The 72089-nt window shown below is 37.8% G+C and overlaps 1 long non-coding RNA gene across 1 annotated transcript; it reads left to right on the top strand.

Moving 5' to 3' along the window:
- Positions 1–41364: 41364 nt before the first annotated feature.
- On the top strand, positions 41365–56976 carry LOC132101938 (uncharacterized). Its single transcript, XR_009423245.1, has 3 exons — positions 41365–41685; positions 54464–54662; positions 56782–56976. It is a non-coding gene; the product is annotated as an uncharacterized LOC132101938 (long non-coding RNA).
- Positions 56977–72089: the final 15113 nt, after the last annotated feature.

The following is a 72089-nucleotide window of genomic DNA, read 5'->3' as shown; positions in this document are numbered from 1 at the left end:
TTCAAGGGAAATAATGCATACATTATCCCGGGCTTTTCAATGCAGTTGAGCTGGCTGTCATTTTGCCACCGGTGGCTTGTCCCGATACGATAGCTTGATTGTGATGCCCTTTATTATTTTGTCGAGTGTTGCAGCAGTTCTGTGATTCCTCTGACCTTTTCATGAGTTTCTCCCCCTTTTTTTCCAGAGGAACAGAAACCTAAGTCCATGCCACATGGTAATGCCCAGAGTTAATATTAATGAGCAACACAGGGAATGTCAGCCTGTAATGGATATTAAATTAGAGAAAACGGCCATTGATTGTTTACTGTGCATGTTCAGAGACCCCTGCCTCAGGCGGGATGCCATCCATTTTTGTGACTGGTATTTTGATAAATCATAAAAGACTGAGTACAGGTCATCCCCCACAACCCTCTGCTCCCAACCCCTGCCAAGCAGATCAAATTCAAGCAAAAGCATCACTAAAGAAAGATGGCTTTCACACACAGTGTGCTTGCATGGGAAATGAATAAATACACATAAAGGCCTAAAGCGGTATCATGTTCACTAAGTACTTTCAAATGTACTTTCGTTCTCTATTTCAATCCCATGGTAGCATGTAGCCTCCAAGGGAAGGGACAGGGTAAAGGTTAGAACTACAGAGCATCAGAACTTGACACAGGGCATCGCTCTCTCTCTGTCTTTCTCTTTTTCATTGTCTCATCTCCTTTTCCATCTTCGTTTTCTCACTTTAAAGGTAAAGTTCACCCAGTAATTAAAATTCTGTCAGTTTTTACTCACCCTCATGTCTTTCAAACCAGAACACAGAAGATATTATTTTGGACACCACTGTCTTTCATTGTATTGAAAACCACTGAAGCACTTTAGAAGATGCCTTTTTTGGGGGGCCTATAACTGTAACACATTTTGGTAACACCAAACTGCTGTAATCTTTGTCTTTGTGTTGTAATTTATACACTTGTCAAGTCATCCCAATGCTTGAAATGTATTGCTTTTATCCACTAGTGCTATATTTTGGTATTTATATGCTTTTTAGAATATTGCTTCCTTTGTATACAATAATACCAGAAAGGACAAAGAAAAATAATAATAAAAAAAAAGGCATCAGATAATGGCTATCCCCATCAGATTATCTTATATAGACATCAAGCACACATATATTTCTTGTAATAATAATCTTTATCAATAGTGACATGGGCTCCCTCAATGCGCATATACCTCAAAGCCATACATGAAACTCTGATGCTTTATGCATTCTATAATCCTGCACCTTAAAAGGTCCACTGATATTTTTTTTTCTGAAGGATTGAATATGCTCTCCCCCTCTCCATAGAGGGGTCTTGGTATTTGTATGGCCGATGCGACCTTTCTCTCTGGCCTCTTAGATTAGGTGCACAACATGGAAAATTGTGCTTCTGCTGCAGTCCATAAATCATACTGGCCATCTTTTCCTTTCCCTTTAAAGAGGTATGTAAATACCAGTGTACTGGCTAGGTAAACAAGACTAACCCCTGCACAAATGGCTCGAAAATTGAAGAAAAGCACCTTATTTTTCAGCTGAAATTGCTTTTGAAGCCCAGCTCTGGCGCATGGGATAGAGCAGGCTGAGAATGATTTGTGCTTGCTGTTTGTGTGTGTGTGTGTGTCTGAGTGAGTGCATGTGTTTGTGGAGAAGGGGGGATAGAAAATGGGCCAATGATAACCACACTCAACACAGCTCCTGGGCTGCCGGAGTTCTTACAATGATCAAAGATATCATTGTTGTATATTATTTCCCCCACGAGGACCCCAAATGTGGGTTCCAGTATGACACAAAAACAGCACATGCTTAAATCCATACACAGTGCAAAGATTTTGCTCACAAAGGACCTAAAAGACAAACCAGCTTCGAATTTGGCTTTATCACAGGGCAACATATGAAAGGATTTACCTCTGAAAATAGTCTTTAAAACATTTCTAATCACTAAAGAGATTTTGGTAATTTATATGGCAACAAAACTGCAATTTAAAGGAATATATTTTGGATTCAATATGTGTAGTTAAATCTACCTTTATGGTTGATTTTGGATGTTACTTTGTTATGGTAAATAAGTTGTAAAACTGTTGTAAAACTTTAAAAAAGGTTTTTTTTTCTTTTACATCTACAGATCAGCTCATTGTAAGCCAGTTTTGTACAATTTTGTAACAAAATTATATTTAACTTTATGCCGCAATTGCTGTCAGTTGAACCTAACAAGCCCTACAACAAAATTTTAATGTATTCACCACATGTGTTTTTGAGCAGGGGTGAAAAGTTCTTCCTTTGAGTTCATGAACTTCTCAAATTTGTAAAGGTTTCTCTAATTAAAACCCTAAATCATTTTCTTGTAAAATCAACAATTAACTAATGCATTAAAATTTAACCATTAAAACATAAAAACAATGGCAAAACCTAGAACATGAAAATAAAGAAGAAAAGAAGAAGGGGAAATGTCTATATCTAAGTGAAGGGAAGCATGACTGTAGCTCCTAGTGATTAGACAAACAAATCAAGCCTTCTTACATTTTACCCTATTGTTTGTACAGCTGCATGGTTTGAATGTTGTGGCCGGAGCAACCTTGTTTCTAGCCAGAAGCATGGGTCACATACCAATTTTAATGCACACAGCCCGCTCTACAAAAATCATTGTACTCCACCAATATCGCCTTATTCAGTGCCTGATACTTATTTGATCGGTTTCACTAAATTTATCAAGACGATTCTCCTCTCCTTTCCAATAATGCCTCTCTATGGATTCGAATCAGTGTCAATATTCTTTATTGTCTTCTACTAGTGAATGGACTTCTTCTGGCAACAAAAGGACACAGAGGGGGTCTTGATCTGGTCAACATGTTAACCGAGTATAATGAGCAAGACAGGCGGCGTGCTTTGGGCCACTCAGCATTATCAAAGCCAATAATAGCTTTTACAGAGCCACAGTTTCAAACGTGAAACAGACAGAGGCAAAAGTCAGATGGGAAGAAAGAATCGGTCTGAATAAAGCATGCTGGCTTGCCCAGCAACACCGCACAATCTGTCCCAAGAAGAGAGAGGTGCTCACAAGCTCTGATTGTCACAGGGACCGACTAATTCCCAGCATCTGGTGCAAGCTGCTGCCTTTGCATGGAATAGGCAGAGCCACGCCAGCTTGGCAGCGCAGTGTGTCAGACGGGCAAGTGGCTCCCCCCATCATACTATAGGCTGACTGGACGGCGACTGCTGGGTGAACCATTTCATTTCTGCATAGTGGACCATTGATGCCGTCAGAAGTAGGTCCTGTTATCTAATCAAACAGCACTGGTCAGCAAGGATGCCAACTCCCTAAATCCACGACCGTCTGCAGAACTGTGAGGGGAGATTAACTGTCACAAGCTGCAGTGTCCTACATTCAAAGACTTGGTTGGTTTTAAGAACCACTTCTTTTTTCCCTATACCCATATACTTGCATCAAATGGGCATCAGAGATCCCTTCTTATGGAATCGCAAGGTATCAAAAGAGACCTCACCAGGCTGGCTTTGAAAGATAGCCGTTTTACTTTGATATGCACTTTGCTTGCTGGGAAGGGCAGCGTATCTGACACTGGCGGCAGAGTGCGAGATAGAGGCACGGAGGAAGCCACTTGCCCATGATCAAGGTGTGAGAGGCTAGAGATGGCCCTTTGTCTGGACTCTCTGAGAAGCACAAAGGAGGATCTGTGAGAGTCTAGCAAACAAAGCCAGTCCGAGACATCTCCCTCTCTGCCTGTCTCTCTCCCCCGCTCCCTCTCACTCTTGCTCTTTCCTCCCCTCCCTCTCCCATTGAACAGAACCTAATAAGAGCATGCCGTCTAGAATTACACCGCTGTGTATGTGCACCTCATTACGCCGTGAGAAGCAGAGGCCTTCCCGGAGCCCAAGAAAGAGCTCTGGGCACTTTTTTAATATTAATATCCCACTCTGCCGCCATAGTAATGATATTAGGGAGCTGGCGGAATTCTCCACCCAGCTGGACATGTTAATTGAGAAGGCAGGATTTAAAGGCAAAGTTCACATCGGTGCAGATGGTGGGACAATACAGGATAGCAGACCTAGGTCAGTGTCATTCCCAAGCCATACCTTAATGGCTCGGGCTGGGTTTTCTTTGTTCGACTGAAGTTTGACATAGGCCTTTCCCTGAGATACCGAGAGGTCTTTAGGGTCTGTGCTGCTAGCTTTGTGTCCTTGACAGAGGACTAGATCCTTAACTGGATGTACAATGACACCAATTATTAACTCCCCCTTCATATGCCATCTACATGTCACTAAAAATTGCAAAGTTCCCGACTTTTATAACAGGGTCAGGTTGTAAGGGGTAAACTGTAAATGAGGGATGCAGACTCTTAATATACTCCGCAGTCATCAACACATAGGCTGTGAAATGTGATAATAACACTATAACTTTAGAATGTCTGCCATGTTTTATTGCTTTCAGTACATCCTTCAATGTGATTCTGGGATATTTTAATCCAAATGTACAGAGAGAGGTCACAACAGCTTATTTATACAGTACATGAACACAACGTGTCCTCTAATATTAAGTCCCTGGACACAAAAGTGACAAATTGCTCCAACAAACAGAGGTAAATCCTGTCTGAATTGTTTTACCCACTGCAGTCAGAAGCCACTAGGAGATGCTTTAATACATAGTGGATCTTTGCCCTGCAGACACACACCTGGGCGTCCTCTCCTGCCACTGCATTTACTTCTCACTGCACATTAGATAGGGCAGGAAGTAATGCCCTTGGAGCCCACAGATAAGAGGACACAGTTTATCTCATATAACTACCTGTCCCCAACACCGAAGAGCTGTCCAAATAAATAAAATGTCACAGTACAGGTGTTCAACTGAACGTTTGTGTGTGTCTCCCTGTGTGTAATGGATATAGTCTGTTGATATTGGTAGTTCATATCCCACACACACACACACACACACACACACACACACACACACACGTTAATATCTGTGGTTTATGGGGACTCTCCATATAGGCATAACGGATTTTATACTGTCTTTTTGGTTTGGTTTTTATTTCTGCCCACTTACCATAACCTACCCATTAACGTACCCATCACAGAAAATGTTCAGAATGTTTATAATAATAATAATAATAATAATAAAACATTATTGGTAGGTTTTTTACACCATTTGTTCTGCGAGGTCCATAAACCAAGTTCATGTTGTAATACCTGTCATTATACACATTAAATATTTCTGTCCTCATAAACCATATAAATTTATAGAAGATATAACTGAATTCTTACTATATTATCATCTTAATTATTTAATAAAAGATAATTGATAATAAAAAAAAGATAATACCTATAATTAACTTCAGTTTCATTCAAAATGAGAAAGAAAATAAACATTTCCTCATCCTAATCACAAGTGCCACTTTTCACAAAACATTAAACTCTATCAAATCTTCATCTTACAAACACAACACTAAATTTCAACCTTTTGGCTCCCTATTGAGTCTCACGTAAACTTCCTGGAAACCTAGTTACAGATATGCTATGCATTTAGTTCTACCAAAAATGCATTAACTAATCTTTACAAATTTACAACTTTAAGTGGATTGCACACACATTAAGAATTGTGTTGCATTTGCTAATTTTAAGTAAACAGAGAAATCTGGCAAAATAATATTTTAGCGTAAATCCAAACTAAAGCTAATCAACACACACTGCATTTTAAGTATCATTTTTATTCCACATTATGTTTTCACCTCATCAAGCACTATTGTTGTCAAAGCAGTACTAGGCCCTCAGATCAGAGTTCATTGACTTCAGGGCATATGAGGAGAGAAGAGCAGTTCTCTGCTGTAAAGACAGTAAATAATCTATACTGTTGCACAGATGGAATCCCTCTAGTCGGAAGGATATTGTCACACCAAACATTTACATCAAATTAAAGCCATTCTCCTCTCTTTACAGCCACACCGGAAAGCAGGTGTCTGCTTAATAAGTTGGTCAAAGATCAGAAAGTTAAAGGTTGAGGCCGGGGCCGGTGAGGGAAGGAGGTCATCCTGCTGGTTGGGATCTGGTGAGATCTGATCTCCCTGAATCTGGAGCAGCCTAGCCACAAGGTCATCCATTAGTGCTCCTGCCCCAATGCTGCTGTAGCATCCACTATAAATTTATGGCCCACCCTTAACCTTTTCAATAATGTCGGTGACCCGCATAGTGAAGATGCACCCCCTTGAGGAAGGGAGAGCATATTGTATTATTAACATGCCATTGACGGCTTGTCAACTTTATCGAGTTCACTTGTTCTGCATGGCTGCTCTGCAGCCTGAGCTTTTAATTCAAAATATAGAAATCCCCCCTTTTCATTGGATTAAAAAAGTCATCAACTACAACTTCTTATTTCCTCTGATGCAATCTATTCCAAACATTTGTAGCAGTTTGACAGTCTCTCTAATCAAGAGTCAAGAAGCCACGGTTCACTTCTGAGAGCAGAGTTAAAATGTATTCTAGGCTTAAGTGTATTTGGCTGGAAAATTGAAAAATTTTATTGCACTAAATAGTAAAAATGAAAGAAAATATGATGTCTGAATGTTATTGATGCACAAGAACTGTATCAGTTGTTTTTTGATGTGTATGCTTCACAAGAATTGTCACTAAAAAGCATGACAACGTTGCATTGATAATTATAAAAATATATTAATTTTAATCACAATGCAAATTTCCTTAGAATGCAAAGTTGAAACTAGCATAAACATTACTGCACTACAGAAATGACCAGTTAGTCTGCCTCTACTTGGCATGTTCATTTAAACAAATTAACCCGACCTACTCACATCTGCTGCATTAAAATGACTTAGATTTTACACCTAACAAGCAGTCTAGATGATATATAAAAAGAAAGATAGTCCTTATAGTCTAAGCAAAAACCATGCATTGCTTTACTGTCAGTAAGGCAGTGTCTGAAAAATCATGCCTTAAACTGTGACACATTCCTCTCCTTAATAAGGAAAGGATGAAGAAGCTGAGACGAAAGAGGAGGAAATGTCATTTGTGTCAAGCACTGCCTTTAAATAGGACCTTCCCATGATCCTGGTCTACTCCTCTTGTCTCATAGCATTCCCAGGTGTCAAAGCCAAGCGTCAGAAAAGAAATTAAAGTGACAAGGTGCTGGCAGGAGTGAAAGAGATTCTGCTTCTCACCCCTCTCAGGACAAGTGAAGAGCCATCACCTCAGCTGAAAACAGGGCTCTAATGAAGCCAGTCACATCAGAACTTCTCCCGCGCTGCTGACTTCTGACCGCACCCAGGTCTGCCTGTGTCATTAATAATGGGATCTGCTATTGCACTAAGTCTTGATTCGATGGCTCTCTCAACGTTTCCACAGGCTTATCAAGTTGACACAGGTTAATTTAGCTATGTGCTTGTAAAAACATTCACTACTAGGTGTTGTGGCAATTGTAAGGCCACTGTCTTTTTTTTTTTTCTTTTTTTTTTCTTTTTTGGTCTTTTGTCTCTTATTTAAAAAAGAGCTCTAAGCCAAGATGAAAAAGTGTCATATCAGAGACAGCTCAATTTATTTTATTGTAAGGGTCAGGGTAAGTATAATTGGTGAACACAAGAATGTGTGTGTGTGTGTGTGTGTGTGTGTGTGTGTGTGTGTGTGTGTGTGTGTGTGTGTGTGTGTGTGTGTGTGTGTGTGTGTGTGTGTGTGTGTGTGTGTGTGTGTGTGCTACTGTAAACTAAGTGTCAGAGTATGATGTCTTTATATAATATCATTATTTAAATAGATAGATAGATAGATAGATAGATAGATAGATAGATAGATAGATAGATAGATAGATAGATAGATAGATAGATAGATAGATCAGTAATTGTGTGTATGATGCTGTGCACCTTCTATATATTAGTATTTACTTTAGCTTGTGAAAAAGCTATGTATAAGGAACTCTGATTCATACAGTTGCTTTATTTGGCTTTATCTGTACAACTTGTGTCTTTATGGATGTCATCATTAGAGGTACAAAACAGATTCCTAGTACTTTGGTATATTAGCATTATATGAGCAGATGAAGTATACTTCTTCATGATATACTTTTCAATATACTTTTTTGATTCATAAAACTAAACTTAAAACTTAAACTGTTATGGTAATTTCTGGCAACCACAGCTACTTATGTTTAGTTTTTTAAACAGATTCATTTATTTATTTTTAGATAGATAGATAGACAGACAGACAGACAGACAGACAGACAGACAGACAGACATACAGACAGACAGACAGACAGACAGACAGATAGATAGATAGATAGATAGATAGATAGATAGATAGATAGATAGATAGATAGATAGATAGATAGATAGATAGATAGATAGATAGATAATGTAGATATTGTAGATAGATAGATACACTATCATACATTATCCCATTTATACACACACACACACACACACACACACAGGCACACACACACACACACACACACACATGCACACACTATCACATTGCACTTTCTTTATGAAGTCTGTGGGGAGGATAAATTCCCACACACTTGTAGTCCCTTCTCCTCTGTAGAGCTAGACCTTTTGGGCAATCTTTCTTCAGGACCCACCCCCTGTGAGCATGGCTGGTGCTCCCTTTGTGCAAGCTGCTCTCTCCCCGCTTCAGCCCTATATCACACCGCCAGCCATTCACTGCAACAATCCCTCCTCATGCCTCAAAGAGGACTCCCTCTCTGCCTTTGCCAACCAATTAAGGGCCATCTGGGCCAGGACAAATTGGCATAAATATACCAGAATTATTGTACTCATGACAACAAAGTCAAGATAATTATTGTCAGTCAATGGCTAGGTAGAGGGTGAATCGTTTTCTTTGGGTCTGTAAAATTCTTCGGACTGTAAAGATTTAAACATCACCCCGTACAAGAGAATATGTACATGACAGCATGGCAGCGTTGGCTTGATGGGGCCCTGTTACTGATGCTCTAGAGGGTCAGGCAATCCCAGCACTGACGTTGAACAGGGAGTTGAGAACAGCAGGGTTCAGTCCTCGGGTCACTGCAGCTTCAGAAGTGGCCGGCCAACTTTGTCCTTCAGGGGAGGGGAGATGGTGACAGATTCTGCTGGTGTTTTCTCAAGGTCCACTGAACCCTGCAGCAAAGATTGCGAGCCGAAGCACACAAAAGGGAGATGGCAGCGAGAGAGGGAACGCTCGCTCAGCTCCACTTCACAGAACTCCAAAAGAGTGGAAAAAGAAGGGAGGAGAGAAGGGCTGGAAGGGCTCCAGGTTGCCTCAAGACAAATAAAATCCAGCCCCAACCTCATGGTGGCACTGCCAAACCTCATTTTCCTCCACTGGATGCAATATGTGCTAGGCGCTGTGGGGGAAGAGAGGGACAATACACTGTCTATTTTATTCTTTCAAAAATCCAATAGCGCAAAGCACAATCTTCTCATTTTATTCTCAATTAAAAACAGAAGATTAAACTCAGTATTAATCAAGATGGCTGCACCAAGGCACAACCCAGCTGTGTTCTTCGAGTGACTAGACAGTGGCCCTTCACGGATCACACATAATCAAACAAACGTACACAAATTCAGCTCTACTCATTAAAATGTAGACACATATATGACATAAGTTGCTACTAAGCTGATGACTCCATATGGGTGTTTTGTTTTGTTCCTTTACAACTGAACATCAAAAAGTGTCAAGCAACTGACCACCTGCACGCTGAGCTAGAAATACGCTTTGTTGACAATGACAATTACCGCTGGACATGGACAAGTCAGCAGAAAATTTATTTTCTTGTGTGATCTATAACTAAATCACAATTTTAGCTAAAGGTCTTGCTCTTTATTTTTAAACTGAACTATTCAAATAACAAAATAAATGTAACTTAATTTACCTAGAAAAGAAAAATATATTCTAAATATTTTAAAGTATTAATTATTATGATTATTATTATTAAATTATATTTTATTACAAAACCAAAAAAAATGGCATAAAGTGAGACTGAGCATGATGGTCTATTGTTGTTGTTGAATTTTTTCCTCCATTGTCTATTTTATTTCATATGCAGCTGTGGTCTTTTTAATAAATCAGCTTAAATATCTTTCGGGGTGTTGTATTTCACATTCTGGTAATACTTCCTTGGCCATGTCAACCACATGGAGCTTTCCTTTACGGTATTCTTTGGAATATACAACATTTCTGAAAAGACGTCATCTTTCTTCCCCCCTCAAAAAATCCCTAACACACACATTCAATACAAATACAGCCCCCCCCCAACTCCCACCTTTTAAAACTGGCTCTCTCCTCCGTTAGTAATTTTTGTCAAAAGTTGAAAATGTCTTGATTTAGTTGTCTGGCTGTTCCGGACGCTTTGCTTCCCTGCTGGGCTAATGTGAACAGGACGTCCTGCTGGGAACCAAAGAATACCACTTCACGGCAAGCCGCATAGCTGGCTGCTTTTATTTATGGGGCTCCCTAAAATGAATGGGTATTAGTGTCCAAACATTTCACCATGCTCCTGCAGCCGCACACAAAAGCCTCTGATTTCCAGCAAATCTGCACTTATTTCATTCAAGCAGACTAAGCCAAAAATGAAAAAAGGAGAAAAAATTCATAATGACTTAAAAGACCTTAGAGAAGGGGAAAAAAGAATAGACTTCTCTCATTCAAAATGATTGAGTTGAGAGAAATCGAACACAAAAACACCACAATTTCACTACTACGCGGTTAAAGTTAAGATGGGGAGCTCTGGCAGATTGTTGAGCTTATGGTCTGACGAAAAGCAAAGAATCTGTGCCCTATGGACCTCAGCCAAGTAAAAGTATTTAGTCAGACAGGCTGGGTATATTATGACAGCGGGCCATTAATTTCTGTGGTAACTTAACACTACTTGATCACCAAATCACAGTTTTTCAAAAGACACACATGAAAAATACTGCTGAAGATACTGTAAACAAGGGTGTTATGATTCTAAATTTACTTAACATCGTATGTAATGGCTTCACAAACATCACGTTTGGCTGAATCCCTCAAGCCTCCACCGTTCCCAATCTGGACATAAGCACCGGCACCTCATCTGGCTCAAATAGTCTGCTCGGTTTACACACCTCATCTGTCATCTCTGCCCTTCTGCAAACCTGCCGCTGACATTTGGAAAAACTATGGCATTCACCCATGTCATGGATTTTTGTTGATTATAGCTTTCTGTCCCCCCAGATTGCAAGAATTATTGACTGCGTGAGCCAGTGACTATTTACACAGCTTTGCTGCCCCTCTGCACAACATGATGGCTTGTAATGTCCACTGGGGTATCATTTTTGTTTTTCTTCCTTTTTACAGCATTTTCAGCCTGCTTATATCTTGCAGACACTGTTTATTCCCCTAGTCTCGTTCGCTGCCACCAGAGATCAGTGTTGGAGCGAGGAGGTGGTCAGCAATGTCACTTAGTTTGTGATGTGATACTCTCACAGCCCGTTGGGTAAATGCCCTCAGCCTGAACCTCCTCATTGTCCCTTAATTTCAAACGGCAGCTCGCTTTCACTCGCCCGCGTAATAGCCCATAGGTTAAGGTTCTGCTCCTTTTCCTTTCAATTTACATCTTTTGCGGGCCGTGCTCTCCCTGCTACATGGCGGCCTGGTTGGTGCGCAACTGTGGGCATGAGAGGGGCTGCTTCTGTGGGGGAGACTGGAGCTTGTCGGCCGCCCACTTCCCATCTTTTTGGAGGGTCAGTGGAGAGCACCTCGACTTAATGGGTCAACGCGAGCAGGCCCCTCCCTTCTCTGGAGGGGAAGCCATGGAGCCCTCCATTACAGACTGACCTCTTATCCACATTGCACAGCCGCAGCTGGGCTCCACTGAGCTGGAGACAGAGCTCTGCCTGATGCCTCATTAGATCACCAGAGCCTAATAGAGGATTAGTACTCCTTACTACTTCCTCCCACACTGCTGTCTTCTCTCTCATTTGTTTGATTCCCTTTCTGCCTTCTCCCAAGCCCCGACTTACTCACATCTTCACTCATCAGTCCCCTTCTCTTCTTCTGAATGTTTGCAGGTCTGTTTTCACCGATGGTGCACTATTCCTCAAACCCCAACAAAAACATAATGTATTTTCTTATAATTATAGAATTATAGAATAGAATGGAATAGAATAGAATCAGAACAGAATACATACAGAATACAGTAATAATAAAGTCCAATAAAATGCACAGATTGTCCTACATACTATTGTTAATGGTTTGAGATGATTTAATTTAAGTTCTGCTTTGAGAGAGTAATAGAATAGAATAGAATGGATTAAAACAGAATACAGTGCAGCACAATCAACAAAATGTATGCTAATTCTTTGAGTTGATCTAAACTAAAACTATATAAAAATATGAATTGAGTAAAGATGAAATAAAATAGAAATATTAGAAGAAAAAAACGAATACAAATTTGAAACATATGCCTTGACAACTAACTAAAATAAATGAGTGTTTACTCACTGTAAATTAAATTAAAACTGAAATGAAACCAAAATAGTAATATTAAAATTCAGTCGGGCCTGTGAACATTAAAATACTCACTCAGTAGCCAAACAAAATATAATTTGCATGACTTAAGTGTATAAAAAAGAAAATTTGCTTAGTTATATCTAATTGTATAACTTTGCCATGACAACATAATGGCAAAGAAATTAAAATAAGCCTAAAATTTATTTTTTCCAATAATATGCCACAAATACTGTTTATTGAGCTTAACATTGAACCCAGAATATTGATTTCACTGCCATTTATGTATACAGAGAGTAACATAATAGAATATCTCTACTGCATATACAGTAGGAACATCTTTAGAACATCCCTCAGTCCTTTGAGTGTCCCTGTGTTTCCTTACATTTACCCAAGCTTTGACTGTGGTTAATACACAGTGGTATGACCCATTTACTTGTGTCCCAATGTTTTGAAAGTGCAACCCCATTTACCAGCGTGACCCCAGCCACCTTCAGTCCAGTCATGGCTGAGCAGAGGTGTGTAAGTTGGTGAGCTCTAAAAAGAGAGAAAACTGCAACCACACACAGGTACACACACAAAACACACATGCTCCAGACTGATTCCCCCCGTCACGCTTCTATTTGTGCGTCACCGTGGGGATTTAATTCATATTTTATGGGCTATCATGGCTTGAAAGAGGAAGTTGTTTCCCAAGGCTGTTGATGGAATAGTGGTTTCTTAATAGAGTTGCCCTTGTGTCATTGGGGTTTGCTGCTTTTGAGCATGTTGTTGATTTATTTTCTCTCATTTTTCTTAAAAGCGAGAACACACTAAACAACACAGAATGCAAACCCTTACAGTCAACTAATTTTTTCTCAGCATTCATTTCTACTTTTGCTTAGCTATTCTCTGAGCAAAACGTGGAGATAATCATTCTTAGAAATGTAATTGAATGGGAACATTTCAACACCTTGACGTTTCTGTTGTTAGTAGCATAATGAATGTCAAGAAATCACATCTAATTATAAGTGTGAAAAACACCAATGGTTTTTGCATTACTAAGTTAGATCTACTAAGTCAGGTATTATTAGGCTTAAGAAGCAATAAGGTGTTAATACATCAATGAAATTGTGCTGTGATTTACAGATTACATTATCCCAGATCACACGACCCACCAACAGGTGTTGCTGCCTATGAGCTGATCATTAATCTGGTGTTTTGTCACTTGACAGAAATGTAGAAAGACAAAGTAAGCAACTATAATGACTAATCAGTCAGATACAACAACTAATTCTGACTGCAGAAACGACTGATGCTCAACCAATCCGAATGAACGAGAAAAAAAAAATGTGTCATCACTTAGGTTACTAACCTTTCAGATCCTGCTGACTTTCTTTCATCCTTGAAACACATGACAAGAAAATCGGAAGACTGTTCTTTAGCAGTTTCCCCTATACTTATGAATTATTATGCTTTCGGTTTGTTTTATTCAAGTTCTTAATGTTGGACTTTTATGTTGTATATTTTGAAAAGCTTAGTATTTCCTGTCATTGGCTTCCTGCCCTCTTCCTATTGTGTTTAAGTGAGTTTTCCTTGCTAATTTGTTTCAGAGTATACAGGAATGGATTATGAATGGCAAAAAAGATGTGCTCTAAGTGTTTGTTTAGATTGTACCATTTCAATCAAGTCTTCTGATCATGTCATATATTGATTATGTGTTCTCTTTGATGATACTGTACATTGTCATTTTGGAATTAAAAATGTACTGGGCTTCAACATTGTCTTTTTATGTTCAGTGGTAATAATTACCATGATTTACTGCATGTTACTCAGGTATTCAAACACCTTTAAAATAAATTACAAAATTTACATTTATTGTCTTTCATCAAAATAAATGGGTGATAAATTTCAAGCAGCAAGCAAGCAAGAAAGAAAAAAAGAATGAAAGCAAGCTAGAAAGAAAGATATAAAGAAAGAAATATATGTTGTGAAATGTGCTATGCCAAATCATCTTGAATTATTAATTAATATTTAAAAATTTTAAATAATATTTTTGATAATAGATTTTCTTTCTTTATTATTATTATTATTGTTATTTAAACCTATGTATGTATTAAAAAAGAGGTTTATATTAAAATGTGATATTTTACAATTTTATTATATACCTGTTGCTGTCATAATTTTAGTATATAGTTTATATAACTTGTAGCTGCATCTTAAATTTATGTGAATAATTTCTGTGATACAAGCCTCCGTTGTACCAAAAATGCTTGCAAATGTGTTAAAATTATGGATTGTTTTTCCTAGATTATTTCCTGCTTCCTATGCACATAAAACAGGAATTAAATTACCACACAAACCTTTTTTTCTTTTTTTTAGAAACAGTAGGTAACTTTTTTTTTCACCGGTGGTGATAGAAAAACACAGACACATCCAATTCGGATGCCAATAAAATCACTCACTAAACTATGAAAATAGTAGCTGCCTTACCTCACCAAATAAAATTTACCAGCTTAACAGAGCTTTACAATTTTTAATTGGAAAGATTAAAAGAAAAAGACTAAAATAATATTTAATAGGAATTTAAATAAAATTTTTAGATACAGTTTTTGATAATAATAATAATAATAATAATAATAATAATAAATATATATATATATATATATATATATATATATATATATATATATATATATATATATATATATATATATTTTTTTTTTTTGTTCCTGACAGTCTGGCCGGCACAATTTTGGGTGTATATCTAATAAATTCAGTTTTTTTTTATTTGTTTTTCTATATGTTGTACATGCCTTTCACAAGTTATATATATTAGTGGCTTTTAAAAAGTGGTGTGGACAAAATCTGCATATCCCACATGTAAATGACACATTATACATTTTATGTCTGAAGTACCAGAAACAAGTAAGAAGGAATTGCGACATTGATTAAAAGTCACTCAATCCTCCGATATAATCATGGTATGTTAGCGACTGTATTGTCTTAACTACGTAAAAAAAAACAAGGCTTAGAGAAATAATTAATTTGCTTTCAAAACAAGTATGGAATGCTTTTAGAGAGCTGTCAGATGCAGGGTGAGACAGAAACAGGGAGGAAGAAAGAAAGCAATTGGAAGAGGCAAGAGAGAAAGAAAAAGTGAAACTGTGTAACAATCCAATTAAACTCTGGTAATGAGGTCAGACATCATCTCCAGTGCAAGCGATATCATTACATGGGCTGAGCGAACTGCTCCAGCTGCCATGCCAGCACCGAGGGATTATGAAGCTTCCACCCCGGAACCTCCCTCCATGACTTTTACCCCCATCCGAAGAGGGGACGTTCCCCTGGCCTGACCCTGACAGGCTCCTAGAGGCCTTATCTCAACCCCCAGCCACCCCCACCCACCTCCAACCATGGTGCCAGTGGCACCCACAGGCCTGGCAGTGAGTAGCAAGAGGGGGGCAGGGAGCTAGGCAGGGGCCACCACGTGGGAAGAGCCTGGGCTACGCTCTCACAGAGACAGGCCGGCACCACAACTCAGTCGCCCAGCCAGGCCATCTCCGAGCAGCACTATACTGCTTCAGACAGCTCGCCTCTGGAGAACAATGACAAACTGTGAAGGCTTATGAAAGAAAAGAAAAAAATCAACAAAAACCAGCCTGTAAAAGAGGAGTACAGTATTGTTATTTGAGCAATAATATAATTGGTGCTTCGTTCTGATAAAGAGAACTGCTTGAGAGTAACCGCACTAATTTATCAGTTCTATGAATGGGAAATGGCCAGTCAGATGTTTGTTTAATGTTTTTTCCTTTTGTGTCAAACCAAGTTTGTAGGGTCACTAGCAGGAGTCAGCCTAATTTGTCCTTTTTAGGGTTCTGCATGTGGGTTTCGTGCCGTTCACCTTCTTGTCCTGCAATTACTTTGAGGATATCATTTTGACATTTGCCAGCAACAAGAATTCTTCTGTTCTAATTTATATCAATTAGTCAGGGGACAGTAATTCAAGCTGACAGTTCACTGTATCTTGAAAGGCTCGCAACCATGTATTGGTAGCAGTGCTGCAATGCAGCCAAAAGGCATCCGTTCCCCCTCCAATTCTGTTTGTCATTCCACTACGAGGGGTTCCAGGCTAAAGCAGACAATGGCAGCTACAGCCAGTACTTTGATAATTAGTTATTGATTGAGAACAATGCCACAGCGCACTCTAGCATATTAGCCAGACGCCAGCAGGTCGCGACATCAGGGGCACCCATCAAGAAATAAAGGCTAAACCATATCTGACTCTCCGATATTTTCTTTTCCCTTCCTTTTCCCCAAGCACGTCAGTGTTCGGCAAGTATAAGGTCAAGAGTATTAATGCTAAAGCATTAACAAGTATCCAGTGAAGGGTGACTGAGTGAAAAACAAGTCACTTTCTGGTTTTGCTATGGGCATTTGGGCCACAGTTGAGATGATTTTAGAAAAGCACAAAAACCCATGCCTTAAATGGTCTTAAGTACTATTTAGTTGTTAATTGTTTCTCAGTTTGACATCTATAAAAGTTTTGCATGGCTCCTTTGTGATAAAACTTTCAGATGACAATTAATTCACAGTGTATAAATAAGTTCTGTCAATCTATATAAACCCAGGAATACGTTCACATGTAACTGATATAATGGGATGATAGTGGAATGAACATACAGTTCTATGAATAATACAAATTATATTAAATGTCCCTAAAGTAAATGTCCCTTTTATCCTAAATTCGAAGTCAGAAGTCAGAAATAGCTTTATTATTATTTTAGCTTTAAAGTATGTTTCCACACACAATGAATTTGTCTTAACGACAGGAGCTTCCAGTGCAGAAGAAAGTACATAGTGGAAGGACACAGTGCAAACATACATGAAAGTGCAGACATACAGTACATAGGAATAACACAGTAGTGATAGAATACAACACTAATATAAGAAAAACTGAAAATTAAATGTGACCCTGGACCACAAAACCAGTCATAAGGGTCAATTTTCTGAAATTGATATTTTAGCCATCATTCAAAAGCTGAATAAATAAGCTTTCCATTGATGTATGGTTTGTTAGAATATGACAATATTTGGCTATATATATATATATATATATATATATATATATATATATATATATATAGCTACTTATGACTGGTTTGTGGTCCAGGGTCACAATTAATGCACTACATACAGACGTAGAAGTATAGAGAGAAAAAAAAAACTATGTATAACAAAATATATTTATATTAAAATGTGATATATTTCAGTTTCATTTTATAACTGTTGCTTTCATAATTCAATAGCATATTGATAATAATGTCAATAGTTTATAAAATTTATTTATTTATTTGAATAATTTTTTTGATACAAGCATACGTCGCACCAAAAATGCTTTCAACTGAGCAACATTTGACAGCGGTCAAAAATTATGGATTGGGTTTTCTAGATTATTTCCTGCTTCCCATGCACATTACACAGAAATTAAATTACCACACGACTTTGTTTTTGTCAGAAACGGTATGTAACTTTTTTTGCGGGTCTTGACAGAAAAAGGTAGAATTAGTGTTTAGGTAGAATTACCTTACCTCACCAAGTAAAACTGAATAGAGCCTTAGAATATTTAACTGGAAAGATTAAAAGTAAAAGACTGAAATAATATTGGAATTTAAATGTTGTGTTAAATGTTATGAAATGTTTTCTCTATCCTTGCACAACAAAAAATGTAACAAAACAAATTTTAAAAAAGCAATGGTATTATGCATATATTTCAGTGCCAATAAACAAATAAACAAATGATGGTTTAAGCTTTATCAATCGGGTGTCTATTGGAGTCTAATAGGAGAGGGGCCCTCGTGTCCACCCCACCCACGCCCTGTACAGACACACCTGGCATTAAACTAGTGGGGTGGTGGTGCTGGCTGAACAATGCAAGACTGTCAGCTTCGACAGCAGGGCACGGCTTGAGTCTCACCGCACTGACAGCCCAGGCCTCAGAGGCTAAACTGCTTTGCTGGAACTAATTAAACAGATGAAATTACGACATGAATATGCAGATGTTGTTTACATTTTGCCATATGGCATTATTTCAGGTAATAGCGAATGGGATAGAGAGGTGTCTTCTTCGTCAAGGAGAGAGGGGACAGACTGAGAGAGCCCAGTCCATCAAGACATTCTGTGAAGGGATGAGACAGAAAAATGCTAATTAGTAAGCAGAGGTACAAAAGCGATTGCATCAAGATATACTTTGCAATTGGAGCAGTTGTGCAGAGGGTAACACGTTGCGCATGACATACACTGTATATTAGGCGTGTGCTGACCTGAGTTCGAGTCGAGTCCCAAAACAAATTTTCCCATTCTCCATATGCTTTAGAAAGCTTATAATATATTTCATATTTTATGCTGATCTATAATAGATCATATTTTATTGCTTTTTTTATTTTATAACTTATAATTTTTTTTTGAATACTGCATTGTTATAGACTATTGCTTTTGATAGTTTGAATTCCATTTTCATTTTAATTATAAAGTTATTTGTAATTATAGTTTTGTAATTATGTGGTGTGTTGTTGTCTTTTCTATTAGTTTTTTGTTTTTTATTTATTTTTATTTCAGTTTTAGTTGTAGTTATTTTAATACACCAAGGTAAAGTAAACGCAAATGTTTTCTTGGCAACTATTGAAATTTAAATAAGTTTAATTTGTTAATGTTTTATATTAATTAAGTTAACATTTATTTTATTCCAAGTAACAATTGTTTTAGTTAACTACTGTATAATACCAATGCTTCACTGAGGACTAATTTTAACTTGCTGCCATCACTAATAATTAGATGTTTAGGATTATATATGTGATTGTCTTATTGGTTTTTTATTTATATATTTTTTAAATAACTACATTTTCGAGTTAGAAGGTGCACCAAAAGACGCAGCACTTATGCACTCATCTCTATGGAGATGATCTTCGATTTTTAAATGCAGAGCTCATAAACATCTCACCCTTTTGACCTGCATACCTGGCAACACAAAACCCACAGCAAAAAGTATTCTGAATAATGCAAATCACAGCACTAGTATATGAAAATATTTGACCCTTTGTTCACAGAACTCGTATTTGGAACTAAACTCGTTCGCTCACTCTCTCAGTGTTTCCTAGTGTTTGTTGAGCCTAATGCTGGCTCCCTGGGAGAGACTGCCAGGAAGTTAAGAGGGAGAGGGCCAGACGAGGTGAGCAGGCTGAGGAGAGCGGGATCATGGGGGCCAGCTGGAGAGGTGATAGGGAGCGTAATTGTGCCCGCTGTGTGGCTGGGGTGGGGGCGAGGGACTGGGTTGAGGAGCTCGGTAGAAAACGAAAGGGAGGGGACTACTCAATTACCTGTGCTCACACTGACCTCCCTATCTCTCTGTCTCTCTTTTGTTCTCTCTCTTTCTCCCCCGATGGGCTGTGTGCAATTTATGAATTTTATTGGCAAATTATACTTTTAATTGCACATATCATTAGTGTTCTCATTGTAAATTGTATTACAATTTTCTTACTATTCATCGTAAGCATATATTATTATTTAATTAGTATATTATTGTTTAAAAAATATATATTTTATGTAAAACTTTTTTTCTTTTTATTAAATGTTAAACTATAAGAGCGAAATAGGAAAAGCACTGTAAACAACAATTTCTCAAAGTTTTAAATAAAACATTATTGCAGCATATTTCGCAAAAAAAAAGCTATTTCAGTCTTTCTACTTTAAGATTTTGTGTTTAATTCACTGTGTTACTTTTCATTTCTTTTTAATTATCAGTTCAATCTACTAGCAATTTTCTTTTTTATTAAATCCTAATCCAAATTTTTTATGTTTACCATTACAGTCAAATTGCATTTTTCTGAAAATAATTTTTTTTATAAACACAATCTTCTAACTATAATATGGTAACGTGATGTTTTGATAGCTTTAATGTGTTACTTTCTATTTATTTGTGAAATTTAATAGCAAATCTTAAAATTTTACATTCTTCACCAAGTATATTATATTTTCCTTTGGATCATGATTTGGATCATGATTTTTTATGTAAATAATATTTTTGAAAGAACAATCACATGGTTAATAAGTAAATCTATTTTTAGCCTTAATGTGTTACTTGCTGCAAAAGTGAAAATGGTTTTAAAGTAGATTCTACAAAAAATTTTTTTAATGTATTATTGAATTTTGATTGGCTGTTCTGCAGTCACTTTCGAATTGCTTATTTTTTTCTGAAAATAATATTTTTGTAGTCACAATCTTCTAACTATCAAGTAATGTCTTGGTTTTCTATCCTTAAATTAAATGTGTTACTATTTGTAATTTAATAATTGTAATTAGTAAATCCTACACCAAATGATATTATATTGGCAGCTCACGCTGAAACATCAAGCAGTCACTCTCAAATTGCTTCAAATTTTTCGGAAAATAATATTTTTTGTAAGCGCAATCCTTTCACTATCACATGGTAACATGACGTCTTGATTTTCTGACTTTTAAATCATTTTAAATAGGATTTAGAAAGGACTCCTGCCGTTGGGGTCGGACTCGGGTTTTAAGTCAATACTTCACGGCCGTGTGATGTCTTAATACACTGCCTGTGTTGTTCAGACAGGAAGGCCATGCGTGTTAGAGGAAGGCTACAGCACCAGCTATTGTGAAGCTGTCATGCCTGCCCCTCAAAAGCAGATGAAGCCGTCAGATTATTAATATATGTATAGTGACAGGGACCCCTCGTCCACTCTCTCCCAAACATCCCACCCTGAGTCGCTCAACCCAAACCCAATCAAAAAAAATATGCTCGCATTCAAAGCGAAGGGGTGAGCGGGTGGACTCGGAGGGTCATAGGCCAAATAAATTTTGAAAGCAAATTCTTTTCTCTTTGCAACCTGTTTTTGCTGCTGTCCACTCCCCTTCTCCTCCGTGTCCATTCAGCCACGACTTAAAGCTGAATTGGCAGCGGCTTTCAAAGTGGCTGGCAGTGGGGTGATCCCAGGGAGCTGTGGGGCTGACATCTCTCCGAGCGTGTGTATATGGCAGGGTCAGCCATCGCCGTGACTCCTAGGCCTTCGCTCACTCAGCCGCTACCACCAGTCAGTCCTGGAGAACTGAAATTACAATGTGAAAAGCTGGCGGACTGTAGGCATTCTTCACCCCCCATGGCATTTCTCCATTCTCATGACAGTTCCTCTGAGACTGCTTTTTTCTTTCATGTTTCATTTTCTTTCTCTTTCTCTCGCTCTGATTATTTAACAACACAGAAACAGGGCTGCCAGGGAACGAGATGCTTGATTGACAGCCGGAGGGAGTACCGCAGCCAGCACAGGGTTAAATTCGATTTTCTGCATGTTCACTACTGTTGTCTGGAGGCATTTAATGCTTGTTGTTAGACTTTTTTCTTTTTTCCTCGAGGTTTTTTTTTTTTTTGATGGATCAATTATCCATTTTAACATGAAGTGTAGCTAGAAACCAAACAGATGAAATGCGAGACACCTGTCAACATTTGCTATTAGCAGGAGGAAATTGAACTAATCCAATGACAGCTAATTAATTCTCTGTTCCAGTCTGTAATAGAAGCATTAGCGGGTTTGAACATAAAAAAAAAAAAAAATGCAATAGATTGGAATTAAAAAACAGAACTTGTATAATGACCCAAGATGAAAATCTTGTTCATCTGGAAATGGAATGAAACAAACAAAGGAGAAAAAAAAATCCTAATTGTTTTGTAAAGCAAGAAATGAACATTTACACTAAAACACTGTATTAATAATTAAAAATAATAAATAATTCATTTTTTCATGTCTTGCTTTGTTAAACATTATATATATATATAATATATATAATACAGTATATAATTACATATAAAACAAAATATTCTTATCTTTAAAGTTCCTTAAATTAAAGTTTCCTTTACAAACTGAAATACAAATCAGAATATTAATGTATTTAAAAAACAATAACAATATGTTTTAACATAATTAAAATGACACGAACCACAAAATCCACCTCTGTTCACCAGCATTAAAAGTTGTAAGTTCAAACTCTAGATTTAAGTGCATGCCATGTGTTTGTGTATAAGCCGTGTGGGAGAATCTTAGCAGGATAAGTGTCTATGAGCTTCCATATGACGAGAGAGAGCTTCATTGTGATTACGGATGGCATACATTTACTTCCTATCATAAGGAGAATAGGAGGGAGGAGATGTTTCTTAATTTTGTTTTAGGAATACACAGAGCTGTCCCTTAGAGCCTTTGAAACAGATCCGCCTGCATCAGGGCCCCTCGTTGTACGCAACAATCTCAGACTTAATTTAAAGATCAGTTCAGGGTCTAGAATGTGTGTGTATGGAACGTGCGTAATAGATAGAGCCGTCATCCCTCAGATGTTTGGAGGTAATCTTCAGCGAGGCTTGGTCTAGCAGGCCTCTACCCTAAAGGGATTGATGCAATGTCAGCACCTTTGGCTCAGGGGTCACCTTCTCCTCTAGCCTCCTCACTCTGACAAAAGCGCATTTCTCTCGTACCCTGTCTCCCCCCATTCGCTCCTCTCTCCGCTTTTTATTCCTCTCTATTGAATTCTTCGGCTGTGGAGGAAACAGGCACCTTCATTTGAGATGTGAATGAAACATTTTCATTAAAAGAGGCTGGAGAAATCCGAGCCCGGAGACAAGGCCAAAGCCCGAACCAAGACAATGACGATTCCGAAGATTATTCCTCTCTCGCTCTCTCCCATCTCTGGTGCTTCTCAATTTTGCCTGCCGTCACTCCGTCTTCCGAGTGGCAGGCTGATTGAAATCAGCACCGTGTCACGGCCGTCATATCTCGTGCAGACATAAAACATGCAGGACCATAAATAAGCAACAGGCTACTGTCAGATCTTCCACCTCGGTGTCTGAGCAGTGGGGAGAGAGACGGGAAGGTTAGGGCTCTGGGGGTTTTGCAGAAATGCCTAACCACTGAAGAGCATTGCACAGGCTTCCCAGAGACCGGGAGAAGACAAGATAACGTCTATCGGGTTATCGCCCGGTTCAAGTTGCTCCTCGGACAGCGAGGCCACTGGGACGGGTTGTCAGAGATTTTGCGTCCTTGTTCTCGCACTCGTTGTGTGGCATTTGAGCTTCGTGCAGACAATAAGAAAAATATTAAAAACACATAATGCAAGATGTTGATCTCTTTAGCAGATAGCCACTTTCAAATACAGCAAATTTTGAGCTAATTAGTGCGACAAAAAAAAAAACATATTGAATTTCATCTCCGAAGCGAAATGTCGCCACACACACATACTCAAAAAAAGCGTTCTTTTCAGCCAATGAATGCTCTTCACTTGTTAATGTAATAGAATACCACTGCTTTGAAGGGTGTGAAAGAATAAAATTACCCGCCCACACAACCTCTCGCAAATTCTACCTCGCACCCGTACTCGCAGGCACAAGAAAGCAGTAAGTGGGATTTTCTCACTTCAGCAATGTGATATAATTGCTGAGCAAAACATCCAGTTCACTCAGGTAGCTAATGGTCAAGAGACGGCAGCGATAACGCGATGAAGTGCAAAGTCATAATCATGTCCGCTGCCTGTCTCAGACGCTGGCTTTAAGACACTAATAGGACTCAAGAGGGACTGAACGTTCCTTCACAACCTGACTCAAACCTGTTAGCACAGTTAATGAGCAAAGTTAGCAAAGCTCGGACAGGGGGCCGAGTCGCACTTCCTCTAGCCTAATAAAGCGCTTCCTCTTTAGCGTGACTGACAGGAAAAGTAATCAGTTGGGGCAGAACATTTTTCTACAATGTCTAACAGTGACAGCACTGGGCTTAATGCAATTTAAGAACGATTACAGACAAATTACGATGGTACACAGAGATTTGGGCATTTAACATAGCTTAGCCACAGATGGCGGAAAGTTTCCTCTGCGGAAGCCCATTGTTTACTTGCGGCGGTGAGAGTAAACTTTTCTTTGTGGATGTGAGCCCATCTGCCTGTCACGGAGGACTCGCGTATGGAGCGCTTCTCGCTGCACTCCCTCTCCCTTCCTTTTTGCTCACAGGCCCGTTCTCCTCCATCTGCTTGCTGTCCATTGATCTGCCTACTCAGGCATCAGTCTGTTTAACATCTGCTACAAGTAGCTCGAGCTCAGGTAACTAGCTCTCCGCTCGGCACCGCTTATTGATCTGTGTGTCCACCTGCGTTAACATCTGTTCCTCCATGTCTTTTGTCAAGCAAACATCCACTTTTTACTTTCTCTCCCTCCACGCTGACAACTCTTCCGCCACCTCGCCGAAGTTTCGTTCCTTAGATTGCGCGAGACAATGGATTGAGAAGGTCAAGCACCTGCTTGAACGCGAAAAAGCGGTGGTTTTGATTTTAAAAAGCAGTGGATTTGGGTGAAGTGCTAGATGGCTTTGTTTGGGAAGGAAGAGTAACTGTTGCTCACTGCTTCAAAGGCCGCTAGCACGGTTGAATATCTATTCGCCAAGCTAAATTATTAAAGATCACCATGGTTTGTAAATTAATTAGTCAAATTAATGTATTCAGAAATAGCCTCTTGACTATAAATGTGTACATCTTGAAATTAACCCCCTCCCGGTAAAAATACATTTGAATACGTGTGTCAAAAAGTCGCCGGAGCCGTTTTTTGAATTTGTTTTTATTTCGAGATCAAAGACATCAGGCATATTTCACTCACTGAATTAATATCAGTGTCATGTAAATTGTGGGATTTCTGTTGCGGTGTAGCATTACAATATCAAGCAAAATCTGCCAGTGATCTGCAGTTTTCAATGAAAAGATCCTATCAGCGTAGCGCAGGTGTGTGTGTTCTGTGTGTTGTTTGCGTGTAAAGTGATTTTGTGTGTGTGTGTGTGTGTGTGTGTGAGGGAGTAAGCCGGGCGTGCAAGCAGAGCATCTTAAAATCTATTTAGAAATTTACCTTGGCAGGCGTACACTGCCAATAGGAAACACTGTTGCAATTTTAATTTGCTCTTTTGTAATGACGGGGCGTAGGTTAGTTAATTTCAATTTCTGATTTCAAAAGCTATCAAATAGCGCTCAGATGAGAAATCAATTTTCTCAGCTGCTCAGGCTTTGTGGCAAAAAAGCCTCCTGCCATTGGAGGACAGACTATCACATGACCCAGCCAGGGATTAGTTCAGTAGGCCCATGTTGCAGCCACCTCAATTACAGCCTGCCTCTTGTAATTTACCTTTATAACATCTAATTCCCAGACCGAACTCATATTTAATTCATGAAAGCCTCCGCAAGAGTAATTGTAAAATAAATTGCCATAGAAAATATCAATTTGTGACTACAATTTTTATTAGGTATGCTAGCAGCATTCAGCACTGTGTCGTACCCCTTCATGTTGCGGTAAACAAAGAGAGGAGAAAATGCAACCCTTGTGCCAGTACCAGGCAAAAATTGTTTTTTTGGTGAGCCGAAAATTATTTCAAACAATGTACTTGAGTCACAATCATGCTCTCGTTCTACTTGTTCGAGAGCGGATTGGTCATTTGTGCTGTGCGAGAATTGATTTATTGTCATATAAATTGCAGCGTTCTTGATGGATCGATGATAAGATGTTAATGCAATGACAATGATGACAATTTATTCACAGTGCAATCAGAATAACTACTCTTTCTCATTTTTTTTCTTTTTTTTTTTTTACCAGTGGCAGAATGAATACAAAGTAGCTACCATGGCCGAAGCCGTTAACCGTAAATGGTTTAATCCATGCTCACATAAAGTATTTCTGGACATATGTTATTTGTGCCTGAATGGTTTTATGACATGCTACTGTAAAAGAGAGTGCAAAAAAGTTCAGTCATTAACAGAAACGCACAAATTACAGCATGTTTTATTATTGTAAAAAAAAAAAAAAACAAACAAACAAAAAAAAAGATTGTATCTTTACATAAAGAGCTTGTTAAATTCATTCTATGTGGCAGATGTCTTTATGCATGTGCATTACCAAACCTCGACTATCCTTAGGTTTTATCAGCTTGCCTCCCCCATGTATAATTATTTGACTGTAAGGTTACTCCATATTGTTACCATGACAACTGTTTGGGTGAGGCCTCTTCCTCTTTCAACCTCAGCTGTCATCTCTTTACCTAAAAGCTTTGTAATTGCTCTCATTTGCATACTGCAATTAAGTGTGTTAGCTCACAGCAAGACAAATCAACCTCTCCTCTTAGATGTGTGGATAGTATAATTATATTATCATATGACATCAAAAAAACACATAATGTGAAGATTCCCGACCATTCATTCCTTCATTCCTTTATTCATTCATGCCTTCATTTGTCCGGTCATCATTTACCCAATCACTTTTACAGTTCTCTTTCTGGATGTCCATCATGCTAAATAATGTCAAGTCTAAACAAGCAATGCAGTAGCGGATAATTATACAACTTAATTGTCAAATGTAATTTTAATAATTTTATAATGGTATTATTTAACAATAATTGTAGTTTCATATTATTTATTAATAATACATTGATTTTTTTTCCACCAGTTATCATATTTATTATGATATAAGTTTATTTTTGATATATATTTAATATACATTACATACATCAGTAAGTATACATACACATCAATGACCCATCAAGCATGTGGTGGTGGTTGTTGTGATTGTGAGGCAGCAATAATTGAGTTGACCCACAAAAGACGCTCTGAACTCATAAAACAGCAAAGCTGCTCACTAGACCCCCTGACATGCCTGTCAGTTATAACATGCGGTCATTATGAAGGTTCTCTGTAACTAATATGAAGATTTTTTTTTTCTTTCGCTGATTTCATGTATATGACAGCCTATTATAGACAAAAGTTACACGTAGTAATTCATTCTCTACACAGATTACAGCCACCACTGAAGAAAAGAAAAAAAAAAGAAAAGAAAATGCCTCCATATAATTATGACCCTTCAAATAAAACACAAAGTGTTGAATTAATTCTTAAGCACATACAGTGCCTTTAAATAGCAATGTATTCTTTTTTTAATTACAATTGGAAAATGAAGGAATTTACATTCGAAATTTATCTCATTAAACCTACATTTGATATTTACATTTTTTGTTTCCGAAATATAATATATTTATTACGATCTGCTATTATTTTTCGTTCCTGTCAAAATTGATTGCATGACATAAAATGATAAATACAGTGTTTAAATTATTTGGAATGAATTGCATTAAAAAGAGAATGGGGAGGGAGAAAAAAAATCTATGCAGGAAACATGCCATAGCTTGATATCCATTTATAATTGTCCCGAGTGCTATTGAGGTAAATAACTCCAGGCAATTGCTGATATGTGTTATTATTTTTTAATAATAGTGCAAAAAACCCACAATGCCAGTCAGAGGTGAGGTGAGCTGGAATCCCCCGGTGCCTGCCTCATTTGCAGTATGCAGCACGGCTGCCGAGGGAAGAGGTCACCGGAGCAGCTCTGGAACTCAGACTGCAGGATTCATTTGCCTTTTGTTCAGGTCTCAGTGGTTGATTAAAACGGTTCTGTATTTTCTCTTTATATACTTGACAGAGACAGTGTGAATGATATGAGTCGTAATGTCTCAGGGAAAAAAGAGCTTTCCTTTTTAGGAGATGTCCTAGATGTTATCTCTGTGATCATGTGGGGGCTTCTCACTGTCATTCTATCTGTCTCCGTGTCTCCCTCTCTCTCTCTTTCTCAACAGCTCACTTTTTTTGTCTTATTTTTTTCAAAGCAGCCGAAGTGCATTGGCATGTTAATTTCTGATTAATGCAACATTTATTGGAACAGAATTTGGAAACAGATCTAAGTGAGGGTATCTTGTAAATCGAGGTGAATAGACTGTTGGTATTAAAGCTAAAATTCATCGAAAAAATTAAATAAATACAATAATAGCACAATTATGCATTCTGCAAAAAATAAAGAAACTGAATTAGTATCTGATTTATACACAGTGCTTTAATTAATGGTATGAAAAATGCACTACGTGATGTATTTGTGAAAACATGATGCATAAAACATAAACCTCTAGTTTAACATCAAACACAGGAAAACGCTGTACGAATCTACAAACACAAATTACAGATAATAATATATGAGCTTTTTGCCTCTTGTGTAAAGTTCCATTTGTTTGTTAAAAGCATCTGTTTGTGTAAATGCGCAGAACATTCATTTGACACCTGATATTTCCTTAAACAAGCAATGCTATATACGTTATGGCATGTGTTGCTAATAAAATGTGTGTTAATCGAGCTGTAAAAGAGTCCTAAAGCTCCTTGTGTACCAATGTGACACAGAGAGATATGTGTTAGCCCGGTCAGAGAGGAGGTTGTTTGCCTAGGAGGCCTGGAAACCAGCTCCCACGGTGGGGAGAGACAATGCAGTTTGAAGCGGTGATTAAATGGGAAGGTTACAGGTCCTGGGCCAACCACATTGTTTTTCTTTGCCGTAGACCCAGCGGGATTCTAATGAAGAGCTCTTGAACTGCCAGTCAGGCGAGCTGTGACAGTGTTTCAGGCGGGATGGTCCTCTTCGGGCCTTTTTAGAGAACACACACACCTATGAGTAAGGGCAACGCACACAGACTCGCATATCTTCATCTATGTATGCACACGCACACACACACTTGCAAAACACACAGGCTTCTATTCAGCGATGTTTCTCTTCAAAATGAAGATGTCACTCATGTGACCTCACACAAATCAGCAGCTGTTCATTTCTGGCCTTGTCTTACTGGAGCAAGATGAAGCCACATAACAGCAACATAAAAAAAGAAAAAGAAGCAGTTGGAAGAAAAATATCTAATATGTGTTTTGACTTTTCCAAAACTGGTGCATCACAAAGGTCATATTTTTCTTCCGTAATTTTTGTTTTGTTCTTAGAGCTAAAATATTGTACAATATATCTAACTTACACAACATAAAGCTCCATTAGAACAGAACAAAGGCACAAAAAAATAAAAAAATCAGCACATGAAACTTAAAAGGGATACTTCATTCAAAAACGAAAATTTTGTAATTATTCCAAACCTGTATGACTTTCATTCTCCTATGACTTTCTTCACCCAATTGCTTGTGGAAAAAAAAAAAAAACATTTCAAGAGACATTTCAAAATATTTTATTTTGGGTTCCAAAACAAAACAAAAAAGGAAGAAAACACAAAAGAAAACAAAATACAAAAAATGAAACAAAACAAAAAATCGTAAAGGTTTAGGAGAACATGAGCAAGAGTAAATGATGACAAAATGTACATTTTTGGTTGAAATATCCCTTTAAACTGCTGAGTAAATGCCATCAGATGCCAAAGATTCTTCTGCTACACTTTCACTGGCTCTTTTTCTTCAGATATCAGAGGATGTGTAAAAGGGCTATGTGACAGCCACACCAAGATGTCCTTCCTGCCTCTCTCTCAGGCTCCTGAGATAGGCTGGTCAAGCAGAAATGAGCCCCACATCACTTTCCATTTGTATTTATCCAGCACATGACCCTGGTCTTTTCACAATGCTGCAGGAGCCACAAATTACACCCATCATAACTCGCAGTCTGACTGCCCGGCGCTCCCGCTATCAGAAAATTAACATGCTTATGTATCAGCCAGGGGTTCAGAGTGTCACGGCACAATTATGCAGTCATGCTACCTGCCTGGCTGACTGACTAGGGCCTGGGGCTTGGCACATGACACACACACACACACACATTACTCACTAGAGGAGTCCTGGAGGGCTGTAGTGTCTATCACAGAGCTAGTTAAGATAACTTTGGTTCAGATGGCTGTGCAACACTATCAAACATCACAGGAAGCTGCAGAGTGCTTGCAGCAATGCTCATGTAACAGCAAACATTCTCGGTGCTTATCGCATTATTGCATTTGGAGGGGTTGTGGGCATCAAAGAGAGAGAGAGAGACAGGATGAAAAAAAGTGATACTAAACAATCAATCTGTGATAACTGACAGTATGTTATACTGGCTTCAAATATTCACCAATAAAGCTGGATTGAGATGCAAAAAGATTCAAATTCTGTGATCAGCTTACTCTCTGGCCCCCCATCATCCCCCACCCGAAAGAGGAGAAAAAAACACACACAGAGAAAGCTTCCATGCTTGGTACCCCAGTGTGCTCCGAATGTCATGCCATTAGAGGCTGTGAAATGAGGTGCCACTCATGAGTGATTATGCTGCTGGGAGAGGAGAACATATAGACCCTCACTGGAGCAACTACTGCCTAAGCCTCACATAAAGCCCCTCTGATAAAGGGACACACACTCGCTCGCACTCACACATCTTCATCTCATGCTGATAATGTAGGAAGAACGCTTTCTCTCTGAAAACTTCCCTCTAATCCCTTTCAGGGCAGCTCTAAGTTTAATGGAAAAGTTAAAGCGTGTGTGTATGTGCATATGTGAGGAAAACTGAGGTGAGAGTGATAAAATGTATAGGGAAAAAAAACAAAAAAATTGGAAATATGGAAGATGGATTTTATTGTTAAAGGAATTATGAGTGACCGCAGTGAAGAAATTTTGGGAAATTGTTTGAGGTCACGGTTTGTAACAAACAGATATGTGTGAGTTCTAAAGTGTTCGATAGAAAAAACGTGGTGCTAAAATAAAATGCAATTTCTAGAAGTCCCGTTTTCAAAGAAAATAATTCCCAGGTTTGTAGTCTACATTTATTATTCAAATAACAATTGAAATTGTAAAAAAAAATTAACAGTATGACTTTCTGAAAAGCTATTCATTTGAATAATTAAATAGAATATCATATCTCAAACTTAAAAGCAACATATCGTTTAATATATTAGATTATAATGTGATAATAAAATAGTAGCTTTCTAAGTTTTATTTCAGCTTAGAAATGTAAACCTGGAAAACTGAAAATATGTTTTATTAAAACGAAATAATAATATTAATAGTTATTATTGTTGTATAGTAATAATTATTGTAGTAATTATTGTTGATATTACTGTGTTATTATTAAAATAAGATTTTTTTTTTCAACTAGGCATCTATAATTTTATTATTATTACTATTTTTTTAGGTTTATTTACTTTTTTAAGCTTCTTACAGTAATCAGCATGAAGACGAATAATGTGTTTTCATGTGTGTGTGTGTAAACATTGCTTTTTGCTCTGTCAGACTGAATTCACTGTTATGTTGGCAGACACTGGAGTTTTCACAGATCTATGGACTGAGAGGAGTGAGTTTATTTATTTTAATGTCTTTTCAGAAAAGATAAATAAGCATTAGATGAAGAGAGACATGACTGTGTTCATTTATACTTCTGTAAAAACGTCTGTTTCATACCGAATATATGTATTTTTTTATTTTGTAATATGTGACATTTATTTTTAAACTTGTCACTTGGAAAGAAAATATGATAATGAGAATCTAGAATCTAAAATCACATTTAAAGGAAAATTACATTAACATGTATACGGTTCTGAACTGAATAACTGATTTGAACAGATCACTTGCTTTGCAAAATTTTGCCTGGCTAGTTAAACAAAAAAAGTTAAACAGCCTCACTGCAGTCAAAATGTCATCAAGCCACGCTGTTTAGCGGGTTGTGATGAAAAGAGCGTCTCCGGGCTCATCTCATTCTGGTCTTATCTTTCACTCACCACTCGCACTGGAAACACTGAGTCTGCTGCCCGGCACAAACGGAGCGTTTTGTCTCCTTTTATCCCCGCAGAGGGAATACACACAACCCTCACACTCTATTGGGTATTGCAGTGTTGTGCAAAACATTGTAATGTTTCAGCACAATAACATATTGCAAGCTGCCATTGTCCATACAATCTGCGAGATCCGCTTGCCCGCATTGTGCTTATTACTCGGATCGTGAGGTATGAACTTGGCATGACTTACAACGTAATTTGCAGTCTACGCCGTACCATGCACATCTCCTCACTCCCCTCTGCTCTGGCTCCCCTGACAGAGTCAATAGGGGGCATCCCTCATCTGTCCAAAAGACAAACAGTAGAATACTAATTAGATCTATATTTGTCACCACTGCTAGCACTTGCCCACACACTCACAGAGCTTTCTTTGTCCTCTGAGGTTGTAACTAGTTGTGGTCTAGTCTGCTCACCCAAACTGCAGACCCCCTTGAAGTCCACATACCCTTTACGTCGACTTGTGTGTGTGCGGGGACATTCTCCACCAGCTCCAGAGAGAAGGAGCAGACCCTCTGCTGACTGCCTAACCCAGAGGGGAGGCAGCGGCGCTTGCTGAGTGCAGCTCTGCTCAATCTGGGGGCCAGATGGCTGCAGGCTTTGGGCAGGTAGTGGAGGCAGTGAGTCTGTGAGTCGAGTAGTCAGGCAGAGCAGATTCCCCCAGCACATCTTAATACCCTCTTGTGCCACGGCCATGGGCAAAGGCCACAGACAGGCCAGCGGCCCCCTAACTGAGTCTCCAATCGCTATGTTTGTCTCTCAGTGTAAGTCCGGCCCACTGTTTCTGTTACTTTTTCTTCTTTTTCCCTCTCCTGAAAAAAAAGGAAGATAAAACTCAATAACTCACATTCGTCTATATTAAGCCAAATAGTTTATTTTTGCATTAAAATCTACTGTAAAATCTAAAAATGTTATGTTTAATTCAGTATGTTACTTGGGTTTCTTTGTAATTAATTGAAATTTACTAGCAATTTTTGAGTGAAAAAGGTTTATGCACTACAGTTTTTTTTTCTCAGTATGACCACATTATTCACATTATTCACAAAAATACAAAATCAATGAATGAATAAAATAAATAAAATATTCGAACCCTGGAAAACAGCTGATATTCAATACAGGGCAACAGTTTATCATAACTTTTATTAATTACATTAATAGTCATTAAACATGTTATGTTTAGTCATTAATTAGGTAGATGCATTCACATAGTCAGAAAGTAAAAATAATTTATTATGTTTGTTAATAACTTCAAAATGATTAATGACTGATATATTATATTATATTATATTATATTAATTATATTAATTATATTAATTATATTATATTATATTATATTATATTATATTATATTATATTATATTATATTATATTATATTATATTATATTATATTATATTATATTATATTATATTATAAATGAATGCAATACTAGGCATGTTATATCATATCAGAGTGCTTATCACATTTGACTTATTCTGAATAAAATATATTTTTTAATCAACTGTCTTAAACATAATTAGAGTAAATCAAATAAACCAATACAATAAATGAAAACCAATTTTATCCAAAAGATATGTAAAAATACAAAATTAAATACAAATAAGTGTAAGACTATAAGACCAAATTAAATACAAATAAGTGTTAGACTATAAGCAAAACAACTGAAAGCTAAACTTAGTTGAATGCTGTAAAAGCAAATGTTGTACAAGCATTATTGCTCCCAAAGGCACGATTTACATGAAAGCAAATGGATGTGTCATGGGTCCTAATAGAATATTTTGCCTTTGGCTGGTCTTGTGTATCCATGTGCATGTGCATGTTTATATGCGGGTGCTTCCCTGTACCACCTGGGCTTTAATCGGTATGACTGGCAGGGAGACTCCGGCAGGATGTGCTCAGCGAGGTGAGACTGGCGCCACCCTTCCGTGCGCTCCACGCTCTCTTGCCTCCTTCTCCCTGCACTCTCCCTCCTCGTATTATATAAAGAGTGGCAGCAGGCAGAGTGACAGACTGCCCCCAGAGATGACACCTGTCACAGAGGGGAGCGCTGCTAATCTACAAGCCTCATTTTGTTTGAACTCTCTATCACCTCACTGTCAAATCCTCATCTTCTCAGTCACTGCCAGCGTCCCTCCCCTCTGCCTCTCTATATTGCTCCAGCAATGATTCCTCCCCCACAGACGAAACCCCCAAGCTTCATCGCCCATGCTACCGGCACTCTGACCAACATCGCCCTGTGTAGACGTACCCGCCCGCCTGCCCGCCCGTCCACCAGACACACACACACACCAATCAATCCTCCCCGAATCATAAATGCACACACTTGTGTATTACATGCATCAGGATGGATTTCTATTTTAGTTGACGTTTTTCTGCACATGCCTGGTTCGTGTTGATGGGGTCAGGATTGTCTTGTCATTCACAATAAGCAAGCATCAATGCACAGAATACTAATTTAACAGCCATATCCATTTTAAATACCAACAGATTTACTACAAGTATTTTTCTATCCTGAAATCGTTTTCAGCATGACCTAAAATATTAATGATTAGAAACCAGAACTAGCAACAATCATCTCAATGCACTCACATTAAAAAAGCTGAAGTGCTGTGCATACTGCAAGATAAAGCCTATTCATGGTGGCAAAGCTAGTGTGCAATCGTGTTAAAGAGTGTGAATGACCGTGCTCTGAGGCCGAAGTCTCAGTGGAACAACCCTCTCCACCCCCTGCTCAAATATCTGTTTTGTCCCTTTTGCGTCCAGCCTGTATTATAATTATAATGTAATTCATTATGTCTCCGCAGCACATGGCACAAAGGGGGGAGTGCTCCCCCAAAGTCCCTCCTTGCTGTTCAGGCTGACCCAACACGTCCTACCTCACCCTACAGCTCCTACTTCCCAGGCATAAATGCAGCCTCACACCCCCAACTGAATCATGGGTCCCTCCTTGTGTTGATTAAGATATCAACACCCTGGATGACAGCTGTGTGCAGATCCATCTCGCAAGGCACACTTTGAGGTCCAGACGACTGGTAGGTGCACCGTGGATGTCCTCGGATCTGTTAATAAATAAATATCAGAGTCAAAGCAACTGCAAACCACTGGAGAACAAATAGGAATAATCAAATAAAGAAAGAATTGTAAAGAAACAAACAAAAACATTTTGGGAAGGTGCTAATTTTGGAATTAGTGCAAAGTAAAATTACAAAATGTGAATGGATTCTGTATTGGCAGGATTTAATCACCGCGAACATTGTCTGTAGCACACACACACACACACACATGAAAAAAGAAGAAGAAAAAAACACATATCATACTAAGGTCCAGTTTGGGCTCCAGTCAACGTATTCAAAAGCCCTCCATTAAGAGGAATTATCTTTTCGAGACACATGATTGTGTCCCAAAATTACTTTCTTTTGGAATGTGTTGGGCTTAATTAAATCCTTTAGCTGAACAGGATGCTGCATTTACGACAATGGTGAGGCCGTTCCCTATTGAACATAATGGTTCTGAGGTTAAATTGAAGGTTGTGTGAATTCTGAAGAGAACGGCTTTTGCTGTACCCGGGAGGGTGCATTCATATTCAGATGGTTGAAGATGGACATGGACCCTGACTAAAGTACATGTATGTTATGACATTAAAAATAATTTTACAAATGAAATAATATTCATCACTGAGTCAAGCATGCTGAATTTATTTTAGTTATTTGTTTACTTACAAACATATGATGAAAAAATTACTTGCACATATAATGTTCAGATGAGCAACAAATCAAGTATTTTCAAAACATAATCAGGCACGTGCATCTCTCACACAAGCAGAAATTGAAATAAGCCATTATATAGGAGCACAACCTGCAGTAGCACTATTAAAGCAAAAATCAGTATGGGGCGTATAACACGTAACAACATGCCTTAGCAGCATAATAAGTCTGTTTAAGATGGGAGCAGTGACTTATGGGAGACTCAGAGACCATGCACGCTCTCTCCTGCAATGGGACGCCCAACATCAATCCACCATTGCACCTTCCCAATTAACACCTCGCCTGGCAATCGCTGGTAGGGCATGAGGCTGACTCCCCTGGCACCCGCTACCTGTCTCAGCTCCTCTCAACACGTGCCCACCTTCAATATGGAATTAACAGTGCAACTCACCCCTCTCGGACCCAGCGTGCCTCAGATTAAGCCTGTGTGGGTCTGAGATATGCCAGCCCTTCTGAATGAAGGTTCCTGGGGGTTAAGATTCCGAGTGCAACGGGGGCCAGTGCCAGCTATTGTGCCGCCATTCTTTTAATAATAATTAAACTCCTGTATGAATAAGTTCTTAACTAGAACCCCCCATCCTAATTCCACTTCCAATGAACACCTGATAAGAGAATCATTTTTATGGCCACCTGGGTCCTTGAGCATATCACACTTGATAAGACCTTAATAAATCTAATAAATTGTTGGGGCTTAGCAAGGGGCCTTTGTGTGACAGAAGAAGTCCTTTTGCCTCTCGCTTCAATTGAAAAAGGTGCATTTCCATAAACACAAAGATGGGGCATTTTATCAACAAGGATCCATAATGGAATCCATATTTGTATTAAAAGCTGTTAAGATGTTATTAATTATTACAAACAGGCCATTGTGTTAATGTCATCCGCAGATAGACTTGTTTTTTTGTTTTTTTGTAGACATCTTCCCTTTATCAGGCGAATGAGATTGAGGTGAGAATTCATAGCACCTTAGAGAATATATCTGTAAACTGTAATTATTTATTATGTTCAATAATGTTTACAGAAAGAAATTAGAATTATTTATTTTATGAACATTGTGTAATTTGCTTAGCATTACCCAATTTTACCTAAATAAAATATATCTGTCCATCAAATATGTGACATGTCTAAGGTTAAAAGAAAGTGATCCTTTCAGTTATTTCCTGCTTTATGGTTTTGTCATATATTTTATATGGTTTTGACAATATACTTTAATTATTTTATTTTATTTTTTAAACAAAACTGATTCGTTGTTTATTTTTTTTAAAGATAATGACAAATTACTTAAAAATAATAATAATAATAAATTAAGAAAAAAACATACAACCAACATTTTCCATTTTCATTTTCTTTTCTTTCATTTTCTTTTTAATTTAAGGCCCACAAAAATTTCCAAATGTATTTTATTTTAGAAATGATAAAAGTGACATACAGGTCTTTTTTTGATGAATTGCATTTTAATGTAAATTTAAATAACTGAATAGGTCTAGACAAATAATAATAATAATGATAATAGCATAATATGACCCAAATATCAACTGCTTTTTGATAACACCCTAATTCTTGTAAATTGAATCAAATGCTCACTGCACCAGACAGTGCTCCCTGTAACCTTCATGAGTGCACTGTATGACGCCTATTAAGCATCTCAGTGATCATTTGACACCAAAAATCCTAGAGTATTTAATAAATCACAACTTCAAACATTTTATGATAGAAAAAATAAAACTCTCTTGAACCTGCAGGAAATTAATTCACTTACGTGTTGTATACTTGCATTAAAACATGTAATTATTTTTCTACTTTCCCCATGCTCATAACATGGAGACTCATTCCTGATATAGTGTTTAATAAAATCGCACTTATTAAAATGGTAATTTTTAATCTAATGTTTAACAGCAAAACCTGCACATATTGTGGATGGTATTATGATTGTATTATCTTTTACTTTGGGTTTGACATCATTAATCCATCTACTTTTCAGAGATATTATGAAGTGAGGATCTGACACATGCGGTTCCCTGCTGGAAGACACCATCACTAAATTCAATTTCTAACCACACTAAATAGGCAGGTGAACAGCGGTCAATTACAATCTGTGATCATCTGCATTCATAATTCATTTCAGCCACGTTATAACAGTTTTTCAATTCAGTGCTTTTATGAGTTGCAGCAGCAATTAAACAAAGCCATTGATATAAACTCAATCACTGCAGCTTGACAACTGACGGCTTCAATTAGATTAATATCTGCGCGTCAGTCATACAAGTTGCATCGGCTTACTATTTGTAAACTTCAATTATTTGATCAGCTAGTATCAATGGAAATAATTGAAATGTATGTTAAGAGAAATAAATAAATAAACAGCAGTTCACAGTGATATGAACTAGAAATAATCATGCATTTTAATCAAACAGTCAAATAAATAAAGAGAAAAAGAAATGACTTTCCAGCCATCCTGGAAATAAACTCATGACTATATTGATTATAAAATTATGTTAATGTATTAACTATACAGTCAAATGAATCAAGGAGAAATTTAATTATACCAACGTTTCCAGCCAAGCTGGTGAGAGAACATTAGAAAACTGTAACGAAATACGTGAATTTTATGAAAACAAAATAACAAAACTAAATAAATCCGAAGAGAACAGCATGCAAAATCCTTTGACACCGTTCATAAGGCTCTTGAAGCACAGGTCATATGGCATGAGAACTAAGTGTCCCTTTACCCTTGTGGAATAACAATAAAGTGTACAGTGGCCATGTTTCTGCTGGTTAAATCTGCTGCACCCACACTGCGCACTGTTCAGGCTTGACTGACAGGAACACATAGTGAGCTATTAGCTGATTATAAGTACACGCTAATCCCACATTTGTCAGTTTCCAGCTGATGTCTGTTTATGGAACAATGAGGCCCAACTCTCCCCTTCTTTTCTAAAAACAAGTGGACTGCAGTCCCACACACCTGTAACACGAGTGAACACAAGCCACACGCTGGCATACGCTCTCACACACCACACGACACACATATCGAATAAAGCCATCATGTACTTGTTAGAGGATGGGTTTGGCACAGCGTGACAGCCTTTATACATGACTGTCTATTAAATACTCCCACAAACGGTAACGGACAATCTTTGAGGGCTGCGCTGAAGACCTCCCATGCATCTCTGCTTATAAGATGTTTTTGTTGTTCTATTCATATAAGAAATGTTATATATATATATATATATATATATATATATATATATATATATATATATATATGAGGTAAAATGCCCTTGACCTATCAGTTGTTGGTTATGAGGAAATTTTTTAGATATGTGTCTAGGTTCCACTTAGTCACTTCTCATTTATGAATATGACAAACGTGATAGATGACCCTGTCATCTATGTTGACACTTTGTTTATTCTTGTATTGAGATGAGCACTGGCCTTGAATGCTTTCACCCCTGTATATTCTTTTTAAAGATGAATTGCAAGGAAGGAAATTATGGTGTTGCTTTCCTTTGTGAGGAGATGCTTTTTGCACGAAACCACAAAGCGTTCTGATTGAATCTAGCCTTAATTCTGTATCTTTGATTCTGGACCTCTAAGTTATGAATAATGCATTAAAGGATTTACAATGTGCATTAGGAGGCCCATCACTGAACTGCCAGAAACAGCGAGACCCCAAAAAAAAAAAAAAATTCTGATCTAGAAAGTTCTAATATATTCCAACATATAATAAGGTTTAAGTTTACTTACGATTATTTGCTGTAGTATTTTTTTTCCCCTTTCTTTCTTTTTCAGTCTATGATGGCTTATTATTTTTGCAGAGAGGTGTTTCAGGCCTACTGGGACCACTTAAAAGTTTATGCAGAGCACTAGCCAAGTAACACAGAAAAAGCCTTGAAGTATACACGCATAGCGCCTTTTCTCTGAGCCTCTCAGGCCTGGCCAGGGGGAGTGTTGTTGGTTTATGAGAGGGAAAATAGCCCAAGCTTCTGCAAAAGTGAAACAGGATTAAGGCCTTTGTGACACACACAATGGTTAGGGGAATTAGCAATAGTTGTAGGCACTTAGAGGGGCTCTCACACTGAAGCTTATCCCAGATTTTGCACAATAATCATTTGAATATCAACAGTGTTTTGCAACTACAGCGCTAATGTATAAACTTCTCTCTTTTGCGTTAGTCCAAATCCCCCAGCTGATGAAGCCGTTGCAAACTCTAGGCCGAGTACTTAAAACATCTGAAAAATCAATGTTTTTGTAACTTTATTTTATTTTATGCACATCTTAAAGCAAAAAGGAGCTGTTGCATGCATGTTTGTTCCATTTTACAGCTCACAGTTTAATTTTTTTTTTTTACGTGTACATTTAAAACTAATTATAAACTTTGTGCAGGTTCTTCGTACTGTTCCAAATATTTTTTTTTTGTTTTGTTTTGTTTTTTGGCTTACAGATAATAAATCATTAGGTTGGTGTGTGGAAAGTAGCAGTGGGACATAGTGTGGAGTCTGTTGGCATCTGCTTATCTGCCTCATTAGACTGTCTTTTACGGGGGCTGGGAGGGAGGCAGCCACTGCTGTTAGCAGGGAGCTCACAGAGGGGAGTAATCCTGCACTGCTACCTCACTACAATCACACTGTCATGCCTGGAGGAGTGTGATGGTTTCAGATTTTTTTTTCTGAGAAAGAGAGAGAGAAGTTGGAGAGACAGACAGAGAGTGAGAAAGGGAGCCCGAGAGAGAGAGAAAAAAGTATTGTCTATATCACAAAACATTGAGTGAGATCAGCGGACTTGTCAAGAGGCCTTGGCTTGAATATGAATGATGAGAGAAGAGCAGGGTGGTCTGGGTGGCTTGGGCGGAGGCGGGCGAGAGAATAAGCCCAACTGTCCCTGCCAGCCTCACAGCAGGCAAATCAAACACAGTTGAGACACCTCCGCTCAAACTCTCTGATGACAAAATAAGAGAGGAATGCAGCCGAATTTCACACAGACGGAGGGAAAGCCGACATTCACAGCTATCCGTAGCGTCTTCTGCAGTGATAATGGCAAGTGAGCGTTCGATATTTTATAAAAAGGAACAGTTTACAACATGGTATTTTGTCAGAAGCAGTCGAGTGTTACTCAAGCAGTCAGCAAAATGTAGTTGTTGTCTTTTTCCCCCCTCTATCTCTCTGTCACGCAAAACAGCTGGGTCAGCCACAAGTGAGACGTGACGTTTTTTGGCTCACTCTAAATTAAGACAACATGAAATACCCCTCACCCCCCACTCACACAACCCCCCCGGCCTTCCCCGATCCCCACAGACTTGTTCAATTCACTAGAGTGTCTGCATAGTTCCCTCATTCAACTGGATACAATGATCCGCGAGATGAATAAAGTTATCTCTGGGGTGAATGGGATGTTGCTGAAGGGAGGAGACGGGGAGGACCCAACGGGGGCCTGAAAGAAGCCCTGTTTGAGGGGCAGATCTGAGGGGTCGGGACCCAGCTGCCTGACCGGGTGAAAGGGACACCAGCGGGCTGGACAGGCCCAAGGAAACAACAAAACAAATCCCCTTCCAATAAAGACATCCCACGCCGGACTCGCTCGGGTCCTGCTGCAAAAGTTGCTGATCACTCACATTTCACACATTGAAACTTTGCTCTTTAGGCTGAGTGCTATACATTTTAGTCGCAGTTAAAAATCACAGTCAGCTACTTTTTCCCTCCACTTTTCGAAGGGGGAGGTACTGAAGCCAGACTAGTCTTAGTAAATTTGATGAAAACGACAGGGATACAAAGGTAGGAGCTGTTTTGAATTCTCAATTTTTGGGGGGGGGGGGGCGGGGGGGGCATTTGGATAACTTTGGCTGACTATCAGTTGTTGTCACCATTCTGGCGATGTTTTATGCCCTTCGTACTCTGCTTAATTTTTTTTTTTGGGGGGGGGGGGGGGGGGTTAGTTCGACCTACCATGTTTTCCCGTAGGTGGAAGCAAAATAAATCAAAAAGATAAAAAGATAATGTGATGGAAAATGCATTCTAGATAAACATCTTTCGCAATCCGCACTAGCTTTGATGCCAACAGTTGTGTTAAAGTTGTTTATTTGCATTCGAAAAAATCCTAGACCTACACTATATGTCTCCTATTGGTTAAAAAGCGCATCAATTGAAGGGGTCACGTCTTTTCTGGGGTTACACCGTTTCCATGATGGCACTGAATTGCTCTAAGTTGGAATTTGCAGGGGGTAAGTAGGATGATAATCAGGCCATATTATAAGGAATTGATGGTTCATTTTCCCTGTCAGCAGTAGCACTGCCTCGCCCAAAGATGTGCCGACCTGTGCAGATGGGGTTCAAAGCCAATTTCCATGTTAAAAACTCCACACGTTCCAAAAATCCCCTCTGAGTGAGGGCTTGCTGATAGGAGCATGTGACCGCGCTATCTGTTCTAGCGTGTATCTGTGTCAGCCACTAGTGAGAAACCCGCCACCCCGAAGTCTGTGAGTTTGCATGATAAGACATGGTAATAGTACAGATATTTTATGCATACGTCGAAACAGAGTAAATTAGCAGGTAATATTTTTTTTTTTGCGTTCGCGTTGGACTGTCAGATCACAAAGACTGGCTTTGTGTGCGTCGTTTGAGTAATAGACTAGGGCTGTCTCAGCTATTGCTTCAAGATTTTTTCTTATTACATCTCATTTATTTCTTTTCTGTTTTAACTGCCCACATCAAATGTGAGCCAGGAGTCCTCTCTCAGTGATCCGGCTGCCAGAAAATCAGCTTCTTCTCATTCATCATCTCCAACATTAAAACCCAATTGCCTTCAGGCTGCTGTGTTTCTGTGTGTGTGCAGTTTAGATGCAGAATAAAACCTGAGGAAAGAGAATAAAGGCTGCATGTAGACAGCACAAATTGTTTGATGAGTTATGAGATGAACTCATATGAAATGCAGAAAGAAATGATAGTGCCGAGTAGCATTGCTTGTATCCCGAGGACAAGACAATCTTGCTATTTATCCTCGTGTCTGCCAGATCATTTGTTTTCATCTGATTGAGGGAGAGTATTTTAAAAGCTATGCTCTGTATGTAATTATCCGAAACCCAGATTCCACTAATTTCCACATTGTGTTAGGACTCCTATCTTAATTGCAATCAAACATTCCTGTAGAAAAAAAAAAAAGAACCAGACTTTTTTTCTTTTTTTTATAGACTTTGTCAAGATTATTAATATCAGAGAGAGTGGCATAATAGTGTCAGAGCAAAGGAAAAGTGAGGCTCCTGTCTAGCTGCTCGAGCTTTGCAAGAGATATTCGGTGAAGATAACATTATACGAAAACAGACAAAAGTTTGTCAATGTAAACTGCAATGCTTCGCCATTCTCACCGGACACACTGCAGGTAATGAGATAGCGGAGTGATGACTTATTAAACAGAGCAAACCTGCTGCTTGGCTTTTTCTCATTACCTTTTCACTCATTTTTTTGTCCTCTTCTCATCATCAACCCTTGGAGCCAATGAGACTGGTGACAAAGCTCCCGCCACGCAATTCTCTTTCCTAGCCGGCTTTCATCAGGCGATTTGGTGGCGAAATATGAAGCCGATTTTATCTCCCTTTATAAATTCACAAAAGGCCCCTAGAGTGCCCCCATGGAAGTCATACTGCATCCCAACCATGTGCCATCACTATCACTGATCTCCTGCAATTGATAACGCCACCTCTCCTATTTAATGATTTGACAGGCATCAGACGCCAGTCCAGCAGCCACGCTGGTTTTTTTTTTAATATACTTTTCTTCATGTCATTGCCTGTTTACACAGAGTGGGTCAGAAGAAAGAAGGTATCAGCTCTATCTCCCCCTCTGAATGTGAGATTTATATTAAAACTGGGTTTCTGTGCACCCACTCTGATGCCAGTGTGATGCTATTCTTAAGTTCTAAAGAAGAGATTTTAACCAAAATTCTAGGAAAAGACCTCTGCTAAACACTTCTGAAAATTATTAAAGATTAAAAACATATTTAACTACTGCAGAAACATAAATATAAAAATGAAATAATAACAATAAATACGAAATAAATAAATGTTTGGATAAAAAAATAAAACAAACAAACAAAAAAGTTAGGAAAACTGTTAATAATAGTAAGTTTAAAATGTGTGCACATAATAGAAGAAATATGAAATCAGATTTTTTGTTTTGTTTTCTGCTTTCTGCTCCAAACCGAAAAATCCTTTTTTTATCTATCTGCATAACACTGCACTATATTTATCTGTATAACTCGGTACTATATCTACCTCCATTTATATAAAAATAACATCTACATGTTAAAAGCGGATAATAAAAAAAAAATATTACAGAGATTAACCAGGAAGATAATGAAGTGAAAGATGATGTTTAATTATACTAATAATACATATAATTATGTAGCATGTGTTAAAATGCAAATTCTTTTTTATACATTTAAGTTAAGGCATGATGTTGAAATCTCCCTGTGGGCGGTGTAATTTCTTTTCATTCTTTTCAATGACATATCAGGTGGATAGGTATTTCCAGTCTTCTGTCTTACATTATTTGATCTACTTCTTCCCTTTAAACTTCCTCCACGCTAAAAGATTTGAATTGACTTTTGATGTCAAAATCTCCGAATTTGAAAAGCTGTCATGACAACTAAGCAGGTGGCACAATAATCTAAAATAAACCACGACAACCTGTTATCACAGTAAGAGTTGGCTCTGACAACAATTATCTCTGTTTATCAATAATGTAAAGGCTTACAAAATTTATATGCAGCAACAATTTGAAATTCATTTCATTTTGGACACTTAAGTAATGAGAATTATTAACATCAGCACAACAAAGTCTCCAGGATACTAATAAATCATTCATCACTTAATCAGTGATGTATTATTTATTAGTATTCAATTTTTCATGTTTTTGGCTCATTGATCCTGGAGAGGTAAAAATAAAGAAAGGAAAGTATGAACTGTGCTCAACTTTATTGTGGGTAATTCAGGTGAGACAGAAACTATTTATTTTTGACAGAGCCTTTAAAAATTAACTGCCACTCCAATATAATTTTTTTGATTTACTTGATTTTTATCATTTTAATTATTATTATTATTAATAATAATTATATAAAAACAGGTTCAGAAGGAGGTGGATTATTGAGTTGTAGCATTGAACACATGGCTGTGCAAATTAACTTTTCCCCCCTGCTTTCTAGTAAAAGCCAGGCAGCCTCCCCCCGGGGAAGGAAGTCAGCAAGCTCCTTTGCAACACACTCTCTGGTTCACAGGGTTCCAGTTTGATCAGCTTTCCATGTAAGCACACTACTCTTGATACTCATTAGGTTTCCTTCGTTAAAAAGTTTGATGTTTTTCACAATTCCAGGCCTTTTATCAACACATTACTTGTGAAAACGGTTAACTCTTTCACTGCGCAGAAAAGCCCTTTGAATCTATATATCTAACATCAGCAAAAGGAAAGACAAGGAAAAAAAGCAATAATCACTGTCATTATCACAAATCTGTTCTTGGTTTGTTGCTCCTAAATAACTAATTTAGCTGCAAAACAGCTTCATCTATTTTGCCTATTCATTATTCTACCCTATCATATATCTAAATACAGATCTTCATTTTATAACTGACAGCTTATTACCTCTGAACACATGCTGATAAATTTAATTCCAATGAGTTAGCTTCAATTTTCCTATCCTATTACCACCTAATATTGCACCATGTGGGAGAACACTGAGCTGATGGAAAATCTCTGGAAGAAAAAGATAACAAGGAGAGAAAAATAACAACATGTTTTGACGTCTATTATTAAATGTAGTTGTTATTTCGTTTGACAATCAAATAATAATAATAATAATTATTATTATTATTTGACATTATTTTATTTTATTGTATTTATTAATTGTTATTATTTAATAGTTAAATGGTTTTTTTTTTTTCATATTCAATAAGCATTTTATTTCCCTGTCATAGCAGTTGAATCTCTCGTTCTTAGACAGTGCAGAAATTGTCTTGCTGATTAAGATAGAATCAGAAGCATCTAAAAAAATGTGTGTTTGTGTGTGTGTATATATATATCTCTCTCATTTAAATGTTTATAATACTAATCATTTAAAACCCCGGTCCATCATTATTATTTTTCACACAAGTAGCCTCTTTTGTGGTAGAAATGCCCTCATGAGGAGGCACCCGCTCTGCTTTGTGACAAAGGACACAAGAGAGGTTCTTCAAAGAAGCAAAAAATGCAACTGAAACGCATGCCATCAGAAGAAAAAATATTATTGTGTTTAATGTTTAAAACATAATGGCACACAATGCACTGCAAAACTAATAAGCCTCCTTCAGCATATACCCCCCATGAAAGCTGCATTTAGAGCTCTGTTGGGTCTCTTATTTGCCAAAAATAAATAAAGGAGCTGCATACTCTTCTTTTTATGCTTTGATGTTGCCCTGAATAGCACTCAATTAACAATGTGGCTAATGAGCCCATTAAGGATGAAAGACTTCTCAACAGGTATGAGAGGAGGATGCTGTTCTTGGAGTCTCGGGGCTCAGTGCTCAGTGCAGCAGGAGTTGCACACTGCTCCTTTACAGAGGCTCTAGAAGCAAAGCCCTTGTGCTAATATCAAACAGAGAGAGGAATTACAGGCGTCTTTTCTCAGCACACTTCAACGGCAAAGTAAAATAATCTTATATCCAGGCAAATATAAGTCGATGCTGCGGGATTTATACATTTATTTTTGCGCGCACCATAATGTGTTTAAAATAGGCTAATTCGATTTTTTTTTTATAGAAATATTTGTGAACAGTTTAACCAGATAAACGACAGACTCGGGGGGGGAAAAACTATTATTTACGCAGTTAGCTATACGTGATATGCAAATTAAGAATGTGATTACTATTATACAATGTTTATCAAAATAGCGGAAGAATCGTAACCATGGAGCTAAAACTGTCTGCGGTGTGAAAAGACACTTTATTTGCTCCGTGCAGACTACGTTTGTTTTCTTGCTGTGATAATATCATGTTCATTTTACTTTCTCTAAATAAACATAGCCTGCTTGCCTGTATTTTTGCGACCTCTAATTTTGTCTCAATGTGTGAACGCAACCTATTTATTCAGCCCACGTGAAACTTAAAGACATAAATAGCCAACGGATGTTATCTCTTGTGCGCAGCTGAGTGATTCTTTTAATACAGGCACTTCTGGCTGCTTGACATTTTGAAAATAAAAAATCTAACTACTCAAACTATGTTTAATCACATGCACTGGAATAAACATGATCGTTGTGACATTGATCAAGCTTATGCTTTTGGTAACCTAATGTGTGATGGTGTGGATGTTTGATGTTGTGTGTGATGGTAATGACGTTTGATATTACTTTATTATTTATTATTATTATTATAGAAGAAAAGTTGGATCAGATCTTAAACTCCTATTCTGCTGTCCCCGAACATTGAAGTGCTCATCAGACACTTCTCATTTTTATCAAAATGAAACATTAGCCTATTACCTTTTTTCATTCATAAAGGGTTTAATAAAATGAGCGATGTGAATGACAGCAGTGATAATAATAATAACAACAATAACAATAACACATAAATATCAAAATAATTTTAAATAGTAAGTTATTACTTTTATGAAAAGAGTCCTAAGAATAATTAACATGGTTTTAATGCATATTATATATTTATTATAGAGGGGAACATTTGGGTGGGGAAGACTATTTTTTTTTTTTTTTTCAATTCTAGCAGCTGTACATTATGAACACAAACAATTAGATATATAGTATATAAGTAGTGTAAAAATAAATAAAAATCATCCTAGAGTAGCTACAGAAAAGTTCCCACAATTAAAGTATTATTCAGGCTTAAAATGCTGACTTTTTTTACAAAGCTCGAATTAGCAGTTTAAATGCACCATTGTCTCTCTGTTTTAATAATTCTTTTAATCACATAAAACATTTTTAGCGTTATATATAAGGTTCGTTAACAAGGAAAAAATTTAGCCAACAACCGCATCGGAGCTTTAAAATAAATGGCGTTATATTTCGCATTTGGCGGGAAATAAATTAATAATAAAAATAAAACGCGCGCATAGGCAGTATTTCATTGAATGGCATTTCAATTATTTACTTTCTATATCTTCAGAATTTGCCCCGTTAGTCACATGCTGAACATAATTAGTTACGTTTTAAAGTTATTATTATTGTTATTTTTAAAGAGTAAATTTTAGAGTGGAGTTAAACTGCTGTTTCTCTTACGATGCTTACCGCCGCTGTCCTTGTCACGGCATCTGAAGCAGGTTCTTCAGATTTGAAAAGATATGGTACTCTCCTCTCCATCCATCAATGTTATAACCTAAATATTTATATTAAAAAAGAAAAAAAAGATATACCTTGCAATCAAATCTAATTATAAAGATATTAGCAGACTAATTGCATTTTTATTAGCTTGTGAATAAGATGGTGCTGTGCCAAACATTGTGTGGTGACAAATGGACTGATGCAAAGGATGGGGCCAGTGTCTGACCGAATGGGGGGCCCAGTAAACTGATTATGAAAATGTGTAGGGCAGCACTCAGTTTTAAACTCCCCACCTCAGCACTTCAGCTTGAACACATCTCTCTCTGAATGATTTTCCACCACGGTGCATCTGCAGGCGTCCTCATGGATGCTTTCCAGCTTTTGTTGTGCTGATGTGCTCTATTTCTCTATTAACTGAATTTATTGTATTTCACTAAACGTTCTCGGTTCTTGAATAAGTATCCATTTGGTCTGCAACATATTGAATTGTTGCTTTTTCTGTGTTCAGGTGTTGTGTTTATCAAATCATGGCACAGTTTATATTTCATGAATTGTTTACAAATGGGTTGTTTAGACTTGTTGGTGTGCAAATGTACTGCCATCTTTTGTGTTGTTCGGATTAGTCCATGTACTACATTTTGTGTTTATTAAGAAATACTTTGTAAAACATAATTTACTATATTAAGCCTGCATGTTTGTAATGGAATGCTGTGCATTACAGAGACATCCACGAGCATGCAATTTTCTGTTCCAGCCTGCCACTTACTGTACATTATCATGTTCCCTTGTTTCTGAATAGACTGAATGTAAAAGGAACGAGACAACACCAAATAGCACCATTTTGCTTTCAAAATAAATACACCCATCTGGAAGAGTAACAACGCAAATGATATGGAATTCACTGGCATTGAGGAGCTAATAAATAAATAAACTGCTTGGAAGTGGAACGAAGTTTTTGAGATGTTAAACCGGCATGTCCAAAGAAGTTTTCGAATGTTATCTGTAGCTTCAGCTCGAGGATGGCTCGAGGTGTTTGGAGTGAGAATCTGCCTAAAGCCGCCAATGCAGACGTACACGACATATGCTAAATACAGATAAGAGTGTTATTTAATAGATCTGGAGAAAAGACCCGTCCACATGGCTCAATGAATGTGCTTTGAATGTGCTTGATAAGTTGGCTTAAGCTGAATGAAGTATCCAGTGCAACACTGAGTTGCTGTTTGAGCTTGTGACAAACTTACTGTTTAGTTAAGCCTGCATCCAGGGGAGGGATTAGAGAAAAGCCTTCAGGATCAGCCTCTGTCTCCAAAATAATTCTCATCACAAGTAATTGCATACTCCCAAACAGGGCCAAATCAGCTACTTAAAGAACAGAAATAATAATGAACACCTTTTCATGGGTCAGCAGAAGTATAGTTGAATCTTTATAAAACTGCATGTGATTTACTTCCGTTACGGCTTTCTCGCTTCTCATTTTAAATTGCATATTCATATAAACCACACCATGAAACATGCAATAGGCTGAATGTCACATATTAATTAGACAGTTTTTTTCTCTCTCTCTCTAATTTGCTCACTGACATTCTCTCTAAAAAGTTAATAATTATTCTCACTAATAATTTCTGATTCATAATTCAATTTCAAATGCGAATGATGAAGTGTTTGGGGCAAATGAAACTTATACCAGAGTGTTTTGTCTTTGAGGTTTGTACAGCTATGGAGTATAGAGGTGATGAGAAGGGCAGCTAAGCCTATTTTAAGCTTCTCAAACCTCTTAGAGGTCTGAAGCTTCTGAGGCTTGTGCAGCTCTCACAGGAAAGACTAAGCAAGTCCTTCGATGAAATAAAATGGCAGCTTGTTTAATTTAATTCATTTGTACTTTATGTTCATTTTAAAATATCTTTTGAAACATCTGATGATCCAGCAATGGCCAGACAATGACAACTTAAATGTATTGTTTGCTATGATTTAAAATAATATATCAGTGCAAACTATGTATTTAAATTTATATATTACTTTGTGCCCCTCGGGGACTTCAGAAATGTTTTTGTCTTCTACAGCTTAACAACCTCACTACCAGAACTTTCCATTAATCAGGCCAAATTGGCTCTAAGGTATACACATATTTGGGGCTGTAGAGAGCCATATCTCTGAAGCAATGTTGCACATTTTGTGCAGAGTTTCTGGCTTATGAGCTGTCTTGTCAAATCAGCCTGTCTCAGCTTAGCTTCTTTAAAGTCACACTATTTCAAATGGAGCCATATATAAAAAAATAAAAGAGTAGTCTGATTTGCAGGAAGCCTCAGGCGATGGTTTTGAGGAGAGCATGATAAGCAGGGGGTGGGCGCACATACTGATCCATTTCTAAAAGATGACTCTGAGCGGTTCTGGTAGAGCTGTTATTTCATGTATTTTTGGGGATAGAGACACCCTGTTCTCTTTGAAGTCACTGTCACTCATGGGAAGGCGGTGAAGGTGATGCACTAGGGCAACATGGCCTCTTGCATAATTCTTCATTCTTTCTTACCAGAGGGGCTGTGCAGCCTGACTGGAGCATATGTCACAATGGAAAGAAGCAACATCTGGCAACAGACAATGGGATATCAGTGGTTTGAACCTGATTAAAGGCTTCAGAAATATTTGCCGTCCAGCCTTTTAGTTCCAGCAGCTATATCATGTCTTTCTCACTCTAATGACTTTATTCAGATAGAGACTTTTTACATGCAATAATCACATAGTACGACAAAAAAAAACACATAAAAGCATATGGAAAATTATAAATATTCATCATTAATTAAGTCTAATTATACAAATAAATAAAGGGATGTTTCATATGCACATACTAAAGCGTACACTTATATATACATAAAGAGATATAGATACACACACACACACACACACATATTCTACTGTCAATCAACAAAATCTCTGTTTATGTTTAACAATGGAACAAAAATCAGGAGATTTGAAAATATCTTTATTTACATTCAATGGATATTTATGGTCAAGTGACTGCTCACCGGTCTGGGAGATGGCCTTTGACTGCACTGTGCGCGGTTAATGAGCTTCAGCGACTTCAGCGAAGCCTGTTAAAACAGACTGTTAAAGATGTTCAGCTCACCACTTCTGTTTGCATTAAAAGCCAACAGCAATTTGAGATAGTAATCGAAAAACCAGAACCAGCTAGACTGAAGACAATTCCTTAAGGTGGGAAGCTGCTTCTACTTATTTATTCTCTTCTTTTATAAAACAACATATGCTAACTAAGTGTCTGAAGCTCATAATGCAGGTTGATCACAACATTTTGCCAGTGCAAATGAAACTAGTTTTTTCTTTATAGTATGTTTCAAGTTTTCTGTACATTGAGAAGCCTTCCCATCCCTTCCTTCACTAAAATGGGTAATGTTTGTTTAAATGGGCCAATTATTGACTCCTCATAAAGCCCCAGATATTAAAAGGCAGAGTAGTACATTCCTGACTTATAGTAATTTATTCAGTAATATGAAGATATGCGCGGTGCTCGGAAAATAAGTCAAAGGGGCATCTCTTTCACACCCCCACCTTCTAATAAGGCAGTTCGGCTGGCCTCAACTGTAATATATTTTACCAATAAAGCAGCAGCAAAGCCCGGGTGGCCTTTTGACCAGGACTGAGCACTCGGAAAGCAGCAGGCAGTCACTGCTAACTAGGCTGTCTCCTCTCTCTAGTATTAGCTACCTGTCCCCTTGGCTCCGCTCGACACGGAGAAGGGCTTAGCGCTTGATATTTTCATTTGGGCTCTGCCAAGATGCAACACCCCTGCTTTAATCTTGTGTTTGACGTTAAGCTCTGTGTCACTGAAAAAGCCCAAGTAAACTTCAACCTTAGGGTGGTGCTGTCATACAAAGATGATGTGGCTGGGGAGTGGCAGCGCCTGGTCCGTCCTTGACCCCAACTATTGGCCAGTCGAAGCCTTTCCCCTGCCCTTTTCTAACCAGGCCAGCGCACTGACAGGTGAAAATTTTGCACTGAGGGCTCAGAGCCGGGCCTCTCTTGTTCTGCCTGTTTCCGGCAAAGTGTTGCAGACAAAGCGTCATCGCGATTTTCACTTGAATAGAAGAGGACAAATCCCCCCAAAAATGACCAGACTTTGACAGCCATTGACCTCTGAACTCGGTCACGCACTTGTCATCCACAGGATTATGGACAGTGATGTCTCTATTTCAATTCAAATGTGCATGTTTGAATAAGACGTCGCAATTCGCGCGAACCGGAGGCCTTTGTTTGAAAGCAGAGTGTCACGTATAAGAACAGAGGCGGAATAGAGACAATGACAGCGAGAGAAAAGCTTCATTATGGTACAGATGTCTCCATTTGACAAGCGGCTGAGAATGTCTATTAAAATATGGAGAGGATAATTGTTTTAAATGAACAAAATTAATATCAGCACTTTCATTGCACATAATGGCACTGTTAAGAGAGGTACAGTGGCTTAATGATATACACATCTTCACAAACAGTTAAAGCACTCAAAAAAGTCACATACGCACACATGTACACACAAAAAGCGATAATATTATAGCATTACATAAGCAGAGACAGTCGAAGACTGGCACAGAGTCAGATCTCCCATGCTGAGCGAAACTCCATCACGAAGACAAGACCGGCTTTCCTGCTCTACGAACCCTCTGACAGACACACACACAAATACTTTGCATCTTCTCCCTCATCATTTAGTCGGCAGCCCACCTGACTGATGCCGGAAAACCAATTGTTCGCCATAGCATCAATGTCAGTCTATTACTCCATTCGCATGTAATGACAGCCTGTCCTTTTGGCACAGATTATAGTGCTCTGTCTCAAAGCAGCAAAGTGTGGAGTTTCCCTGACCTGCACGGCAATGAGTGTAAACACCCTCATTTAGCCACCAAAACAGAATACATTTCACTGATTAGGGAGTCATTTTCTGTCAAACTAATCACAGAGCGCTTGGTACTGACATCAGAAAAAAAGAGTGCATTATTGATCTACTCAGCTGAAGCACATTGTTACAGAATGTGTGTGTGGGGCTCTTTATCTGAGGCAGGAGACGAGTTGGTGCGCACAAGCAAACATCACAACAAATGCGGCTTATATAAAGTCTATTTACCACGGCAGACGTAAATATGCACTTTTTTCCCTGGGCCCCAGCACACTTAAAAGATAAAGGGGGGGGGGGGGGGGGTTGGCTGTGTGAAGGAGACATAATGCATCATTATAAAGCATACGAGCGCAGGCAGTGAGCGGCATTCGGGAGTCATTACCGAGGCTGGGGTCTGCTCCATTTGCCATGCCGCATATGCGAAGCCTTTGAGGAGGTACGACATAAAGGTAATCTACCATTTCAGGCATGACTTCCACTGCACTGAAGACAAACCTGTGGGCTTTTCCGTCATTATCAGGGTGACAGGTCCACCTGAAAGAAAGCTTTCTCCTCTCTTTCATTTGCGCCACATAGATATTGATTGTAATGGGAGCAAATTTCTCCCTGTCATTATCATGCTGACCAATATCAAAAGACTAAAATGGCGCGTTTAAGAGTCTCCTGCATAGCAACCGCAGATAAAGCACTTTGTCCTGACCCTCATTATACGCAGCCAAACGGCAAGCTGCAAGCGTCTTTGATCAGCCATTTGAGCCTGACTGAAAACTGCATGTTCACGACCACAAAGTATCTCTCTGAACTGACTAATTGAATAGAGTTGGCCGATTCTATTATGGCGCAATAAAGCAGTCAGCATATTTCCACAGATTGACCCTAATCATTGGAATGCGCGGTGGATTTAATTACTGCCACTGAAGAAACCAAAAATATGGCGGAGATCAAGTGAATTATGCCCCCTTTCTGATATTGTTCTGTATACTTAGTGCTTATATAAGAAGGTGACATGAGACTTCAGTCAAAACAAAAGCCAGAAGCTACTAATGAGACTTGTTAGTGATGCTAATTTATGTAAATGTTATTACAGACACCTATCTTTCATCTGTGCCATTTGGCGGAGAAGTAATTAAAAACAACAATGAGAATCCCAGCAGTGGAAAAGCAAACATGATCAAAGGAGTGCACGGGGAAAGGAGAAAGACCCTTTTCCTGAACTACACATTGCCATGGGCAACTAAGGCCTCATTAGAGTCCAAGACATTTGGTTGATCACCAGTTAACCTGATTTGCTTTTTTCCCCTTTTATTTTCATAAAGGCTTCACACCTCACCGCCATCTCTTCTCCCTCTGATTGACAGGCCTTGCTGGCAATCTGCGTCTCTGTTTCGCCACAAGGTTACAAAGGCCCCCATATGATCAGTTACAGTATTATGTCACCAAACAACTTCAATATCGCCCCATGTTGGGCGGAAAGCCATGGCCGTCTTTGTAGCCCTGCAGAAGAGCCCTTTGATAGGAACAAGGGCAGGAATTGTGGCATGTATCATGTGAGCTGAGGTAAGGCACTGGAAACAGATACGGAGAGATCAATAGTCCTCTCTGCTGTGCCAGCCCTCAGGATATTGACCCAGTCTCCATGGAGGACCTTCCATTTTAAAGAGTTCACTGTAGATAAGAGCTACTAAGAGAAGGAGCCCTTTAGTACTTTCGCTAGCTTGCCTATGACCCCTAACCCCCCACCCCCCACCCGCCTTTAAGAAGAATAATTTATTTTTCTATACAAGACTCTTTGAGTTAGGAAGAACTTTAGCAAGAATCACATATTTAACACATTTGTTTTTCCTTTTTGACAATACCAGTTTGGAGGCATCTTGCTTTTGACTGAGTAAGCCATATTTCATGATTGTTTAGTACTTCTGCAAAGTTAGGTTTTTTTCTTCTTCTCCTTCTTTTGTTTCACATAATTATACTGTAAATTGCTGTTAATCAGTGTTCTGCTTCAATAATGAAGAGCAGGAGCAAGCATGTGAGGAGAGACTTTGGAATACAATACAGAAAATGAAACATGAAATGAATGGGATCCACCTTCCTGGCCCTTTCTCTCACTCTGTAATTTGTGGCATTTAATGGAGGACATCATTGTGATTTTGTACTATTATATTAGATGGAAAGAGGAAAAAAATTAGAACCAAAATCTGGTTTTATACTGAAATAAAAGCATATTCAAATAATTACACCATATTGTCTTTTCTTTTTTTTTCCCCTCTCCACTTCCAATCACAACTTTCTTGTTAATTCCACAGAAATTGGAACTTTAACTGTACAGTAAATCATAGCTTAAATATATCAATGAGATGCTTTTTCAGCAGAAAGGGAGAAGAAAAGCAAAAACAGAGTTTAATGGTGTCTTCCTTAACATACTTTACCACTTTTCAGAAAGAGCTTATACACAACTACTATTTATGATGCTAATGAAAACAATTTACCAGCAGGGTCAATGGTGATAATTATTCTGATAAAGTGCCTATTTTTCGGCAGCACTGACTTTTAGACTTTTATAATAAAAAAAAAAATAATAATAATAATAATTAAAAAAAAAAACTACCAACCAAACCAAACATAATTTGATATGATTTTCCACTCGCAAAGGCTTGGTTTCCTCAGAAGGCAATTTAAAATGAAATGATTTAAAATGTATAAATGTGTTATAATTTCATGTCTTCTACTGATAACTGATAATTCTGCACTCAATAGACAAGGCACTTGAAAGGCATCTAAATCAGCCCATTTCAGCCTAATTCAAATGTAATTCCCCTACATTAACGCAAGTTGTTAGTTTGACCTTCAATATATTTAGATTTTAAAACAAGATATTAATCATATTTTAAATAATTACTTATATGTACATCTCACAAGATTTCACAAATAGGCTATATGCATCATTACTAAAATGCATTCCTGTAAAAAAATTAAAAAAAATAAAGTTTGTCATTTGTGGCATGCATACACTGAAAATGTCAAATGTAATTAGAAATGGGAATAATTGTTATGAATAAAGTAGAACAAGTCCACTGAGAATGTGATGGGTGAAGGCTGTGTTTAAAATGGGAGATTAGCAACTCATCACAATATTATTCTGCCTGCAATAAAAGCAAGTCTTAGGGGTGGGTCGTTAAAGGTTTGACAGCATTTCCAATTCATTTTCTTCAGCTCTCGAAGCCAGTCTACAATCTAACCATTGATCGCTCTGTTAATCCATAACCAAGCTCAATCCATCCCCATGGAATATACCATAAAATAAAATCAATAATAGGCAAAGGAACTTATGACTTTCCAAATAAGTGGGGTAGAGTTAAGCACAGATTAGGCTTTGGTTCATTTAATATATACTTATGTACCTCACTAAAAGCACTCAGGATGGACACAGCCTTGATTTACCATGATGCACTGTTGGGTATAACAGTAAGTGTTTTGTTCTTCTATTTTTATTCCTAAAAATAGAAGAAAGAAGAAGAAGAAGAAGAAGAAGAAGAAGAAGAAGAAGAAGAAGAAGAAGAAGAAGGAAAAAAAAACATTTTCTAGAATTTACACAATTTTTAAATGCAAAATGGAACAAAAACCTCAAAATCTGTTTGAGCCCACGACCTTTTCAATCTCCTCTGTTTTTCTTTTCCAGCTGAGTGACCTCCTCTGTTGGTGCAATCTACATCTGACCCTAGACCATGAGTGTTCGGCATTTCTCGACTGTCCACTGACCAGCAACAACCTTCCAGATCACTGAAAATGTCAGGCGGGTGGACCACCGGTCCTCTCTTATCATGACTGATGGCATGGCAGAATTTTAAATAAGTGCTGTTTGTTCCTGAATAAAGTAGATGTTATTCATTCTATGTTGCAATATAAAGATACTTTTTATAACAAAAAACATTCTGTGTCTTAACATTAATGTAAAAAAATGGCTAATTGCAATATAAAAAAAGAAACAAAAGTAAAAAAAAAAAAAAAAGATTAAGAATTAGAAAAGTCATTTTTTTTTCTTAAATAATTGACTTTATTTTTTTTTCTTTTCTCCCTAAAATCTGTTATGTCCTCAGAAAGTGTGATTAAAATGGTTTGAAAAATGTACAATGCCTCAGTGTTCACCCTTGTATTATAATAGGAACTTAATAAAAAATTGATTCAAGGACACACATTTTATCACAAAAAGAAATGGGGGGGGGGGTCATTGTCTATAGACATTTTTTTTTCTTCCAACAAGAAACATGTTTCAGCAGCCCTTGACAAACGTATGATTGATCCTTGAAAATGACCCAATCCAAACAGAGAAGCTGATAATGGTTTGAAAAGATGGCTCTATTATGGGATAGTATTTCATGTTGTGGAGAAATTGCTCCTAATGAGCCTTGTTCTAAAGGCCTGCAGGCCTGCCATCCCTCCCCTTACTCTCCAGACCTCCAGGGGTTAGTGTCTGTGCGTCAGGCCCCCATTGTTGCCTGCCGACGGATAATGTCCTTATTAATTGTACCTCTTTGTAAGGTGTCAGCTGCAGCCTTCGATTGAGACGGATGGGTCCTCTGGAGTCTGCTCCCTGGCCCTCTACTGCTAGCCTATCTTTAGACAGCACACAGGTGCAACATTTCTCATCCTGCAGCTCGGCACTTGCCCAAGGCACTCACTGAAATATGACCAAAATTTAATGAAGAGAAATACTGAAGGTTTAAAAAAAGCATTTGCGTGTTTGCATGAGGGTTAATATGGATAAGCTGAATAACCTGCTTCAGTAAACAACAAATGCAGTGTAATGAATAATGCAAAACGTGAAGGCAAATCCAAACCTAAATCTGTTTAACATCAATTCGATGTCATGGGGCATGTCTGTTGAAAATGAAGACTGAAAAGGTTTGCAACCGTAAAGTTAGCAACTGAAATGAATTAAATTAGTTCTGACAGGACTGTAGTGTTTTCATTTTTTCTTTTTATTATTATTTTATTATTATTCTTTTATTAGTGACAGAGTATAGTGAAGTGCTGAGAGGAGGCAGAGAGTGGGAGGTAGAAACACCTTTTACATCTGTCAAAGTGTGCAATGCATCTGCTGTTTTAGGTAAAATGAACCAAACATCTCAATATGTCAAAACTAACCTTGTTACCATTAAAAAAAAAAGAAAAAGGTTCAAAAGTGTTTTTTTTTTTTTTTTTTTTTTTTTTATAAATACTTTCGTACATTTGGAAAAAAAAAATATTACCATTGGTATTGTAAAAAGTAACATGCAGGACAATATTGTAAAGGGTAAAACATACAGGCTATTACAACTTTATTTGTGTGTATTTATTATTCGTTTAAAAATACTTCCATCGACCGACATTTATGAGGTTTTAAAGATGTTATAAAAGTTTGTCTATATGAGAGAGATAAGAGTTGAGAAGTCGAGAATATAGTAGAGAGGAGACTTTGACCTGAAATCTAAATAAATAAATAAAAATCCTGTTATCCTTATGATGAATGTATGTGACAGCAAGTAACCTCAAGTACTGATGTGGGGCAGGCTGAGGTGACAAGGTCCATTGGTGTGGTCCAGACTTTTCATAATTACCTTCTCTGCTTATCTCACAGGAATCGCATGTGCTTCTAGAGTATATGGGGCATAGCTACACTGGGACTTCCACAACAAATGCCCTGTCCCATGGCAGTATGCCATAAGCCACTGTCACTTACCTGGCCCATTTATCTCTGTAATTATGCTCACCTGGACTACATGCCTGAAACTAATTTAGTCATTAGTTTCAGTGCAGCTAGATGCTGTTCAAAGTCAGCTCTGGAACTTCTCGTATCCCCCAACAGTCACTATAATCATAACCATTTACTCATGAATAAAAACAGGTCACTGGTCGTGCATGATTTAGCACAGTCTGGAGGCAAGCAGGCAAGTATGAGCATTGCCATCCACCGTGTGATGTGATGCTGTAAACTGTATGAACAGCTTGTTTTCATTTCTCCCCAGTAAATGTTAGAACAAATTAGTGTGCAGACATTCTCCAATATTTCTATGGAATTGTTCATTTATATTAAAGATATATGTGCTACAGAGAGTAGCTACTTCAAAAATGTACCATAAATGTAGTTTTGTTCATGCCAAGAACAACAAAGGTCCACTCTGTAACTCTGTTACCCCCACAGAGTTTTAACAATCGTTTTAACTAGCTTTTTTATATTATGAACAATATAGGCTAAGCATTGCCAATCAAGTGTTTACAGCACCATAGACTTAAACACAATAAACACAATGTCATAGCTTTGTAAGATCATTCTTGGTGTGCAGACATGGCAAAAATGTTCCACTTTCAGGAAAATTAAACTACAGTTCATTTGTACTTGGTTGCTGGATAATGTTAATGCAAGGTAACCAGGTAGGCTACCTATTAGAGAGTAATTAGGAAAACAAATGAGGACCAGCAAAATTCAGAAAGACCAGCTTCAAGCTTAAAGAATATACACAATGACAACACGAGATAAGAGAACTGTGAACGAAGTGATATTACCTGGATGGAGGTAGGTGTTAATCAAGGTCTGTAATGTTTATAGAAAGGTGTCAGCTCTCCCAATCCTATAAAAATTACCGCAGAAATAATAAATTAATTTAATTAATAAATTAAGAGTACTCAGGAGTAAGAGTAGATTTTAAATCATGTCATCCTGGGTAACAACATAACTTCCCTTGACGCTGTTATTATGATCATATCATATCATATCATATTCATTTCCAGGATAATTTTTTCATGTGACCCAGCACTACTGAAACCACACCAGACACTTTCAAAAGTCTATTCCAAAAAATATTTCACTGCAACATACAGTACATGAGATTTTATATGCTATTTAAAAAAAAAAAGTCAAATACTTTTGAATAAAATATTTTTAGTAGCCCATAACAGGGGTAAAGGGTTAAATCAACTGTTACGGACCCATGCTGTGTTTGCTAAATGTAAGAACTCATATTTTTGACAAGTTCTTTGGTGGGCAAAACGTGTAACTATTTATAAGCCATTTCTGATTTGACGCATTCCTTCACTTCCATCTCGCTTCATGAAATATAGTCATTAGGCTGCACGTTGCTGTGCAATCAAAAAATCTAAAATATATTCTCTCTATTATTATTTGTGCATATATTTGTGCATGTTTGCTCTTAAGCCTTTTGGAAATGAACTTCTTTTTTGAACTAATAGGCCTATTATATGGACTGCTACTAATGGAGGATTAGACGGAACTAAGAAAGGCTTGCATCCACCATCTCTATTAATTTTGCTTCAATTCTTCAGTGTAATGCAATTATACAATAACTTTATAAAATTATGAAAATCCTACAAAAACTTTTCCTCTCAGTTAATTCACTAACCCTGCAAGTTAAAACAGAATCGAAGGTCAGTAACATAATCTTTAGGACTACTAAAAGGACAGCTTGATGGGATAAGAAGACTAATAAAGTTATTTTAATAAATGAACCTACTTCTGAAGACCATATTATTTTAATAACATGTGGCTCTGAGGCTGGTGCTAATAAGTTAGTAGTAATGAAATATCTTTTTCATTGATTATTTTGGTTTGTTGAGAAAACACAGTTAATTAAGTGGATTGAAGCCTCTATGAGATCACCAGCATTAACATCAAATCCATTCCTCCTCATTAAAGGCAACGCAGTCAATTTAATTACTGCATATTAATCCCCACTGATGCTCATTTCAGCTTTAGTAGAAAAGGATCCACATAGCAGGGCTAGCCTGACTTCAAATCACTTTGTTTCAAACATGCAAGTTTGATCGTTGCCTGAATTTGTGGGCACCACATGGAGGGGCCCCTATTTGAACATTCTGCAGCATTTTGTGTGATCTTTCCATGAGCTAATTAAAAAAAGCGATTAATCACAGATTTCCCTTTCAGAGTGCATGGATACTGGACCACATCAGCCTCTGGATATTGCAATGTGTCAATGACTGCTATACATTACACTAAATATGCTCAAATTTAAAAGTAACGTGCATAAATACGCCAAAGACAATTAAAACAACTCAACTTGCAGAAGCTTCGGTTTTGCATGATAAAATGCCTTTGCATGCCATTGTGCAAGAACAGTTCACCTTTCAAATATTTGTATAATTCCAAGCTGTTTGCTATGTCAAGCCTTTCCCTTTCCTTTGACTAGCCGTGTCAGAGGTTATCCACAATGCCCTTGGCTGTGTTTTCAGAATGAAACACTCTCTTGCCAACACATTACTTCCACTGGCGTTAGTGAAAAGCAAATGAAAAGCTGCTGCCAGTGGTCAAACATGACCCAGGCTCTTTTTCATGGACATTGATATGCAGCAACTGAACTTAAGTGGCGAATTTTGTCCTCTCTTGTGATAATGATAATGATCAACAAAACATTGGTGTCTGCGATTGAACTGAAAATGAAAAGCGAATTTAGCTTTCTAGTTTGTATCCATATCAGTCGGACAGTTTGCAAGGAATGCTAAGCAAAATAATAAAAGGTAACTGTTCTCATGTTTGGATAAGATGATGTGAATGCGTTTATTTTTCTGTAACGTATATGTACATAAATCATATTTTGAATCATTTGTGATTCCAGCAAAACAACACATTGGGGAAATTGGCAAAACTTGTCAATCAGCGCTTCTGTTCAGACCAAATGCACTGATTCATTTCACCTTGTGTACAGTTTGTTCCCGCTGTCTGACAGACTAAAACCAGCCTTTGTTCTTGGATGATTTTGATGTAGCTAAAGACCTGTAGGTTTGAGCTATATCAATGAAAGCTATATTTTAAACCAGCAGCTAACTTAAAAACAGTGTTTGCATCTCTTGATAAAAATAAATCAATTAAAAATAAATATTTAAATTCTTGTAAAACGTTCATCCTCATAAATTAGAAATGTAAATTGTGGCAAATCGTAGCACCGTCTATTTCACCTACTGTGTGATTATTGCTGATCTCTGTGTTATTATCAATAGCTGCTTGAGGCAGGTGTCTGTACAAACATGACCTCTTTTTAACATTTGCTCCGTACTGACTATTATGGGTTGGCATCACTGAGTATTTCACTATAGAAGCAGCGCTTTACAAAAATATGACAACCTCCCAGAAAAGCGTTGTTTGCTTTACAGAAGGGCGGCGGCACAAGCTTGGATAAAATGGAAAATCAGGCATGAAGCAAGAAAGGAGGGGAGCAACCAGCCTCAGATTCCATTAAGAAAGGAGCTGCACTTTTTCTAAGTGTCAATTGTTTTTGTGTCTCTTGAAGTATAGATGATTTTTGAATTCAAAGTATTAAGTCCTGTGCCTGCTGTGTTAAATTATGGTCTGTGAGCGACAGGGTGGGGGTAATCAATGGCAATACACAACGGCAATGTGTAATGTGTGTGCTCCTAGCAGCAGGGACGCTGTACCCCCCTGCTCTGTCCCCTTAGCAGGTTAAATAAATATGACAGTGTAAGTGAATGCACTAGATTATATGATATCATTGTGGAATCAGAGAAGCGCTATTACACTCCCTTGCCCACTGTGAGAAGCATTGACAGAGTTAGCTTTAGATGATCCCCCTCCATACACACACCTAAAATCCCAATAGGTAAAATAAATATAGCTGTGTAAACTGAGAATATGGATTACTGTGATCATGGGCAATTGATCTAAAGAAGATACACTCAGAGAGACTATATTTCATTTGCTGGTTTGCTTTCTGCCTGGATTGTTCATTCAGCTGTTAGCAAATGCTAATGTAGGCTACTAATACTTTACACACTCTAAGACTATATATAATTGTGCATGAGTATGTATTTCAATTGCTCAGAGAATTTCCTAGGAAATATCCAAAATCTTAATCAATTGAAAGTAAATTACACATCTCCTCCTCTGTCCACGTGCTTATTTGTAGCTTTTGAATGGACAAACACATCATTGCGGGATGATTTGGCCCTTGAGTTGGAGAAGTCATTTGAAGATTCAGCCCAATAATTCCTTTGATGGCTGGAGTGATGTATGATGAGATCGATGAAACATCACGGTAGAAAGAAGCAGATGCAGAGAGGACAGCTGTGGAAAGATAGGTCTCTGCCACAGATAAAGGTTGATGAATGGATGTGCTATTTTCAGGTTGACCTGGTGAAATGACAAAGCTCAATTAGCTGGCTCTTGAATGTTGCTGAGGCGGTGGCGAGCTGGCCATATAGTAACCCCAGAGCGCTGATCCACTGCAGGTATTGATTAAGCCACTCTCTCAGCTAGCAAAAGGTATCAAACGAAGCATGTGTGAAAGGCATTATCAGTGACCACTTCAGATAACCTGATACAACCCGATACAGCCTTCTCAAAAGGTTGTAACCCCTCTGGCCCTCTGGCTGTCATTATTTTACAAGCTCTCTCGTCCAATCTCTCGCTGCTTCTCTGTTTTCCTCTTTCACTTTCTCTCTCTTATCTCCTTTGTTCTTGGAACTCATTCTGTGTATTCTTGTGCCTCATAGTTTGTATGATGTGTGAACATTGCATTTCAAAGAATATCATACAGTACAGCATCAGGCTTTCCTTGCGAAGATGTTGCTCAGACTCAGCCTCCTCCATTGTCAGCTGTCTTCCAGTTGTCTCTGGGGCCTTGTTGCTTTGCAAGGTCTTAGCAGGAAGATGTGGTGTTGCTTGTTTGCCTGTTGGAGAGACAAGTGTCAGAGGTAACCCCTGAACCTCAATGCTACTGCTCAAACAGATTATGAAGACTGATGTAGCAAAGCCCGGTGGAGATTGTGCAGAGAATGCAAGAAAACAATAGAGAAAAGCACAGAGACACAAAGAGAAAGAGAACATTGTCAGCCTGAGGGCAGACACAGATGCATGTTAATATGTTTGTGTCAAGGCAAGGTAATCAGCAGTCTTTTGCTAATTGCATCTGATGCTTGTTTATTGAATGTTCAAGGCAGTGTGGCTTATATGGAAATATGAACTATCTGATCTCACAATTATTATTTATTAAACTAATGAACTGATGTACAACCCGAATTCCGGAAAAGTTGGGACGTTTTTTAAATTTTAATAAAATGAAAACTTTCAAATCACATGAGCCAATATTTTATTCACAATAGAACATAGATAACATAGCAAATGTTTAAACTGAGAAAGTTTACAATTTTATGCACAAAATGAGCTCATTTCAATTTTGATTTCTGCTACAGGTCTCAAAATAGTTGGGACGGGGCATGTTTACCATGGTGTAGCATCTCCTTTTCTTTTCAAAACAGTTTGAAGACGTCTGGGCATTGAGGCTATGAGTTGCTGGAGTTTTGCTGTTGGAATTTGGTCCCATTCTTGCCTTATATAGATTTCCAGCTGCTGAAGAGTTCGTGGTCGTCTTTGACGTATTTTTCGTTTAATGATGCGCCAAATGTTCTCTATAGGTGAAAGATCTGGACTGCAGGCAGGCCAGGTTAGCACCCGGACTCTTCTACGACGAAGCCATGCTGTTGTTATAGCTGCAGTATGTGATTTTGCATTGTCCTGCTGAAATAAACAAGGCCTTCCCTGAAATAGACGTTGTTTGGAGGGAAGCATATGTTGCTCTTAAACCTTTATATACCTTTCAGCATTCACAGAGCCTTCCAAAACATGCAAGCTGCCCATACCGTATGCACTTATGCACCCCCATACCATCAGAGATGCTGGCTTTTGAACTGAACGCTGATAACATGCTGGAAGGTCTCCCTCCTCTTTAGCCCGGAGGACACGGCGTCCGTGATTTCCAACAAGAATGTCAAATTTGGACTCGTCTGACCATAAAACACTATTCCACTTTGAAATAGTCCATTTTAAATGAGCCTTGGCCCACAGGACACGACGGCGCTTCTGGACCATGTTCACATATGGCTTCCTTTTGCATTATAGAGCTTTAGTTGGCATCTGCTGATGGCACGGCGGATTGTGTTTACCGACAGTGGTTTCTGAGAGTATTCCTGGGCCCATTTAGTAATGTCATTGACACAATCATGCCGATGAGTGATGCAGTGTCATCTGAGAGCCCGAAGACCACGGGCATCCAATAAAGGTCTCCGGCCTTGTCCCTTACGCACAGAGATTTCTCCAGTTTCTCTGAATCTTTTGATGATGTTATGCACTGTAGATGATGAGATTTGCAAAGCCTTTGCAATTTGACGTTGAGGAACATTGTTTTTAAAGTTTTCCACAATTTTTTTACGCAGTCTTTCACAGATTGGAGAGCCTCTGCCCATCTTTACTTCTGAGAGACTCTGCTTCTCTAAGAAAAAGCTTTTATAGCTAATCATGTTACAGACCTGATATCAATTAACTTAATTAATCACTAGATGTTCTCCCAGCTGAATATTTTCAAAACTGCTTGCTTTTTTAGCCATTTGTTGCCCCCGTGCCAACTTTTTTGAGACCTGTAGCAGGCATTAAATTTAAAATGAGCTAATTAAGTGGATAAAAGTGTAAAATTTCTCAGTTTAAACATTTGCTACATTATCTATGTTCTATTGTGAATAAAATATTGGCTCATGTGATTTGAAATTCCTTTAATTTTAATTTTATTAAAATTTAAAAAACGTCCCACCTTTTCCGGAATTCGGGTTGTATAAAGACTGAAATTACAGTAATATTCTGTGTTCAATAAAACGTTAAGCTCAGTCAACAGTAATTGAGACATAATGTTTATTAACACAAAAATAGTAGATGTGAATGGGGCCAACATGTAAATGTTAAAATTGCTTTTAAGGTTTTCTGTATATCTATTCACTTTATTGTCATGATAATGTAACCCCTAAAATGCCCACAAAAATTAGTACTCTACAGCTTAATGATACTTAATGAAAATTGTAATCATCAAATTTATGCTATTAAATCTTCAGAAATTGGCCCCATTTATATTCTTCAAATCCAAAGTTCATTTTTCTTAATAGACAAAAGTTACATAAACTTAGTAATGCATGAGTACTCTTAAAGAAGAGCCAGTTTTGAAATCAAGTGTTATTTTGTGTGATATTGCACAATAATATAATAAATCTGTTATTGTTTAATGTTCAGTCATGCTTTATATTAAGGTCCAATTAACAAACAACTCACTTTTATTTGCCTCAATACACTCCTAATTTTCTTCTTATTAATCATTAATAAGGTAGTTGTTAAATTTAGGTTTAGGGTAGGCTTAGGGATGTAAAAAATGGTCATGCAGAATATGTGCTTTATAAGCACTAATAAAGAGCCAGTATCTTAATAAGTATGCCAATAAGCAACTTAATAATAAGAATTGGTCTCTATACTATAAAGTGCTCTGTTATGCTGGGATTTAAACATGTTTTTGTTGGTAATAGTTTCATGTAATTTATTTGTTTCAGTTACACAAAGCATTTAGTGGATTTATAGCTTAATAAATATTTTCTTTATTTATGGACTAAATGTTGAAAATACTAATAAATATTGTATGCATACTACTGAAAAATTATGTTACCTTAACTCATTGGGTTTTACAGTAAGTCCCTCAAAGAAAACAAGAGAGTGTAAATGATTTTGTTGTAATCACCATTATGGTACAAATGCTGTCAGTTGAGATTAATCTGTATTGAACCTGGAATATTCATTTGAGCAAGAAAAAGTAATCATGATAGATAATGACCTTTTATATTAGATGCTGGTTTCAGCTAGACTGACTGAATAATAGCTACTGGATAGCAGGTATAACAGTTTGGCTCGAGATGTCTTTAGATGTGTTTTTTCATTCCCAACCTTTAGTTTAGCTGTTGCTGAGCTCAGTATTTCATATGGAAATTGCATCTCTGCCTAGAGAGAAAAATTCTATTTATTTTATAGTCTCAGACTAAAGCGCATTATGCATTCATATAATTCAGAAGTGACTACGAAGCAGACATCCACTCTCGGTCCATATACGGGTAATTATATGAATACTCTGCATTCTCCCCTTTCTCTGCTCAGATATGATCTAATAACATGCCACAAATTATTGCATGCCTGCCTAAGCCTGGCACATGTCTGATTGCTAGGATACATTAATGTGCCTTCATAGAGCTTTTAGAGAGCTTGAAGAGATGCAATTTGAGAATGTAATGGGAGTGGGTGCTTTTAGCCTTGGACATGTCGCTTACTGGTGCTTAGGGGCTAGCTGACATTTGGAGGCATGTGTTCATTGTGAAAGCTTCATATGCCGCACGCCTAATGTGCAGAACGCAAGTATTGTAAATTTCCCATGCACACCCTATTCCCACATTAAAACCAACAGCAAACCATCACAAAAGCATGTTTTCTTACTGTCTGTCAGAGAGGCTCATCATCTTCTTTTTCAACTGTGCCGGTCTCTTTTCTCTGGCGAGAGAAAGGCCTGAAAGGGAAGGCTTGATGCCAGGTATTGGTGACACGGCAAGGGGAATTTGCTGCCTTTGCCACAAAAGATTTGGGGAGCCGCATTTGCATAAGGTCAGAGCCTGCCTCCCGATGGAAGTTGTGCAGCATCTCCCGTCTCTTAGCAACCCTCTTGCTCTCTTGGTCCTTGCGTTAAATTGACTGGTCCTCTCCTTTTCTTCCTTTTCAGAGAGAGGCTCACAATAAAATGCCACCCTCCAACCTATGTCTGTCACCCAGAAGGTCATCCTTCTCTTTTTTCCCTCCCCACTCATTCTCTTTACAGAGCTTTCATCTCCAATTAAATGATGCGAAGAATATTTGTTTGGTGGTCATGGACAAGGAAAAATGTTGTTCTGTTTTCTTTAATATTTACCCTTTTTTTTAAATATCTAATTTTTTTCTAATTATGAATAAACAAATGTACTTAGCAACTTTAAATAATAATAATAATAATAATAATGATAATAAATATGTGTTAATGAATAAGGAATACAGCTCCATTATCCTTCCAAAATGGAAAAACTGTACTGAAAAATCTGTATAATCTGTTGAGGGGTAATAATTGTTTCCAGGACAGATGAGAGGGGAAAGGATGTCACATGCCTTTTCCTTCCTGCGATGGTGGGGTAAAGCTGGGTCGAGAAAGGATAAGAGCTGAGGAGCTGGGTGTGTTGACAGAAATTGGTTGGCCCGTCTGCCTTGGTGGTGGGAGGGGGTGAAAAGATCCAGATGCTGAGAAGCCGTGTTAATAGAGGGTCAAAATTGGACAATAGTATCCATCACTGCTTTCAAAGCTGCCTCTGTTATCCAGACCAATTTCTGACTGCTCTATCAAACAGAATTACTATGGTTTTGGCATGGCAGTGGCAGCTACACACCATTATTTTCATGGCCCTTTAAAGACACCCCCTCCTATATCCTTGTGTGTCCTGGTGTGAATATTATGTTGTGGATTGTGTGCACATATCGAAATGAATGACTTCTGATGAGGTAATAAAATGTGGTAAATCAAGAGTTAATGACAAGAAATGAGTCTAAGGAGGCAATCTTCAACAGAGATTAAGACCAGACAAGCTGTGATTATAATTATGATAATGTAATGATGTTGATAGCAGAGATGATGATGGTCATGGTGGTGGTAATGATGATTATGGTTTATGTAATGAAAACATACATAGTTACATTTGAAATAAGTTTATTCAAGTTTTGCTTCTTTTTTTCCCCTCCCACCATCATATAAAGTAGTCTTAATTACATATCACTAAGTACACTCATGTGCTATTTCAGATTGTGTGACATCCTTGTTAGTTTCAGACAAGTAAGGTTTTGAACACCACATTATTTCACATGATCATAGCCTGGTCATGGTTCTCATTTCTATGAATGAATAGAGAATGATTTACTGAGCGCAGCGACATTCATGTCACACAAAGACGCGCTTGTCTGCGTCTATGTTAATGACAGTAAGACCCGTTATAAAATGTACCAACATTCAAAAGTATTTACATTAAATGTAGCCTATCCAAAGCAGTGGAATCCTGAGCTCAGACATTAAGCCATTTTTGGTATTCCTGTAATATCGACAGAAATATTCCTGTGCTAACTTACGTTGAAACATGAAGCTATAGCTATTGCTATAACTGTATTGTTGTAAGGCAATAATAATAACAATACTACTACGTAATAGTTTAATTTGTAGCAGACAAGTACAAGCATATTATATCAAAGTATGAGACACATGACCTAAAAACAGACATACAGACATACAAAAGAAAATGTGTTTCATTAGACGCCAGTGTCGCAGATGAAAATACTAAAAAAAAATGTTTTAAACGATTAGACGATTATGTTTACGTTTGTGAAAATTTGATTTTTAATGTTTTTTTTTTTCCTTTTAATGTTGTGGTGTAACATCTCGCGTTTTAAATGAGCAAATGAAAGCCATGAACGAGGCGAAACAGTGAGATGGAGAGTCGCTACACTCAGTCATGCTGGCAGAGGTTGAGGGCAGTCTGAATTGTTGCCAGAGAGAAGGGAAGCATTAGTGTTCCTCTCTTGTACTTAAAGGTGCTGTAAGTGTCCCTGAACAGCTGTTAGCCACAGTGTTACACCTGTGAAGTTTGCTCATGTGAAAGCTGCTGGAAGGAGGGCGGCAAGCAGCCTGAAGTCAGAACGGTGACCCCTTCAAATTTTAATTAACTGCGAGCAGATGCACTGAAGACAAAGGTTCAATAAAGGACAAATTGGGAAGCATGAAGAAAGGAGAGAGGGAGGTAAAGAGGTGGGAAAACATACAGTACATGCAGCCAATCTGATCATTCTGCCCTTTTAAACTTATTCCGACGGTTTCATGAGCAAACCCCAAATATAAATCATGTGTCTGCTCTTTAATTTGAGAACTAGACAGTTTCAGGAAGACAAAATGTTCAAACGGCACATTTTAAAAGAAATGTTAAAATAAATAACCAGACAAGCGATAAATCCGATGAACTTTAATGAGAGAAGGGGAAAATGTCCCAATAAGAACGAAAGAAGATCAATCAGACGACTTAAGACTACTTTTCTGCAGATACCTTTTTTTTGTTATCCTTTTTTTTTTCTTTACGAAAAATATGTGTGTGCTTAGAAACCTGATAAACTAAAAATGTAAAAACTTTTGCGTTCTCCAAAAAGTCACAAAAGTTCCAATACATGGAAAAATAAAAACAATAATAATAATAATAATCGATAAAAAGAGTTTTCTTGATGAAGATAAAGTCATTGTATCTTAGCGTGATGGGAGGAAGAGAGGTCAAACAAATAATATCAAAACAATACATTCTAAAATGCTGATGATCAGACATATATTTTAAATCTATACTTTAATGTAAAATGTAAGAAATTCTTCTACAGGGAAATATAACCTTTTTGGTCCTTTAAGGAGTGCGATCCACCTGCAGTGTTAGGAAACACTCTCACTGAGGGAGATACAGCCAGCTGTCTGACAGCGTGTGACCTGTTTAAAGGACTATTACACTGCGATGATCATGTGATGAACACGTGAAGTTTGTCCCTGGTAAAAGCACATTCACGTAAAATGGATGCTGCACTCATTCTGACACTGTGAAAATTATTTTGTAGTACGCTATCAAAGCTAAAGGAGAAGAAACAACATTCCATCATGTGTGCCAAAATAGAACATTATTTCACAATATCTAGCTACACATATTTCCAGCAAATGTAGTAGCAATTACAAAAAAATATTTTTGTACATGTTAAACTGCTTGTTTAAATATTATAAATATTACTTTGTATCAGGCTAATCTAAACCATAATGTCATTGCTGCATTATGTATATTATATATATATACATATAGGCCTATATATAGTCTAGTGATTGAATTTTCTTCTTACAAAGACATAGCCTATTTATATAAATAGGTTAAATTGGTTTTCTGTCGGATTAATTGTCTTTTTAAATACCTTGAACCCCTTGAAATAAACCAAACAAGACGGACTTCGACTTGTAACCTTTGGTGCACCCTATTGACTTTGTTATAATTTTTTAATAATTGCGCTTCAATGCATGAACGACAATACAAGAGAGAGTAACGCACAGAGTAATATGAAACTATCTATAGCCACTAAATATCTCAAACTCGTCAGTCGTGCCTGTGAGCATAAAATATTCCACTGGGATATCTCATGTTTGATCGATATAAGAATGAGGAGTGATGGGCTTCTAAAATCGAGTTCCTAAACGCGATAGCTCGTGTATGGAGGCCCCGACATCTCCCAATCTGCGCCTCAAGATTGTGATGATGGAAAGCCCTTGGACTTAGAGAACTGATTACATCAAAGAATCCCACGCTTATAGCTATCATTTGAAGAAATCTCCAGCCCTCTCCGGTCTCTCTCCTAAACATCCAGCGTTTCTCATTCCACTTGTCATTTTCCCGATGCTCCTCTCTCTCGTCTGCTCGTCATAGCCTGTAATAAACTGCCCTTTTTTGTACGGAGTTAAAGTCCAAAGGGCATCAGATTTATTTCCAAATGACAGAAGAGGGGACAAGGGACAACCTCATATATCAGTCCTTCTCTTTCTCCATGTACTCTTCCATTTCACCGCAACGACAAAATCATCACACTGTGCCTTTGCTTCCACACTAGAAACATCTATATATCTTATTTATTTATTTATTTATTTATTTATTTATTTATTTATTTATTTCCATCATATTTATTTATCATTAATATGTACATATGTCGGTACAAATATATACGGTACAAAGCATACTGTCCCAGTGATAGCGCTGGTACTTTTTTTTTAAGTGTAGATGCATAATTTTACTTTTCAAAAAGGAGATGTCATAACCTGTTTAGGCTTACAATAATCCGTTTGCTTTGCGATTTTCATCCTCTTAACACATTGCCCATGTATTTTAAAGATTTGAAGAGAAACAAATTGCACCCTGCCTGATTGAAACATCCCAAGCACTTAAAAATAAATAAATGCCATTAAAACTGTAGGACCCCCTGCTAGCTCTTCTGATTCAAAATATCATCTTTTTTCTTTCTTTCTTTCTTTCTTTCTTTCT

The sequence above is a fragment of the Carassius carassius genome, chromosome 23 (assembly GCF_963082965.1).
Source record: "Carassius carassius chromosome 23, fCarCar2.1, whole genome shotgun sequence".
NCBI lineage: Eukaryota > Metazoa > Chordata > Actinopteri > Cypriniformes > Cyprinidae > Carassius > Carassius carassius.
The sequence above is the reverse complement of the archived record's forward strand: the minus strand, read 5'-3'. Positions and strand labels throughout refer to the sequence as shown.